Here is a 68,280-nt window from a genome sequence, read left to right on the forward strand (position 1 = left end):
AGGTAATTGTTGTTTCTTCACAGAAACAAAAGTGGCAGCAAACAAAAGGAGCACACTTGAATCAATGCAGGAGGTTGTTTGGAGAGACTCTTTTCTGTGAAGATAGTGAAAAAGATGGAGAAGGAACTAGGTAAGCAGAGGAATCTCCAAGAAGGCCTTCAGCTCCCTGAACACAAAACCTGGTCCACTGGGAAACCATCTTGTGAACTTTTCCTTGGTGTGTTCTCAAAGGAAGGAGCAGCATGGGCCCCCTGAAACCTTCCCAGCATGGGCTGCTGCGCTTAGGCTCTGGGGCACTTCACAGAGCATTAAGGCCCTGAGAGCATAATTGGAGCTCCATGGTAGGATACATTGGTCCAAACCCAAGACATTGCTAATACGCCCATGTTTCACAGGACCCTAGGGTTCTCGGGATGCTGACATGACCTGTTCTTGCCCGAAACCTGTGCAAATATGTTCTTGTCCTTTCTTCAGGGAAAGTCTTGGCTAAATGTTATCTTTCCTATCTTTTCATATGAACCTTATGTTAAGAACCTGAGACCAAGATATCAAGTGTCCAAGAGCTAAGGAAAAGTTTTCAGGCTCCAAGTACACAGGATCCCACTCCTCTTGATTGCGGTCATCCCTGGGAACATCTCGGGTGGGGTGGATCACTGTGGAGAGAAGCGAGCACATGTGGGATTGTCTTCTCTGAGCTAATTATCCACAGAAGCACTTCCAGTCCACAGCAGAGGGCTTTGCCTTTGGGAAGGGACAGATTTCATGCTAGGGGCACACTTTGCTGCTGTCAGGCATGTCCTACTCCATCAGAGTGTACTGCTGTGGTGGAGAATGGAAAGTTTTCAAAGAATGAGCTCGGAGGAAGATGCTGGAAGGGGTAACAGGTCACTGTAAGATTTCCCCCCTTTCTTGTAAGATAAGGAGAACGGTTTCAAAACTTTGTGGCACTTCCCTTGTACAAATAGTGCAAGCCAAAGGGGTCCCCCTTTGAATTTTTAATAGGGTATTGAGCCACAGATGAGAGCCAAGTCTTGTGGATAAGGTAAGGAACTAATCAAAGTAATGATTTCCTAAGAATCAGAGAGATGTGAGAGTGGAGCTCAGCTGGGATGGCAACCATGTCATTCATCTAATTATAAAATCAGAAGAGATCAGCTTCCATCAGGACAGACACTGGACGTGCCTTTGAGCACAGGTTACTGTTGAGAACGCCTCTGTCTCAAAGTGCTTGGGTAACACACAGATCAAACTTAGACCATTCTCAGGGTTGGTCAAACATTTCTAGGGGAAAAGCCTGTTGCGCAGAGGAGAGGAAAGGCTAAGGAAAAGGATGTGCATGCATTACCTGCCCATGGCTTATACTGTTGCTCCAGCTGAAACAAGCAAACATATGGCAACCACACATACAAGAGAGACCAAAGAGGGAATTGCCTGGAAAGGATAGGATTTCAGAGCCTTTGGACATTGTCCTTGCAGAGAGGTGGTCTCAGCCTCTTGGGTGTGTTATCAGAATCTCAGCAATTGTTGTTTCTTCACAGAAATGAAAGGGGTAGTAAAGACTAGGATCAACCCTGAATCGATGCAGAAGGTAATGGAGATTCCACGTTTTGTGAAGATAGTAGAACAAACGGAGAACAAGACAGGTGAGCAGAGCTATTCCCAGGCAGGCCTTCAACTGCCTGACACCAAAGCTGGTTCACAGGGAAACCTTCCTGTGAACTCCTCTGCAGTTTGTCCTCGAAATAAGAAGCAGTATGAACCCCCTGACACTATAAACCCCCCTTTCTTGTGGTGAGGGGCCCAAAACTGAACACAGGATTCAAGTTGCTTCCTCATCAGAGGGACAATCTCTTCCCTAGTCCTGTTGGCCACACTATTTCTGATAGAAAATAGGGTGGAATGGGATGGATTAGGTGGATTGATAAGTCTGAGTATATCCATCTTCTGTGGGACGGGGGGCTTAGCAATGTGTCCTCCCTTCCAACCGTCTACTTAGAGAGTCCCCAAAGAAAGAGTATGCTGAGTGTGGGCATCTGTCTGCAGGACGAGCACACCATATGTTGCGGAGGTTTTGGGGCAGTGGTATAGTGTTGTTGGTGGTTTCGTTGGTGGCGGAAGGCTTTGGAGCAGGAGCGACAGTGAGGGAAGGGGATGTGGCGGGAAGTCTGAAAAGTGGTGGCTGGAGGTGGAGAGGCTGGATCACCAAGCAGCCCTGCCTGATTTGTTGAGGTGCAAGGATTGGGCTGGTGACAATGATCCCTGCCAGAGTCAGAGGGATGCTAGTGAAGGGGCGTGACCCAAGACCTCCCTCAGAGGCATCTGCTGTGCCACATTGAGGTGGACAGTCCCAGAAGGCACTGCCTTCTAACTCATGGGTCTTGACGTGACTTGTTTTCTTCTTCTCTGATGTGCACGGTGACTGTGCAGAGGAGCTCTGAGCAATAGAGGGTGAGTCTTTCTAATTGCCCACAAGGATTCCCCGAGGGGATACAGGCCTTGGAGGTGGCGAGTGACAACAGCTGCACCAGCAATGGCAGCTGCCCCTGAACCTGCACCACGATGGAGTGAGCCAGTGTGCTAGGGTCAGAGTTCCAACTGGTGTTCCCTACCTTTGGATTTGTCGTAGAAATGCCTAGTGGCCACTAGAGATAAAAAGGGACATTTTTAACGCCAAACTCTCTTGCAGGTGCTAGCTCTGCAGCTCCTCAGCAGGCAGACCCGGTGAGAAGGATGAAGACTCCCCATGCAGGTGAGGGCCTGGCTTCATGCACGCTGTCTGGAGGCAAAGGGAAGCACAGAGGCTGGGAGCAGTGCACTTGTCTTGGGATGAATGAGAAGGGCACTGCTGGGTCCCTTCCTCTGCTTCCTAGGGTCCCATCCTACCTTGAAATCCTCAGTGCTGCTTCACGGATCCTACTTCACTGCTGGGAAGGTCTCCAGCAAGGCCAGCTTTCATAGATTTGGAATCTTCGGAAGGGCTTCTCCAGAGGTTTGCACCTCTCTGGCCACACTTTGGGAGAGGTGGTGTCTCCCCTGTGCAATGCAGACAGCTCTAGCTCGGTGGGCACACAGGGCTCGCGCATCCTCCGCCTCCGCCTGGCTCTCTTTGTGCACTTGCTGCTCCTTCTGGGATGGCAGCTGGTGTGGCACACTGCCAGAGAGGAGGAACCTGTGGAGGTCTGTCATGCTAAAGGCCCACCCCAGCACTGTGCAACCATTGCTCTTGGAGAAAGCACAGTAAGCCTTCTCCATCGCCTGTCCCGAGCTCAAAACACTCCCCGCTCTGCCTTCAGCTTTACCTGTGCACGTGTCAGGAATGGTCATGCCCTTGCAGAGAACCCGTCGGAAGGAGGAGGAGAGGAGGGGGGTTCTGATTAACCCTCGGGATGGACCACCATGCAAAAGGAACACCAAAGGCAAGGAAGAGCTCTAGCTTTTGAAGGCATATAGGAGATGAGAGAAGAGGGTCGGACGTCTCTGCACATCGGCAGAAGCTGCCAGATGGTGAGCAAAATAGTTGCTAGCCTTAGCAGAGATGCCTGCTGACCTTTGCCGTGTTCTTGTCTGGAACTTTCACCTTCCCCCACACAGTCCCTACCAAAGTCCTGGATCAAGCACCCGTCTTTGACATCGTACATGTCCTATTCTAGCCCAGTGTACTGCTGCGATTGGTAGTGGAAGGCTTTTGCACGATGAGCTCGTATGAAGATGCTGGGCAGTTGGCATGTCACTTCTCTTGTTCCTTTTCACACAGACAGCAAAGGAGGAATCCCTCTCCTTGGCGTGAGGGTCCTATCAAATAGCCAGGTCAAGGCTGTGTGTGAGATTCAGTCACTGCACCGGCAAGGTAGTGGACTCTTCCATGGTAAACCATCTTGCAGGTAGGAGCTGCCCTAATGCTCTGCTTTCCTATACAATCAGGGGAAGACTCAACTTGGTTGTGTTTTAACCCTGGCTGGCAGCTAAACACCACAGAAGCACTCACTCGCTCTGCCCAAGAGGGATGCAGGAGAGAATCCAAAAGCTAAAAGTGTAGGAACTTGCGTGTTTGAGATAACGTCGGTTGAACAGGTAAAGCCCAAACTCCTTTCTCATCCTCAGTCCAAAACTCAGCACCCTACTAGCTCCAATAATGAACATTAACACTATCCCAGAGAAAACGTGGGCAGCCTTGCAGGGGAGGGCAAAGGCTGACCCGAACTACCCACAAAGAAAATCTGTCCTGGAAGAACAGTGTGTGGAGGGCTGCCTGAAGGGCCCACAGCAGGGAAACGACAGAAGCTTACCGCTCCAGAAATTCTGACTTCCAAGGACCTCCAGCAAGTGCTTTGTCATATCAGCTATCCCCATGCAAATAAGCTGGACCCCAGGCTGCCAGTGTGCAGTGCAATTTCCCAGCACAGAGCAGGACAGCCTGCACTGTGTGGAATGCCCTCTTACCTATGCTGTAAGGCAAGATCTTCTCTTTCCTCTGCTCCTTCCAGGGGGGAGTGCTTGCAAAGAAAGTTCTTCCCTGGACAAAGGCTTGGAAATCAGCAGAGCTGGGGCCCCCTCTGTGGACGTGGCTTTGGTTTGTGAGGAATGGGTTTCCTCTGAATTTTAATGAGGGCCATCAGCTGCAGACGAGAGCGACGTCCTTGTGGATAAGGCAAGGAACTAACCAGAGTAATGATTTCCTGAGGAGCAGCAAGGTGTGAGAGTGGAGCTCAGCTGGAATGTCCACCATGTCATTCAGCTGATTATCAAATCAGAAGAGATCAGCTTCCATCAGAACAGACACTGGACATGCCTTTGAGCACAGGTTACTGTTGAGAACGCCTCTGTCTCAAAGAGCTTGTTCTGGGAAGGGGAAGCATTCAGGTGGCACACAAAGAAGCGCGTGCTTAAAAACACCCAGATCGCACTTGGACCATCCTCCAGCTCAGTACGGTATTTCTAGGGGGAAAAGCCTTTTGCGCAAAGGAGAGGAAAAGCTAAGGGAAAAGGATGGGCATTCATTACCTGCCCGTGGCTCATACTGTTGCTCCAGCTGAAACAAGCAAAAATATGGCAACCACACACGCACAAAAGATACCAAAGTGGGAATTGCCTGGGAAGCATAAGATTTCAGAGCCTTTGGACATTGTCCTTGCAGAGAGGTGGTCTCAACCTCTTGGGTGTGTTATCAGCATCTCAGCAATTGTTGTTTCTTCACAGAAATGAAAGGGGCAAGAAGAAGCCTCCCTGAGTCGATGCAGAAGGTTATGGAGATTCCACGTTTTGTGAAGATTGTGGAAGAAATGGAGAACAAGACAGGTGAGCAGAGCCATCCCCAGGCAGGCCTTCAACTGCCTGAAAGCAAAAGCTGCTCCACAGGGAAACCTTCCTGTGATCTCCTCTGCAGTATGTCCTCAAAATAAAAAGCAGCATGAACCCCCTGACACTATAAACCCCCCTTTCTTGTGGTGAGGGGCCCAAAACTGAACACAGGATTCAAGTTGCTTCCTCATCAGAGGGACAATCTCTTCCCTAGTCCTGTTGGCCACACTATTTCTGATAGAAAATAGGGTGGATTGGGATGCATTAGGTGGATTGATAAGTCTGAGTATATCCATCTTCTGTGGGATGGGGGGCTTAGCAATGTGTCCTCCCTTCCAACCGTCTACTTAGAGAGTCCCCAAAGAAAGAGTATGCTGAGTGTGGGCATCTGTCTGCAGGACGAGCACACCATATGTTGCGGAGGTTTTGGGGCAGTGGTATAGTGTTGTTGGTGGTTTCGTTGGTGGCGGAAGGCTTTGGAGCAGGAGCGACAGTGAGGGAAGGGGATGTGGCGGGAAGTCTGAAAAGTGGTGGCTGGAGGTGGAGAGGCTGGATCACCAAGCAGCCCTGCCTGATTTGTTGAGGTGCAAGGATTGGGCTGGTGACAATGATCCCTGCCAGAGTCAGAGGGATGCTAGGGGTAGTTGGAAGGGGCGTGACCCAAGACCTCCCTCAGAGGCATCTGCTGTGCCACATTGAGGTGGACAGTCCCAGAAGACACTGCCTTCTAACTCATGGGTCTTGACGTGTCTTGTTTTCTTCTTCTCTGGTGTGCACGGTGACTGTGCAGAGGAGCTCTGAGCAATAGAGGGTGAGTCTTTCTAATTGCCCACAAGGATTCCCCGAGGGGATACAGGCCTTGGAGGTGGCGAGTGACAACAGCTGCACCAGCAATGGCAGCTGCCCCTGAACCTGCACCACGATCGAGCAGCATGAGCCCTCTGAAGCCTTTCCAGCAAAGACCATGGGCCGCTGCACTTCATCTCTGGGGCAGCTGAGAGAGCCTTACAGCCCTGAGTATATGAATGGGGCTGCATGGTAGGATAAATTGGTCCAAACTCATGTCATTGCTATCAGGCCCACATTTCCTGCCAACATGATATGTTCTTCCCCAAAAGCTGTGCCAATAATTTCTTGTTCTTCTTTTGGGAAAGGTCTTTTCTTAATTTCCTCTTTTATCTCTTTTCATATGAACATTATGCTAAGAACTTGGGAGCAAAATCCGCAGTGTCCAAGAGCTAATAGAGTATTATCGACATTTACGTAAGTATGCAGGATCCCACTCTTCTTTACTGTGGTATTCCTGGGGAACATCTAAGGTGGGTTGTATCACTGTGGACAGAAGTGAGCTCCTCTGGAATCTACTCCTCTGAGCTAGTTTACCACAGAAGCTCTTCCAGTCCACAGCAGACTGAGACTGAGTCCACTGAGACTTTGTGAAGGGATGGATTTGATCCTAGGGGCACACCTCAATGATTTTAGGCACATCCTATTCCAGCAGAGTGTATTGCTGTGGTGGGGAGTGGAAAGCTTTCAAAAAATGGGCTCAGAGGAAGATGCTGGGGGGTGGGGTGGGGGGTTAGGAACGGGTCATTGTGAGATTTCCCTCCATTGTTGTAGGGTAAAGATGAGTGTCTCACCCTTTTGTGAGACTTCCCTGTGACAAGTAGGGCAAGTCACAAGGCCTTCCTCTGCCCAGGGAAGCAATGAACATTCTTCACCCTATCCTCTCTTGCAGTTGCTATCTCTGGAGCTCCTCATCTTACAGTCCCTGGTGGAAAGAACATGACTCCCCATGCAGGTGAGATCTTGTCTTCATGGATGCTGTCTGGAGGCAAATGGAGGCAGAGAGGTTGGGAGCAGTGCACTTGTCTTGGGATGTATTAGAAAGGCTGTGCTGGATCTTTTTCTCTGTCTTCTGGGTTCCCGTCTTTCATTGGAGCCTCCAGTGTTTCTCCAAAGTTTATACTATGGTGCCAGGAAGGTGTCAAACAAGGGAAGCTCTCTCAGAAAGTGGCATCCTCATAAAAGGTTCTCCAGAGATTTTAAAGTCTTTGGCCAGGCTTTGGGGCAGATGAAGTCTCCCCTCTCCAATATGAATTGTTTTAGCTCGTTTGGCACAGGGTTCTCGGGCATCCTCAGTCCCCCACCTGGCTGTGTTTGTAAACATGCTACTCCTTCTGGCCTAGCAGGTGGTGGGAGGCATTGTCAGAGAGGACGAATGTGTGAGGTTTGAGAAAGAATGTGGAGGTTTAAAATATAAAATCTAGCCTTCGTGCTGTGGTTTAAACCTGGTGGGCTGCTAAAAACTACACATCTGCTCCCTGATGTTCCTCTGAAAGTATAGGGTAGAAAAGTGGAAAGGTACTAGTGAGAAAGAATGTGAGCTGAGACAAAAACAATTTAATAAGCAAGACCTATGCTGCAAGAACAATCAAAGCAAAATACAGAAGTCATTCACTGCTTCTAATTGGTGGGCAGTGGATAAGAAGTAATGTGTCAGACCTTGTATGGATTCCCACTCCCCAACACAGTTAGGATCCCTTGCATGGAAAAAAAAATCTCTTGACATTTCTCTGACTATTCCAAGATGAAATACTTCCACCTTTTTAAAGACAATGGCCCAGTTCCCTGGAATGAATGTCGGTTTCCCAGTGGCTCCTCTCTTTCTTTGCAGGAAGGACCGTGGAGATAAACATGACGGCACAGGGAGAGTCGGAGAGAAATAAGAGTGCGAAACCAGCTGACTTGCAGAGCCAACTGGAAGTCTTACAGCACGCAGCCCCACCTCCGGAGGAAGTGGCCAACAACCAGGCTTCCTTCCAGGCCATCTCTGAAAAAATACAATCTCTGATGACATCTTTGCAGAACGTGGAGGCATCTAGAAAGCAAGACCTTGGGATCCTCAGAGCAGAGATGCAGGGCAAAATAAGCAATGATTTGGAGGCAGCAAAGAGGTTGTGGTCTGCGGAGAACCTGCTGAAGGTAGACAGTGAACAAGGTGAGCACAGTAATTTGCAAGCAGGCAGACTCCCTAAAAGCCAACATTATCCTTTAGAGACATAGAATCATAGAATCATAGAATCATAGAATATCCTGAGTTGGAAGGGACCCTTAAGGATCATCAAGTCCAACTCTTGACACCGCACAGGTCTACCCAAAAGTTCAGACCATGTGACTAAGTGCACAGTCCAATCTCTTCTTAAATTCAGACAGGCTCGGTGCAGTGACCACTTCCCTGGGGAGCCTGTTCCAGTGTGCAACCACCCTCTCTGTGAAGAACCCCCTCCTGACATCCAGCCTAAATTTCCCCTGCCTCAGCTTAACCCCGTTCCCGCGGGTCCTGTCACTAGTGTTAATGGAGAAAAGGTCTCCTGCCTCTCGACACCCCCTTATGAGGAAGTTGTAGACTGTGATGAGGTCTCCCCTCAGCCTCCTCTTCTCCAGGCTGAACAGGCCCAGTGACCTCAGCCGTTCTTCGTACGTCTTCCCCTCAAGGCCTTTCACCATCTTCGTAGCCCTCCTCTGGACACTTTCCAACAGTTTCATGTCCTTTTTATACTGTGGTGCCCAGAACTGCACACAGTACTCGAGGTGAGGCCGCACCAGCGCAGAGTAGAGCGGCACAATCACCTCCCTTGACCTACTAGCGATGCCGTGCTTGATGCACCCCAGGACACGGTTGGCCCTCCTGGCTGCCAGGGCACATTGCTGGCTCATATTCAACTTGCTGTCTACCACGACCCCCAGATCCCTCTCTTCTAGGCTGCTCTCCAGCGTCTCATCGCCCAGTCTGTACGTGCAGCCAGGGTTTCCCCGTCCCAGGTGCAGGACCCGGCACTTGCTCTTATTGAACTTCATGCGGTTGGTGATCGCCCAGCTCTCCAACCTATCCAGATCCCTCTGCAAGGCCTTTCCACCCTCATTCGAGTCCACAACTCCTCCAAGTTTGGTGTCATCAGCAAACTTGCTCAAAATACCCTCTATTCCTACATCCAGATCGTTTATAAAAATATTGAAAAGTACCGGCCCTAAAATGGAGCCTTGAGGGACCCCACTGGTGACCGCCCGCCAGCCTGACACAGCCCCATTTACCATAACCCTTTGGGCCCTGCCCGTTAGCCAATTGCTCACCCATCGTATGATGTTTTTATTTAGCTGTATGGTGGACATTTTGTCCAGTAGGATCCTATGGGAAACCATGTCAAAAGCCTTGCTGAAGTCCAAAAAAATCACATCAGCTGGTTTCCCTTGGTCCACCATACGGGTGATCTTATCATAAAAGGAAATCAGGTTAGTTAGGCAGGACCTACCCTTCACAAACCCATGCTGGCTGGGACCAATGACTGCTTTGTCCCCCAGGTGCGCCTCAATAAGTTCGAGAACCATCTTCTCCATAATTTTACCAGGCACTGACGTGAGACTGACAGGCCTGTAATTGCTAGGGTCTTCTTTCTGACCCTTCTTGAAAGTCGGCACAACATTTGCCAGCTTCCAGTCTACCGGGACCTCTCCAAATTCCCAGGATCATTGAAAAATAATTGAGAGAGGTTCCGTGATGACGTCCGCCAGCTCTTTCAGCACCCGGGGATGAATCCCATCCGGACCCATGGACTTGTAGGGATCCAGGTGGAGTAGCAAATCCTGCACACGTTCAGGGTCAGTTGGGAGTTTGTCATCCCCACCGTCCCGGTCCTCCAGCTCAGGGCACCCTGGGTCCCGAAGCCCATCATCGGCATTGAAGACAGAGACAAAGAAGGCGTTAAGCGTCTCTGCTTTGCCTATGTCATTGTCTGTGAGGAGACCTTCCCTATCAAGGAGCGGCCCTATATATTCTTTAGTTCTCCTTTTTCCATTCACATATCTAAAAAAAACCTTTTTATTTTCTCTCACAGACACAGCCAGCTTCAACTCTAGCTGTGCTTTGACCACACGAACTTTCTCCCTACAAACACAAACAGCATCCCTGTATTCTTTCCATGACACCTGGCCCTCCTTCCAGTAGCGAAACACTCTCTGTTTCTGCCTAATCTCCATTAGAATGTTCCTGGTCAGCCACGCCGGCCTCCTGCCCCGCCTGCCTGACTTGCGATATTTAGGAATTGCCTGATCTTGTGCTTCTAGGAGGCATCGCTTAAAGAATGACCAGCACTGGTGGACATCGAGGCCTTCAAGAGCAGTTTCCCAGGGGACCTTGCTGACTAGTTCCCTGAGCAGCCTGAAGTCCGCTTTCCCCATATCTAGGGATGAGGTTTTGGTGGCACTTTTCCTTCTGTCACCATAAATTTTGAACTCAACCACTTCATGGTCGCTATGACCGAGGCGGCCACCAATCACCGCATCTCCCACCAGACCCTCTCTGTTTTCTAGCAACAGGTCTAGGAGGGCACCTTTCCTAGTTGGCTCCGTTAGCACCTGCATCAGGAAGTTATCATCTAGGTGCTTCATGAACCTCCTGGACTTGCTCGTGTCAGCCGTGTGGCACTCCCAGTTAACGTCTGGCAAGTTGAAGTCCCCCATAAGGACAAGGGGAGTTAATCTCGAGGCCTCTCTTAGTTCTGTAAAGAATAATTTATCGGCGCTATCATCCTGGCCAGGCGGTCTGTAATAGAATCCCACAACGACATCCCCTTTATTCGTTCGTCCCTTGATCCTTACCCAGAGGCTCTCAACTTTGCCATTGCCGACCTGAAGTTCCACGCAATCCAGCCCCTGCTTCACATACATCGCCACCCCACCACCTCGCCTACCCTGCCTGTCCCTCCTGAAGAGCCTGTAACCATCTATCGCAACACCCCAGTCACAGGACTCATCCCACCAGGTTTCGCTTATGCCGATGATGTCGTAGTTGCGGGACTGGGCCAGGACTTCTAGCTCATCCATTTTATTCCTCATACTGCGTGCGTTCGTGTAGAAGCACTTCAAGTGCGTCTCCTTACACTCAGCACCTTATGGATCTGACCGAAGGACCCCACTGGCACACAGCCCCTCTGATTCTAGCGTACCATCCCTTAGGTCTTCACCGGCGTGCCTGGTTTTAGCCCCTTCCCCCTTCGACTCTAGTTTAAAGCCCTATCTATCAGCCCTGCCAACTCCTGACCAAAGATCCTTACCCCTCTCCCAGAGAGGCGCATCCCATCCGGTGCCATCAGGCCCGGTGTAGCATAGACCTTCCCGTGATCAAAGAACCCAAAATTCTGCTGGTCACACCAGTCTTGAAGCCACAAGTTTATGTGAACAGCACGCCTTTCAGCTTCGATCCCCCCTATTGGAAGGACAGAGGTAAACACAACCTGCGCCCCTGATCCTCTAAGTAGTCGTCCCAAATCCCTAAAGTCTCTTTTGATCGCCTTCGGACTTCTCGTTGCTACTTCATCGCTACCAGCCTGAAAGACCAGTAGCAGGTAGTAGTCAGTGGGCCGTACCAGGCGCTTGACTTTCTTGGCAAAGTCTCTCACCTGAGCCCCAGGGAGGCAACAGACTTCTCTGCGGGTTGGGTCCGGTCGGCATATCGGTCCCTCTGTCCCTTTCAGGAGGGAGCCCCCCATAACAATAGCCCTTCTTTCTTTTTTGAAGGATGATGTGGCAATGTGATGTGTAGGTCGCCTTGTCTTAGGCGCCCCCTCCAACTGGGACGGGTTTTTATCTACTTTGTCATTTAGATTGTCTTGTTCTAGTCCTTCATATCGATTATTTAAGGGTAGATGAGAAGGTGAGGTGGGCAGAGAGAGGGCTTGCCTACCACCCTGAATAGGCACCTGCCTCCATTCCCCCCCTTTGATCTAGGTCTCCTCCAGCTGCCTGGCAGGAGGAGGGAACCTCCGTCTTCTGCATAACAGGAGACGCCTGTGGTGTGGCAGGCTCGTGAGCCTGCCTCAGAGAGGGTAGAGTACACCTCCACCAGTCAGTTTCCCTCTCTGATTCCCTGATGCTCCTGAGCCTGTTCACCTCCTCCCGAAGCTCCGCTACCTGGCTGAGCAGTTCTTCAACCTGGGCACACCTCCCACAGGCATACCCACCACTGCTGTCGGAGACCGACAGAAGGCTGGGGCACACTCTGCAGCCCAGGACCTGGACGGCTGCGTGTTTCCCCAAGCCCTCCGTCTGAGTAGCCACACTGGTGACCGTGGCTGGAGATGCCGCACGAGATGCGGAGGCCACGTTTTTCTGCCTGGTTGATACCATGGTCAGGTTCTACGCAAGCAGGTTACAAGCACCGAAGGGAGAGGCAGCTGCAACAGAGGGCCCCCCGCTCGCCCTGCCCGCGCGAACTGCTGCGCAAACTGCCGCACCACGCCCTTCGACGCGCCGCGTCCTGTTTGCCCGTCCTGTTCGCTGTGCTCCTGGTCGCTCGCGCTCCCTAGGGGCAACTTTTAAACAGCCTGGGAGGGGGCGCTGCTGGCTCCGCCCGCGCCTTGTCAGCCTCCCTCGCGAGGACTGCCGGGTCCCGGCGGCTCCCCTGAGTGGCCTCGATGCCGGACAAAAATCCCTGCCTGCCTCGGTCCCCTGCTCCGCTGCAGAACACGTCTGCCCCGGAGCCGATCGCCTCAGCAAATGGCCAATGACATCATCCAGTGAGAAAGCCCTCACTTTCTCCTAAAATGTGATCAAGAAATATGTCTCTTTCTTTGGGGGAGGCTCTTTCCATGTGTCCCTCACCACTGAAACAGTTTCAATGCCGATAAGGTGTCTGCAGGTTGTAAAGGTCTTTCTTCTCTCCCACTTTTTTGAAGGGAGTGTGTTTGTTGAGCTCTCAGTGATCTGTATCTTTGGTGAAGGTCTCTGTTGGGGCTCTAGGAACATTGACCTTAACAGCCCACTACTGTTTCTCCCTTTCACTTACTCATCTTCCTCATCAACATATTCTTTTCTCTCACAGCCCATCAAACCTGCCTGGAGAGAGATGGAGTAGGGCAATTCCTAGTCTCCATTTTACCTGGAAGACCTATCAGGCAGGATCATAGGGTATCTGTGTTTTCTGTATTCCTCTGGCACTCAATTCATACAGGCAAATGTGAGGGAAACATAGACTCATAGAGTATCCTGATTTGGAAGGGACCCATAAGAATCATCAAATCCAGCTCCTGGCACCGCACAGGTCTACCCAAATGTATAGACCATGTGTCTAAGTGCAAAGTCCAATCGCTTTTTAAATTCAGACAGGTTTGGTGAAGTGACTACTTCACTGGAGAGCCTGTTCCAGAGTGCAACCACCCTCTCAGTGAAGAACCTCTTCCTGATGTCCAGCCTTATCTTCCCCTGCTTCAGCATAACACCATTCCTGTGGGTCCTATCACTGGTGTTTACAGAGAATAAGTCACCTGCCTCTCCAATCCCCCTTGCGAGGAAGTTGTAGATCACAAGTAGGTCCCCCCTCAGCCTCCTCTTCTCCAGGCTGAATAGACCAACATCCTCAGCAGCTCCTCAGCCATCTTCCCCTGTAGGCCCTTCATCATTTTTGTTGCTCTCCTCTGGACACTCTCTATAATTTTACATCGTTTTTGTTCTGTGGTGCCTGGAACTGCACACAGTACTCGAGGTGAGGCCGCATCAGTGCAGAGTAGAGTGGGACAATCACCTCCCTCGACCAACTAGCAATGCTGTGCTTGATGCACCCCAGGATACAGTTGGCCCTCCTGTTTGCCAGGGCACACTGCTGGCTCATATTCAACTTGCTGTCAACCACAACCCCCAGATCCCTCTCTGCGGGGCTGCTCTCCAGTGTCTTGTAGTCCAGTCTCTATGTAAAGCCAGGGTTGTTCCATCCCAGGTGCAGGACCCGGCACTTGCTTTTGTTAAACTTCATGCAGTTGATGATCACCCAGCCATCCAATCTGTCCAGGTCTCTCTGCAAGGCCTTTCCACCTTCATCCAAGTCCACAACTCCTCCAAGTTTGATGTCATCAACAAATTTGCTCATAACACCTTCTAGTCCTGCATCCAAATCATTTATAAAAATGTTGAAGAGGATTGGCCCTAAAATGGAGCCTTGAGGGACCCCACTAGTGACCATCCACCAGCCAGAAGTGGCCCCATTAACCACAACCCTTTGAGCCCTGCCCGTCAGCCAATTGCTCACCTATCGTATGGTGTTTATTTTAGCTGTATGCTGGACATTTTATCCAGTAGGATCCTATGGGAAACCGTGTCAAAAGCCTTGCTGACGTCCAAAAAGATCACATCAGCTGGTTTCCCTTGATCAACTAGATGGGTGATCTTATCATAAAAGGAAATCAGATTTGTTAGGGAGGACCTACCCCTCAGGAACCCATGTTGGCTGGGACCAATGACCGCATTGTCCCCCAGGTGCACCTCAGTAACTTCAAGAATCATCTTCTCCATAATTTTACCTGGCACTGTCGTGAGACTGACAGGCCTGTAATTGCTAGGGTCTTCTTTCTTACCCTTCTTGAAAATTGGCATAACATTTGCCAGCTTCCAGTCCACTGGGACCTCTCCAGTTTCCCAAGAATGTTGAAAAAAATTATTGAGAGAGATCCCGCGATGACATCAGCCAGCTCTTTAAGCACCCTGGGATGAATCCCATCTGGACCCATGGACTTGTATGGATCCAGGCAGAGCAGCAAATCCCGCACATGTTCAGGGTCGGTTGGGAGTTTGTCATTCCCATCATCATGGTCCTCCAATTCAAGGCACCCACAATTCACAGAGGGAATTAGCACAGGAGGCTGAAAGTCTCAGAGAAAGTGCTAAAAGTACAGTGTCAGGACTCAGCTCTGCTTCTCTTCCTTTGGATAAGGAGTGCCCCATCAGTCGTTGTGTGCATTTGTGGATTCTGTCCTCATTACACCATCTCAGTCAGCAACGTGTCCTTTTCTGATGAAAGATAAAAAAACAAACCATAGGTCACAATCTGCATGTTTTATGTTACAATGTGCTGTAAGGCTGTGGCATTGAAATAAGACCTGTCTCTTCTTGGTCCGTTCTAAAAGGTTAACAGTCAAGTCTATTCCTCACAGGCGACAATGGCAGTGTACCGCGGTGGTACTATAAGCAAGACAAATTTACAGGTCCCAGAGACCTTTCCCCCTTACAGAAGATATTCTGTCCTTATCTAGAAATGGTCCTTATGGGTATGATACCACAGACCAAAGCAGGGAGAATGAGATAGATAGTCTCAGACTGATAAGTCTGAGTATATAAGACTTATAATTGATGTACAAAAGGAGAGCTCTGAATGGGAGAGGTGATTCTACAAGAGTTGTCCTCACCTATAAGGCAAGGCTGTTCTCCTACCACAGCATGCATTCAGCAGGGATGGTAGGAATTTTTGACAGGAGACAGCAGAAGCAGATCACAGAAATGTTGACTTCAGAATTTAGATTGTAGCTATTGCCCAATTAACTGGTGAAGCAGGGCAACTGGTGAGAAAAGAACCTCAAGGAAAGAGAACACTATTCCCTGGGAAGAAGGGAACTTGAAAGAACTGTTTATTTTATTTTATTTTATTTTATTTTATTTTATTTTATTTTTTATTTTATTTTATTTTATTTTATTTTATTTTATTTTATTTTATTTTATTTTATTTTATTTTATTTTTATTTTATTTTATTTTATTTTATTTTATTTTATTTTATTTTATTTTATTTTATTATTTTATTTTTCATTTCAGTGAACACCCAGAGGAAGATTGGTAAGTGTGGGTGTTCAGTATATAATGTCTATAGATGCCCATGGAATCAAGCTCCATCGTGGAATGAGGACCGTGCGAGGGTTGGGCCTCTCCTGGGCACCTGGGCTTTCTTTTTCCCCACTGTTCATTTGGCATGACTGATGGGATTTTCTCATAACGTTAAGGATGCTGATTCAGAATGGGTTCCATAGTGAAAGCTCAGTGGCATTACGGCTGAGAGAAGACTATAAGCATGAAACTGTGAGGGAAAGCAAAACCAGGGAAGTGGATCACTGTCCCCTGGGAAGTAGAGAGCAGCTGGGATCCTGTCCAGGTGTGAGCCAGAAGGAAAGTGTAGAGAGGTTTTGGTGGGGACACAGGACCCATGCCTCAGTGCCCAGGGTAGTTCTGCCTCTGTACAGGGGTTGGTGGAGGTTGAATGTGGGGAGCAGCAGAGAGGACAGTGGGGTGGGGATCTCCCAACATTAGATCTGGATGCTATACAGCCCAGAACACAGGGATCCCTTGTCCCCCCTGCCGTCAGCAGGTCCTGCCTGGCACAGCCCTCATTTCTCTTCCTTCTCCTCACTTGTATTTGCAGAGGAGCTGCAGGCACCAGGCAGGATGCAGGGAGATGCAGACATGACGAGTGAGTGTGTGCAGAGTGCTGCTCCCATGCCTCTGTGCATGGGGCAGCAGTGGCTGGGTGCAGGTGCTGGTGGAGGATGAGTGTGGTTTGCTGAAGGCTTCCCATTCTCTTCCACCAGACCTTTTTTGGGACAGGATACTAAGCATTGTGTCTTCCCTTCTCACTCTCTTCTTGCAGATTCCCTGAAGAAGGAGAACGGTAAGCGTGTCTGTCTGCCTGAAGGCCAAGCACAACAGCTGATGTGTAGTATTTTGGGACATGGTATAGAGTTCCTGTGTGGAGGAGTCTTTGGAACACAAGCAAGAGTGAGGGAAAGGGATTTGGAGGGAAGCCTGAGAAGTGGTGGCTGGAGCTGGAGAGCCAGGTCCACTGAGCAGCCCTGTTTCCTTTGGATGGAGTGCAATTCCTGTCAGAAACTGGAGACACCTGTTTGGAGGAAGCTCTTTGCTCCCATAATCTTGATGTTTAACTTATGGATACTTTTTATTTCTTTAATTTTTAAAATATATTCATTGACCCTGATTGCATGTAATTGGAAAGATTAAAACTTTCACTAAAGTTAAGTGGAGGGTGGAGGTATCAGGGATGGAGCAATCCTGGTCTATTTTTTGTCCAAGCATGCAATCAGAGCAGATGCTGTGATGGTCTTATATCATTTGGGACCCGGTTGTTTAGTGGGTTTCCTTGTGAAAGCTCAATGATCTTGATTCTGAGTCAAGGCTTAGAGCAGCACCTCAGGAGAGCAAGTAGCCCTGAGGAAAGTGAACGCCAAGCTCTGGTCTGTAGGGAACTGCCAGGCTGAATTTGCAGTGGGCGGCAGCAAGAATGTGTAGAGGCGTTATTTTAGGGCTATTGCAGCTTCTGATGTGCAACGGTCTGGCCAAGGAGAGCTGCTGTGTCCTTCAGCACCTCAACTGTTAGCAAAGGCATGAAAGCTGTCATAGCCTTACAGGCAGCAATGTTTCAGGCCATGTGTGCCAGTCAGGGCCATTGCCCTGAGATATAGTGAGCATCCTGGAGGATAGTGGGGTTCTTCCAATGTTGGCTCTTGATGTTGTACTGCCCAGAGTCCAAGTATCTTTCAGCTTCTCCACAAGCTTTCTGTGTGGCAATACGGTCATTGGAGATCATGAGGACGGCTTTTCCAGGCGCCTGTCTGTGCCTTGGTCTCACTGTTCCGGCTGGTGCTCTTTAGCTTTGGATTTGCCAAGGAAGTGCCCTTAGCCACTTGTAGACGGTTTTCACATTTTTTGTTTTGGTGCTGCAGGGCTCCACTAACAGAAACTGTGGACTTCCTGATTATCTATGCCTGATGTACGTAAACAGTTGTTTTCCTCGCTTGATTTTTTCTTCTTTACCATGGAAAGTTAAATAGCCTTCTGATTAGCTTTCTGACCTGTAGAAGAGACACGCTGTTGTAGAACATGCTCTTCTAAGAATAGCATAGGCTGTTATATAAGTCATTGGACGCTTGGTCTCCTGAAAAACACCCTTTGCATCCTTCTCTTGTTTTCCACAGAACTGCTGCATGCACAACGGTACAAAGGTAAGAAATGAGAACAAAACTTGCTGAATTCCACTACTTGGATCTTCAATGCAGTTCTTTAAAAAAATTGTCCTTCTCAGGTAACAGTTCTGAAACTAAAAGCATAACATGCAAAATTTGTTTCCGAATCTCTCTTATTTATTTGAAACGTCCTGGAAACTCTGCAATGCCATTGTTTACTGCTTCTGGAATGTAATATTATTTCTTCTCCAGAAGAAACTGTGTTGCACTTTGAAAGAAGTAGAGGCTCATTTCAGGGTGTTTAGCTCCAGCTTTTCTACTGCCAAGTGTGCACTAACATGGTGTATGTGCCAGTCTTGACCAATAGAATTTCTCCCCATTCTCATACAAGAGGATTTTGTGGTCCTAGTTTTACTCAAAGACAAGTTCTGTGTGTAAGCATGCCTCTTATCCTGTCGTCACCTCTATACAGTTTCAGTGATTAAGGCAAAGGCTTGTGATCTCCTTACATTCTGTTTTGAAGCTACATGCCATTTTCAGGGAAGTGTCTCTATGAGTGTTACATTTGCTGAATATTGGCCTCTCTCTCAGTGTGCCATAGATGAGACATAGGAGATCTGGGATGGCAGAAGGTCGGGGGGTCCTAGTCAAAGAAACTTCCTAGGGCCTATCAGAGTGGAGATCAAGACATGGTAGGAGAATAATAAATTCAAAAGGTCAACCAAGAGAAAGCTTCAAAGCAGTGATCTTTTTGCCCTTTCCTACTTAACAAATGACTTGATTATTGCAGTTGATGTCACCCTTGATGCTGACACGGCTCATCCGAGGCTGCAAGTGTCGAAAGACGGGAAGAGTGTGATTGACACTGGTGCAATCAGAAGGGTGCCCAGCAAGAAGGAGAGATTTGGTTCCCATGCTTTTGTGTTGGCAAAGGAAGCTTATACATCTGGGAGACTCTACTGGGAAGTGGATGTTGGAAAGAGGAGAAACTGGACCTTGGGTGTTGCCAAGAAGACTGTAACACGCAAAGGGACTTTGGTTCTTTCTCCTCAGAATGGCTTCTGGGCTATAGGGTTGGTAGATGGGCGAGACTGTTGGGCTTACACGGATCCTTGGACCCGTTTGACTGTGAGTGGTAGACCACGAAAGATTGGGATCTTCCTGGATATCTCAGCCAAGAAGCTGTTATTTTACAATGTCCACCAGAAGAATGCTTTGTACACTTTTTCCTTTCATAATGACTGCAGCCAGGAAACGAAGCTCTTTCCTTTCTTCTCAACAGGTCCCACTGCAAAACAGGTTGACACTGAGCCTCTACAAATAGCCCAGGGGTTTGATGATGATGAGAAGTGAAGAGACAAAGTGAGAATGCTCAGTTAATGCATGGCTGAAATCCAGAGCCTTGGTTCTGACTAAGTTGTATTTAACCCCATGCTTTTTGCCACCAAATTAAAACCTAAAAGCTAATTCATAAAAGATGGTTTCACCACTATTTCCTATGCCTTCTCTGATCCACTTCTGTAGGAAGACCTGGATTTCAGGTCACTGAAATATTTGTGATATATATTTGTGCAAAAGTGGTCTACTGTTCTAGAGTGGGAGAGCATTCTAATGAACAGAACCAAGTCTTCCTGAAAATACAGTTCTACCCTCCTTGTTTTGGGATATAGTCTTGTGCTGGGAAAAAAATATGAAATGAAGTAAGAAAGAGTGATTTTTCCTGTGATGCTGAGTGCTCTAATGTTGTTCTGTCTTTCTTCTTCTTACTGGTAATTTGCTGATCTAGAGGGATTCAAAGCCACACTGGAAGGATATCACAGGAGTGCCAGACAGCTATGATCATAGCTGAGATATAATATTTTTTTCTGTTTCAAATGCAAAGCCATTATCAGAATCACAGAATCACAGAATCACAGAATCACAGAGTTGTAGGGGTTGGAAGGGACCACAAGAGATCATCTGGCTAGTGATGGGGAGGGGACATCATTAGGGCAGCTGACCTAAACTGACTAAGGGGATGTTCCATGCCATATAATGTCGCACTCAGCAATAAAAGGTGGGAAAGGGGAAAAAGCGGGGGGCTGTCAGTGTGGTAGTGTCTATTCTCCTGAAAAGCCACTATGTGTATTGAGGCCTTGCTGCCTTACTTCCCAGGATGTGTTTGAACATTGTTCATTGGTGGGAAGTAGAAAGTAACTGCTGTTCTCTCTCTGTGCTCCTGTGAGGCCTTTGTCTTTTTTTTCTTTTTTTTTTTTTTTTTTTCTCTCTCTCCCTTTTCCCTTTAATTAAATCATCTTTATCTCAAATCTTGAGCTCTTTGTGTTGTATTTTCTACCCCTTCTTCTTTGAGATGGAGGAGTGAGAGAGTGTCTGTGGTGGAACATAGCTGCCTACCCACATAAAACCACCACAAGTCCAAAAAATGTTCAGGGGAATTTTGCAAAGTATAAATAACCTTACTCTTTTAGTGAGCAAGGACAGAATTCACACATGAAAATCAAGACAGCCAAACTTTCCATGTTGATGAGTTTGCTCTCAAGCTTTGTCCTTCCTGCCATTTCTAGATTCATACATTTAATCCTTTCCTCTCATCAAGAGACAATGAATACATCCACAAGAACACTGACAATTTACAATACCTGTACAAATTCTCCCTTGCACAGTTTTCAGAAGAGCTTGTGGCAGAAGGAGAATGTCTTTCTCTTCCTCTGTGTTGGGAATTCCTCCTGCTAGGACACCCTCTCCTGGCAAGTCTATCATTAGCCCAAGAGGCACTTCACACAGTCAGATGTCAGGATGCTGAGAATCCTTTTGATCACCCCTAGCTCTTGGCAGATAGTCATGGGAAAGTGAGCAGAAATCACTTACCTCACAAAACCTTTCAAATCCCACCATTCTCATGACATTGAAAACCAAGCCTGGTTATGGGTCATTTTTATGAAAGTTAAATTTACAGTCAGGGTCAAAGAAGCAAAGACACACATTGGAAGCAAGGAAGCAATGGCAGGCAAGAAACTGAAGATACCTGGAAAGATGATGCTGGGAAGCGCTAGATTAAAATGCACTGGTTAAAATCTCATAAATAGGAACCAGCGTCAAGAAAAGCTACGTTTACTGGAAAGTCTTTTGCAAGTAGGAGAAAAACAATTTTATTTTAGATTAATGGCAGTTGCAACTTCTTGTATTTTTGGCAGATGCGATGTTACAGCTCAGGGAATCATAGAAACATAGAACCATAGACTGGCTTGGGTTGGAAGGGATCTTAAAGATCATCTGTTTACAAATCCTGCACCAAGGACAGAGATGACACCCCTTAGATCAGGTTGCCCAGGGTCCCATCTAACTTGACCTTGAACCATCATCATATAAAGATACGGTCCTGGGCAATCTGGTTTAGGTGGACCTGCTTGAGCAGTGGGATTTGATCAGATGACCTCCAGATGTACATGCCAACATCAACCTTTCTGTGATCTGTCATTTCTGTGGCAAAAGCCTGTAGATACTTCAAAGCCAAATAATGGGCACAGCTTCCATTTCAGGTAACACAGGACAAAACAAAAATCACATCAACTAATTCCAACCCCCTTGTCATGGACAGGGACACCTTTCACTAGACCAGGATGCTCAAAGCCTGTGGTGAAGGTGAGGCTCCACCTCAGCTGTTTTCTCACTCCCCCTCCTCAAAGTAGAAGGGGAAGAAAATACAATAAAAAAGGCTTAAGGGTTGAGATAAGGATGAGATCACTCAACAACTATCATGATGGGTGAAACAGACTCAGAGTAGGGAGATAGTAAGATTTATTGCCTACTACTAACAAGCTAGAGAAGTGAGAAACAGAGGAAAGAAACCAAAAATGCCTTCCCCCCATCCACTCTCTTGTACCTCCCCCCCCGCCCCCCCACCGAGCAGTGCAGGGGAGTGGGGGTTGTTTCCAGTCTGTAGCACTTTGTCTCTACTGCTACTTCTCAGTCACTCTCTGCCCCTGCTCCATGTGGGGTCCCTCACACAGGATGCCATCATTTCCAAAATGATCTTGTGTGGGCTTCCCACTTGCAGCAGCTCTTCAAGAACTGCTCCAGATATGGGTCCATACCATGGCGTCCATCCCTTGGGAACACACTGCTCTAACATGAGTCCCCCATGGGCAGCAGCTCTCCCCAGATCTCCTTCTCCTGTGTGGTCTCCTTTCCACAGGCTACTGCTCTAGCCCAGAACCTACTGTACCATGGTCTCCTCCACAGGCTGCAGCATGGAACCCTGCTCCACCATGGTATTCCGTGAGCTGCAGGGAGGCAACCTGCTTCACCATGGTCCTCACCACAGGATGCAGGGGAACTTCTGCTCCAATGTCTGGAGCACCTCCTGCCCTCTTTCTGCACAGATCTTGTTGTCTACAAGGCTTTTTCTCACTCTTTTCTCTCTCCAAGCTGCTGTGTAGCAGAGTATTTTTTTTTTCCTCCTTTCTTAAATATGCTCTCACAGAGGTGCAAACAATAACGCTTATTGGCACGGCTCTGGTCAGCAGCGGGTCCCTTATCCAATATGGGGCAGCTTCTGGATTCTTCTCACAGAAGCCACCCCCCACTGCCACCACCCCCGCTACCAAAATTGTTCCACATAAACCCACTACACTTGCTGAGGATAACCTCTGCCCCAGCATCCTGAGAGTAATGCACATGTTGAATGGATATGGACTATGTTTGAACCCCTGGGGTATACCACTTTTTAGTCACCTTCATTTAAGCTTTACACCACCTCCCTCAGGGCTCCACCATTCCGGCAGTTCTTAGTCCACCCCACTGTCTGCTCATCTAGCCCAGATATCAAGAGCTTCTCTATGAGGATCTTAGGTGAGACAGTGTCAGAGGCCTTCCTGAGGAAGAGGCAGGCAAGATGTGTGCTTTTCCCCTCATCCACCAGGACAGTCATTTCATCATAGAAGACTTTCAGGTTGGCCAAGCATGCCCCCCACCTTGGTGAATTCATGCCGGCTACTCCTGATGACTAGTTTTTCCTATAAAGACCTGGAAATGCTTTCCCAGATGAGCTGCTCCTTCATCTTCAAAAGGGTTATTGGCTCAAGGAGATGAAAGTGTGTGGAGCAGAATTGATTTTTCATTTGCTTTCTGTTTTGTTGGGGAAAAAAAATAAAATTGAACAACAAGGCCAAAAGAGACTTTTCCAAGACTGTGACACGGTGAACAATGAAAGATCCTCACTTAGGGAAAGAGTAGGCATATAATGATTATGAGAACAGAGAGTGGAAAATCATGATACTGGTTTGTCTATGGCCAAACTCCCTTTAGCAATCAAGTTTCTTAACTTGGCAAAACTCTCTACCAGGCGCCTCCAAGAAAATTTGAGCTCGGTCGGGTAATTTCTCTAAGAAATCACAGAATCACAGAATTATAGGGGTTGGAAGGGACCTTAAGAGATCATTGGGTACAACCTCCCTGCCAAAGCAGGTTCCTTAGAGCAGGATGCCCAGGTAGGCATCCAAACGGTCCTTGAATATCTCCAGAGAAGGAGAGTCCACAACCTCCTTGGGCAGCCTGTTCCAGTGCTCTGACACCATCACTGTGAAGAAGTTCTTTCGCATGTTGGTGTGGAACTTCCAGTGCTGCATTTTGTGGCCATTAACCCCTTGTTCTGTCCCCACAAACCACTGAAAAGAGGTTGTCCAAATCCCTCTGTCCCCCACACCTTGTATTTATGTGTATTTATACACATTGATGAGATGCCATCTCTGTCTTCTTTTCTCCAGGCTGAACAAGCCCAGGTCTCTCAGCCTTTCTTCATAGGGAAGATGCTCCAGGGCCCTCTCTTCCCTCAGGGACCAGGGAGGCCTCCAGATTCTGGAGCTCTGTACAGTCTCCAGTCTGGACTGACACTTCACCCCTCAGGGGATCCATCTGTGTGCCCACTTGAGCCCAAAGAGGCTGTGTGCCCTCAGTTTGGGTTGCTGTCTTAGTCTGGCTGCTGCAACATCAGTGTTACTGTTGATAGGTCATTTCAACTGCCCTTCAGAGTTCACTATGAAGCAATAATCTTTTCTTGCCTCTCCTGCAGTATCCTCAGTACCTCCCATTGGGCACAGCAGGCTGGGAAGGGTAGCTGAAATAATTGGGACAAGTGAAAATCCAAATAGATTCCCTAGGAGACTGCTTCACAGTGCCTCTCCTGTCAACATTTGCACTTGGGTCTGCATTGTGCCTGTCAGGGCTGGGAGTCAAAGCTCATGATCTGGGGGTGTGCACTTGCTGCAGACAATAAGAAATTATCTCTTGTGCTGAACATAAGCAGGCACTTCAAAAGAAGAATAGCTGCCCTCAGGGAAAGAACCTCAAGGCAACAAACAAGCATTACATTTATTGAGGTCTGGGATCTCTAGTAAGAGTGCTTCCTGCATCAAAAAGCATCAGCTAACTAGCTGCAAGGGATTTCCAGAAGATTGTTGCTATATGGGAACCTAACAATCTGGGCAGGAACGGCTTTGAATCCCCCTTGATGAGCAGATTATCAGTATGAAGAAGAAAGACAGAACATGAGAGCACTCAGCATCACAGGAAAAATCACTCTTTCTTATTTCATTTTCTGTTTAATGAAGAGGAACATGGAGTGCAAAGACAAAGGAATAGCAAAAACTGGTTGCTGCAGAAGGTGTGAGTGCATTTCCTTGTTTGATAGGTCCAGGTGTTGCTCCTGGGGGTTGATGGCATTTCAAATGACAAGCACAAGTATACTTCCTGCTCTTTCTGAATTTGCCAGTCCAGGCTTCTCTGCCACTGACAGAGTTTGAGTGGAACCAAGCAGGTCTGTCAATGATCTGCTCTGCTTCTCTGTCCTTTCTCCCTCTCCATGGAGACCAGAAGAATCATTGCAGCTCAGGTCAGATTTCTACGTACCATGTCGTGCTGCATTTTTTGTGGGTAGTCCCACCCTGTGTTGTGGTTGATGGAGAGGGGTTTCCCCTTCTCTCCTACCTTACCAAGACCTGGTTTGAGGAAAGGGTACAGTTTCATTGATGGTTCGATGGAGACTTCCAGGATACGTCCTGAAACCCCAGCATTGTAGAAGGAGAGTGTGTTCTGTTCTAAGTCCAGGTCAAGCCCAACCGCTGCTAGTGGGGCAGTATTCTGATGCATCACATTATTGGCTTCCTCAGGCCAGAACTTTCCTTTCTCCCTTCTCAGTGACCAGACTCCATGCTTAGGAAGCTCCTGCCAGCTCTCTCCTATCAGAGTGTCCCTCACAGTCTCTGTCAGTACCCCCACCTCCCAGTCCAGCCCATCCCACACCTGCACCTCCCAGTAATGCCGCCCCAAGGCAAAGCCTTCCCTGCCCACCACGATGGGAAGCTGGCACTTGATAATGGAACCCTGATCAGAAGGCTCATGATGGACTGTCCTCTTGTCAGGGGACAGGGCGAGCTCAGGGTGTTTCCGTGCTACATCCAGGGTGATGGGCACTGGAATGACAGAGGAGGAGTCATTAGTTACAAATAGCAGAGAATCCCAGACATCGACATCCTTATGAGGAGAAGGACCTGTTGTCTTTTAGAGTGAGCTTTAGAAATAGAGCTCTGCTGCCAGGTCATGTTGGAGTTCAAACATGGCTTCTAGCCTGAGGGCGATGCCAATTTCCTGGCAAGCAAGGAATGACAACTTCATTTCCAAGTTGGCTGCTCATGGTTCAGTACTGTGGGACCCATACCATGGGTGTAGCTAAAACCAAGGGAGATACCAACCCTTGTCCATTTGCCACTGCTCAGCAGTGTTTTGGCCAGCTTGTTCCAGAAGGAACAAGGGGACTTGCTTCAAGCTTTGACACTTTGACTTTGCTTCTAACCCTTCTGTCAGATTACATGCCCACAAACTTACCCATGTAGCTTCGAGCCCGTCTGAACTCTGTTTAAAAAAAAAGAAAACACAAATCAAAAGCAGAGGCTGTATTCAAAGGCCAAAATGCCCATGCTGGATCCATGTCCCTTCCACATTTGTGGAGCAGTGGTCTGCCATGCCTGAGGTACCTCACAAGCAAAGGAGTAAACCTTCTGTCCTGGCATTGGCCCAGGCCTGCCACTGAGGAAAGCTTGTGATATGGGACAAAGGAGAAGCTCCATAGGAGCTGAGCATGGCCTTCACACGTGTATGTAGTGGTCTAGCCCTCAGGACTTGCATTATATGCCCCGAGTGCCCCCCAAATATATCAGGCAGCTTAGGGACAAGTTCTCTAATCCTGCAGCATGCTGACTGATATGGGAAATGGTGGATAATAATTCATTGTCATTTGGAGTCCCCATTGCGTCCCTCTGAGCCCTCAAAGAGGAGCTCACTGTCTGGAGTACAGTGTTTTGCTAGGACTGTGTGATCAGTGGAAGGTGTGGCTCCTAACCACTGACAGACTTGTATTTAAAGAGACAGAGAAAAGGAAGATGCCTTGACTTACCTAGTTCTCTGTTTATTGTATCTGAAAGAGAAACATGGACTGTTAAGTGCTTGGTCAGTGAGAGGGAGCTACCACTACTAGGTACTGAGAGATACCCAGGGAGAAGAATAATGACCACAAGGCCAGATAACTGGACTTCATCTCTCACTAACATCTGCCTAGAGCATCAGGACACAGACAGTTTGTATCTATGTATGTTTTCCACAATAGTGGCAACACACTATTTATTTTCTCCCATAATTGGTCTCTTACCATATCGAGCCTGCAGTGAGTCATAATCTGCAAGAGAAAAAAGATAAAAACATCTTTGCTTTCTGTGTTGAGGATTTGAAGAAGACATTTCAGATATTTCTGCATCAGATATGCATGGCCTGAAGGGACGGTGAAGTGATTTCCCCTTCTGAGCATGGTACCCTGAGTGAGCTAGATAAGCCTACACCCACTCCATTTTTGTGAGGTGAATTCTAGTGATGGCTGCAGGCATGGATTTTGTTCTGCAGATGCCTTGCCCACAATTTCTTTAGTGTAAACTTGTTATGGGAATGAAAAAGAGGATGTGAAAGGAAAGGGCAGATTGGAGGAGGTCCACAGTGAGGAAGGGTGGATGCCTGGCCTGGGAGAAAGGCTAAAGGATAATGACTACATAAACTTGGGAAAACTGGAGTGGGACTTTCTCAGTGTGGAGAGATTAATTTTAGTGTACCTGCATTTGATGTCATTTTCTCAGATTCTGTACAGCAAGGGAAAAAAACACAAATGTTAGACATTGAGTAATGGCTTGAGATCCATAAGACTCCTCACAGAGAATTGAAAACTGATGCGAAAGAGATGGTCATAGCCCTAACAGAGGTCAGCCTCAGAACACTCAGTCCCTCAGTCCTGTAGACAGATGGAGATGCCCCCTCCTGATGCCTGCACTCTCTCTTCTGTTACCCACTAATGCAAGGAGGTTTCAGGTTCCCTCAGTGCTTTCAGATACTGGGAATTAAGACATCCTTCCCTGGTCAGTTGGGGACTTGGGAAAAGGGCTCTGAGCTGTTCAGAGGGTTGCGTTCTTTGTGCTTGTGCTAGATGAAGGGATGACAGCAGAAGGAATTTCAAGGCACACCATAGGGAAATGTCCAGGGAAAGGAACTGACATCTTCCTGTGCAAGCTAGTGAGTCTAAAAGGCTCCTAGGAAAGTAAATGTTTTTCATATTTTAACCAACTCTTCAGCTGAGATAAGAGCACAAGTATAGTAGCTTTCTTCTGTGAATGCAAAGAAATCTCTTTCCAGATGAAAGACAGATGGAAACTGTGACTGATTGTTGAAGTGGGTACTTAGAGATGGAGATCTCCCTTACCTTGATTTTCAAAAGTCTCTTCTACAACTTTTTTTTTCTTAGAGGTCCTCTGTTTTGCTGTAATGTTCAAAGAAGCAAATGAAATAATGAAGAACAGAGGAAATATCTGAAGATCATATGTAGGTTGTATGTGAAAAAAATATCTGAATTTGACTGGGGGCAGGTCATAGCATGTTGGGTATCACAGGGGGTTGTATAAGCACATCATGCTGGGGATGGAGTAGAAGAAACAAATAACTTGTATTTAGTTGAACCATGTCATTTTTTATGAAATTATAGTGGGTTTATTTTATTTTATTTTATTTTATTTTATTTTATTTTATTTTATTTTATTTTACATTCTTTTCCACTCTGTTATTGGCCATAATGTATTACCAAGTATTCTTTGAAGATTCCAGCTTAGGTACAATGTAAAGATTTGGAGTATTGGGCTTAGCTTCTTTAAATTTTGCAACTTATGATAAATAAACAATCTCCACTCCCTACCTTGAACTCCGACTGGTTTGAACACTTTAGTGTGATGGGGTCAGGCAGGGGAAACTGAAATAAAGGCCACTTTGCACAGCAGCAGGACTGTGGCCACACTACCAGCTGAGTGCAGACTTGCACATCTTGTGGCGTGTCTCTGTGCAGATGTATCTACACCCACAGGTGCCTAGCATGGTATGGATGAAGGGCCAAGCTCTTTTGTTTTGTTCAATGACCACTTTGTCTTCAATAGGTTTCACTGAGGCAAAAAAATAAAAATAAAAATAATCTTACCTCTAAATAAAAGAAGAGCACTCACAGCACTTATAAGAAGAGTTAAAGTCAATAGTATCCAGAATGCATGGATCCATGCAGATGTATGTGGAAAAGCAGCACCTTTGAAAAGAAAAATCTTTGAGTTTCATCTTGCAATGTGCAATCAGGAGGAATCAATCAGGAGGAATCACTTTGGGATCATGTCAGTACTTCTCCAGGAACTACAGAGCTGAGTTGACTTATTCAGATCAAAATCTCAGCTTTCGGAAAAAGATGGAGAATAGAATTCTACCCTAAAATTATCAGGCATTTTTCCTCTGGATCACAGAGGTTACAAGTGTCTATAAAGACAAGCTAATTCATCTGAGCTGTGATAAGTGTTACAGAAATGTGTGGATGGATGAGCAATGATCTGGGACTCCCGGGATAGTGTTTTTCACCAGTCCCTTGGGCATCTAACCTTTTTAAAGAGTACTTACCCAAGAGTTCCCTTAGAACTGATGTAAGAAATAGCCACAAACCCTACCTTCTGGGGCAGAGCCCGCCTTCTCTAGAGACTTGTACAGCATTCAGGCCAAGAAGAACCCTTCCCTTTCCTTACTACAGCCTGTCCAGCCTGCAGTTGGGCATGGTGGTTTGTGATCCATCTAGCTGGACTATCTTCCAGCTGGATCCAGCTTCTGTCTTCTAGCTGGACCTATTAACTTCGCTGGCACTGGAAAGCACCTTACAGAGCTTCTAGGACAAAGGATATCGTTATAGCAAAGGCTTCTCAGGACACTGAGTGATCTCCCTGCTCTTATCTCTACCCTTCAGCCTTTTCATCATATTTTCTTTCCCTTTCCCTTTGAGGAGGGGAAGTGAGAGAGAGCTGTTGTGGTGGAACTCAGCTGCCCAGGTAAGTAAAACCACCACAGGTATGACTCACTTGAGAGGCGCACAGTAGTTTTCTCAGCCTGTGCCATGTTGTTCTGGATTTGACAGGTGACTTCTTCCACTTCCTGTCCTGTAATTGTGACTCGGCTCAGCACACTGAAGAGCTCCTTGCTGTCCTGATGTATTTCAGTGTCTGGAGACAGCATCTGCTTATTCCGAACAACCCACTCGACAGTGGGTTTGGGGAACCATCCATGTGATCTGCAGGCAAGCTCAATACCTTGTCCTCGGGGGCCCAATATTTCAAAGAATACTTCATTGGTACCTTAAAAGCAAGAGTTTGTTAGTGAGAGGAGAGTGTTTCCACAAAAAGCATCTCTACCTGGGATTTACAGCTCTTGTTTAATAGAGAGTTTGGCCCCATTTCCTGCCAGTTTCTTTTAGTACTTAGCCTAGACCTTGAAATGGTCCCCTGGGATCACAGATCCTCTCTGCTATGTATGCCAGCTTGTCCTTGGCTAAGAAAAAGACACAATGCTGGATGGGTCTGCCTCTCAGCTCCCTACCTGGCAGAGAGAAGCTGTTTGTCTTTATACCTTTTGCTTACAAAAAGAATCTGTTACTGCTGTTACAGAATCTGTATGACACTGGTCCAGTTTTGAGGAAGTGGAAAGAAGAAAACATAAAAACTGTAAAGCATGCACAGCTTTTTCCCTGGCATCTATCCAGTTCATGCTAGCATGAAGGAGTGGGTATTGATGATTGCTGTATAGGGACTGCACCAAAACTGCTCTAGTATGAGGGTGTGGGATGCACCACATGCATATCTTAGTCAGACCCCTGAGTCCAAGCTGGACTTTGTAGAGATATTTCCTGGTTGATAGTAGGAAATGGACACCAGCTGGGACCTCTTTCTCTTGCCTATCCTTAAAGCTTATCTAGCCACTTTTGGATGAGGAGATGATGTTTTCAATCAGCAAGTCTAGGCTGACTGGCTTCATGTGACATTACTTTCCCACACACAGATTATGCCTACTGTCCATGAAGACAGGGCAAACTTTCACACCAGCACAATAGGTGGGGACTTATGTGTCTATCATACAGAATCACAGAATCACAGAATCATCTAGGTTGGAAGAGACCTTCAAGATGACCTAGTCCAACCTCTGACTTAACACTAACAAGTCCTTCACTAAACCATATAACTAAGCTCTACATCTAAATGTCTTTTAAAGACCTCCAGGGATGGTGACTCCACCACTTCCCTTGGCAGCCCATTCCAATGCCTACATGTAACTACCCTTTCAGTAAAGAAGTTTCTCGTAACATCCAGCCTTATCCTCCCCTGGCACAACTTCAGCCCATTCTCCCTCGTCCTGTCACCAGGTCGGAGAATAGACCAAGCTCCTCCTCACTACAGCCTCCTTTAATGTGGCTATAGAGAGCGATAAGGTTGCCCCTCAGCCTCCTTTTCTCCAGGCTGAACAATCCCAGCTCCCTCAGCCACTCCTCATAAGACTTGTTCTCCAGACCCCCTCACCAGCTTTGTTGCCCTCCTCTGGACTCTCTCAAAGCACCTCCATGTCCTTCTTATAGTGAGGGGCCCAAAACTGAACACAGTAATTGAGGTGTGTCCTCACCAGAGCAGAGTACAGGGGGAAAATCACTTCCCTAGACCTGCTGGCCACACTGTTTCTGATACAAGCCAGGATGCTGTTGGCCTTCTTGGCCACCTGAGCACACTGCTGGCTCATATTCAGCTGACTATCAACCAATACTCCCAGGTCCTTCTCTGTCAGGCAGCTGTCCAACCACTCATCTCCCAGCCTGTAGAGCTGCTTGGGGTTGTTGTGCCCCATCATGTGGTCTCACATCTCCCCAACAGTGATTACTGCAGCTAGCTAAGCCTACACTTATCACAGTAAAGCTGAGAGCAGGGATGAACCCTGCATAGGAACTCACCCTGATCTCTTGGCCGTCTTATCAAGCTATCCCCGCATACTCCACTTCTCCATGTAATGCAACCAGTTTTGAACATGTATGGTGAAGTCTCTCAAGAGACTCAAGGAAGCACTTTATGCTATGAGAGTTTAAAGCTCCTTCCTTGCCTAAAAATAAAAGTGACCCTCCTTGGGCTGCCCAGGTTGCTAGTGCCCCTAATTGCCTCCTGTACAGTGAGTGGCACATGGATTGAACTCTTCCCAGCCTCTTGCCAACCTCTCAGTCTCTCAGTGGCTCTGAATTAAAGAATTAAATCACATCACAATTTGGGTGTCATGTGGCCCACTGGATCATATGACTGGTCATATTACATGGTGGATCATATGAGGGGAGATCAGCTGGGGGCAGTGTACTTTTGAATAGCTTTTTTCCTTCTGTAAAAACCCTCTTCCTTTCATAATCCAGCCCACAAAATCTCCAACCTGCAATGCTGAGCACGGTGGTTGTGTCAGCACTCCAGTCCTTGGAATTCACAATGCAGCTGTACGTTCCTTCATCTGCCGGCAGCACATTCTTCAGTGTTAGGGACACATTCCCAGCGGCAAGTCCATCTTTTAGCAATTCAGTCCTCCCCACGTATTTCTGCCCTGGTTTGTTAACTGTGTTCCTCCATATGTAGACATCTTCTATACGCCCATCTGTGATTTTCTTCCACTGAACTTCAATGTCATACAATGGTTTCATGGAAGTGACATTGCAGGGAAGAACTGTGTCCAGGCCAACAACCCCCAACACATTGGGGGGAGAGATGACCTCGAAATTTTCTGTAGGAACCAAACTTGAGTAAACACCTGCCTGAAATCCATCAGAAAAGGTACCAGTATAAAAGGCAAAGAGAACTGGGATATTTATGCCTGCTGCAGAGAATGGGTAGCACTTGCAAGTTGGAAATCTTCATTAGAGACTATTCTCTTTTCAGTTAAATCTGAAAAGACCATGAAGCAATACATCAGAACAGAAATGTAAGAAAGAAAGAAAGAAAGAAAGAAAGAAAGAAAGAAAGAAAGAGAGGGAGGCAGGGAGGGAGGAAGGAAGGAAGGAAGGAAGGGAGGGAGGGAAAGAAAGAAGAAGAAGAAGAAGAAGAAGAAGAAGAAGAAGAAGAAGAAGAAGAAGAAGAAGAAGAAGAAGAAGACGAAGAAGAAAAAGAAAAAGAAAAAGAAAAAGAAAAAGAAAAAGAAAAAGAAAAAGAAAAAGAAAAAGAAAAAGAAAAAGAAAAAGAAAAAGAAAAAGAAAAAGAAAAAGAGCCTATGTGGTCCTTTGGGGAAATGACTGTTGTCCACTGGAATAACATCTGGAAAGCATTTTTAATGATATGAGGAAAACTGTTAGCATGTTTGCTAACATATTTATAGATTAAATAAAATGTATTTATTTTATTTTATTTTATTTTATTTTATTTTATTTTATTTTATTTTATTTTATTTCATTTCATTTCATTTCATTTCATTTCATTATCTTTGTAATATTTACTCATTTGTTCTCTCACTCTCTTTTTTTTTTTTTTTTCTTTTTTCTTTTTCTTTTTTCTTTTCTCTGGAGCAAAATGAACACTGGAAAAGTGGAAGCCCAAAGTGTTGAAAAGTATGGAGAAAATAGGCTCTTAAAAGTGGAATAAGTGGGGATTATTTGGAGGAAAAATAACAACAACAACAACAACAAAATTGCTTAAAAGAATGTACAGAAACATTTTGTCCAACTTTCTAGCCTGCCATGGCCCTTTCCAACCTATGTCAGCAGCAGTGAGGCAGCTGTGTCAATGGAAACTGCCCATGTAGACTTGGAAGTGCTCTTGCTGCTTTGGCAAGGGCAGATGTGACAGAGCTGGGTTGGGTTAGGGCTACCTCATCTCCAACAAAGAATATAAACTCAGGCTGGAAAGAGGAAAATTCCAAAACGACATACTGACAGGGCAGCTCTGGCTCTTTTGGAGTTAAGAGGAAGTCTCAGGAGACCATGAACTTCAGCTTGTGCATTTCTTATCACCTGCAGACTTTAATCCCTCAGGAATTAAAAGAGATTATGTAAGTGTTACCTGATGAGATGGGGGTGGCTGCTAGCAGTGCCACGGTGAACAAAAGCCAATTCTTCTGCTCCATGACTGCAGTTACATATGTAGAATGATAATTCAGCTGACCTGAAAAAGACACAGAAGGTAAGTATAATAGAAGGGAAATCTGTCCTAAACACAGGACATTTCTTAAATTGCACTAACACACCTTCCAATGCACTCAAGCAGGTGAGTTTAAATGCCAGGAAAACCTATTGCTGTCCAGATGTCTCAATTTAAATTTCAGCTTCTGAGAATTTCTTGCAGCCTACCATGCTCCCAGAAGGTTATGAGAGTGTATGCAAGAAACAGAAAAATACAACCCAGCCCACACTGTTTTCTGCAAAATTTGATGAACACATGAATTAACACACCAATTTAAATCTCTGGTCTGAGTTTCACAAGTCTCTTTGTCCATGTTATGAGATGGGTAAAGAAAGAGGGAAGAAATGGTGTTTAGCAGCTTCCGTACAAAGGTTTACAGGAAGGGGAAACTGTCCTCTTTGCTATCATGAAGACACGGCTCCCTGAAACAATCAGACTTCAGAGTGAAATCAGAACCTCTCTTTCAACTTCACACAAGATTTCATGTAACTAATTGACACAGCTAACCACATTCAGCACTGACACAAACCTGAGATAATTTAGGGCTGCACCAGGGTCAACTTTGGTGCCCTGTGCTAGAAAACATACTCTTCTCTGGTCTCTGGCTTTTTTGTGGAGTTTGACATTTCCAGTACATGGTTGACTGTCACTGTCTCGGTCCCCATAGCAACAGTTTTGGTATGGTATCTTTACTACTTTGCCATAGTTCAATATTCTGTATTTTTTTTTCTTAGAGTGGGTAGCCCTTCAGTCTGTGGTACATGGAGTGAAATGGGCTCTTTTGGTTCCCAGGTCATCCAAGAAGCTAAAGATCATGTTTGCACCACAGAATGAGATGACACTGTTAAGTATATTGTCCACATCCCCATGAACTTCACAGGTAGGTCAGGCCATTGAATGTGACACTGCAACTGGCACTAAATTTCATAAATGTTCATCAACTTCATCGATGCTGAATCTTGCTCTTGCCACTCTCCAGGAGTTTTCATGGGATTTGAGATAAACGAAATTGACTCTTTACAGATAATAGGCACACAAGAAACTAGAAAATGTTATTGAAGACATTAATTTAGAGACCTAATATGGGAAAGGGATTAACCTTGCCTAGAGATGAGAGCATTGCATCTCCTCATCTCCTCAAAGGAGGTGTCCTTGCTGAGGGGCACTGAGGCTCCTATTTGTCACCCAGATAACCTATCCAGAGAGATGTGCTGTATTCCTGGGGCATGTGTCAGAGACGTTAGGAAGGCTCTGCCACAGCTTGTTAAACCGGAGGATTACTATCCTCCTGTTGTCATTCAGGTTGGATCCTAGGAAGCTGCAACTAGAAAAATTAGGAATATTAAAAAGGACTTTGCATCCTTGGGAAGGTTGTTGAAGGAATCAAGGGCGCAGGTAGTGTTCTCCTCTGTCCTCCCTCTGGGTGACCAGGACCCAGAAAGAAGAAGGAGAACAGGACAGGTGAATGAGCGGGTGGTGTCTAGACCAAGGATTTGGGTATTCTGATCATGGGCAGGCCTCTGAGAAGCCAGGTGTGTGGGCTGCTGACTTCAACTCAGTAAGTGGGTCACAAGTGTGTTGGGGAGCAAGCTCTCTGGGCTAATTACCAGGGCTTTAAATTAGGTTTGATGGGGGAAGGGAGGAGAGCTAAAAGTGACAGAGAAGGGCTGGGGGATGTTGTCACTGGTGTCACTGTTGAAGATAGTATGGAAAAACCTCTGAGTTGTCCCATAAGATCATCTGAGGGTTCCTCAGAGGAGGTAACAATTCTGATATTCCATCCGGAATCTTCTTGTGTCCCTCTAGGGGTAACTGTGCCTGCTGCTTCCCTAAAATGCCTGTACACCAAAGTGCGAAATGTGGGAAATAAACAGGATGAGCTCAAGATCTGTGTTCAGTCATGGGGCCAAGATCTCATTGCAATCACAGGGACGTGGAGGGACAGCTCACATGGCTGGAATGCTGTCATGGAGGGTTATGTCCTTTTTAGGAAAGACAGGCTGAGGAAGCAAGGGGGTGGTGTTGCCCTTTCTGTGAGGGAGCAATTAGAGTGTACCCCGCTCCACCTGGAGGAGGGTGAAGGACAAGTCCAGAGCTTGTGGGTGAGAATTTAGGGGTAGGCTGGTATGGAGGACACAGTTGTGGGGGTGTACTACGGGTCACCTGATCAGGAGGAGAAGGTCGATGAGGCCTTCTACAAGCAGCTGGAGGTAGCCTCACAATCATGGGCGCTGGTTCTCATGGGGAACTTCAATCATCCAGACATCTGCTGAGTAAGCAACTCAGCCAGACACGCACAATCCAAATGGTTCCTACAATGCATTGAAGACAATTTTCTGATGCAGATGGTGGAGGTGCCGATGAGGAGAGGGTACTTCTGGACCTTACTCTTACCAACAGGGATGGGATTGTTAGGGATGTGAAGGTTGGGGGCATCTTGGGATGCAGCAACCATAAGATGGTGGAGTTCAAGATGGAATTTGGTAAAAGAAGTAAGACAAAAAGCAGAATTGCTACCCTGGACTTCCAAAGAGCCAATTTCGACCTCTTCCAGGACCTGCTTGGGGGTATCTCATGGGCTAGGTTGCTAGAAGGCAAGAGTGCATGTCAGAGCTGGGCTACATTTAAATAACACTTCTTCCAAGCTCAGGATCGGTGCATCCCTAAGAGTAGGAAATCATGGAAGGGGGGAAGGAAACCTGTGTGGATGAGCAAGGAGCTCATCGACAAGATCGAAAGGAAGAGGAAGATCTATGAAATGTGGAAAAAGGTCCTGTCCTCTTGGAAGGAGTATACAAATGTTGTCAGGGCCTGCAGGGACACGACAAGGAAGGCTAAAGCCCACCTGGAGATGAGGCTTGCAAAAGAGATAAAAGATAATAAGAAGGGTTCTTTTCAGTATGTAAACAGTAAAAGGAAGACTAGGGATAATGTGGGTCCCTTGCTGAACGAGGGGGGTGTCCTGGTAACAAGAGACGCTGAGAAGGTGGAGATACTGAATGCTTTATTGGTTTCAGTCTTTACTTCAAGGACTCCCCCCCAGGACTCCTCGACCCTTGAGGGAGGAGAAAGAGTCTGGGAAGTGGAGATCTCCCCCCTTGTTGATAAGGGAGTGGTTTGGGAGTGTCTGAGTGGGCTCAAAGCACACAAATCCATGGGTCCCGATGGGATGCATCCATGTGTGCGAAGGTAGTTGGCAGAAGTGATTGCCGAACTGCTCTCTATCATCTTTGAAAGGTCCTGGAGAACAGGAGAGGTGTCTGAAGACTGGAGGATAGCCAATGTCACTCTAGTCCTCAAGAAGGGCAGGAAGGAGGATCCAGAAAACTACAGGCCAGTCAGTCTCACCTCTGTCCCTGGAAAGGTATTGGAGCAGCTTGTTCTGGATGCCATCTCCAAGCAATTGGAAGAGAAGGTTATAAGGAGTAGTCAGCATGGATTCACCAAGGGGAAATCATGCTCGACCAACCTCGTTGTCTTCTATGATGGCATCACCTGCTGGGTAGATGGGGGGAGAGCAGTTGATGCCATCTACCTTGATTTTAACAAGGCTTTCTATACTGGCTCCAATGACATCCTGCTAGCAAAGCTGAGAAAGTGTGGGATGGAGGAGTGGACAGTAAGGTGGGTTAAGAACTGGCTGACTGGCTGAGCTCAGAGGCTGGTGATTGGTGGTGCAGAGTCCAGCTGGAGACCTGTGACTAGCGGTGTTTCCTAGGGGTCGGTGCTGGGTCCAGTCTTGTTCAACATCATCGATGAACTTGATGAGGGAAAAACGTCTACCTGAGGCAAGTACACTGATGACACAAAGCTGGGAGTAGTGGCTGACATGCCAAAAGGCTGTGCTGCCATTCAACAAGACCTGGACACGCTAGAGAGGTTAGTAGGAAGAAACCAAATGAGGTTTAACAAGAGCAAGTGTAGAGTCCTGCACCTGGGAAGGAACAACCACATGTACTACTATAGCCTGGGAGATGACCTGCTGGAGAGGAGCTCTGCAGAGAAGGACGTGGGGGTCCTGCTGGACGACAGGTTGACCATGAGCCAGCAGTGTGCCCTGGTGGTCAAGAGGGCCAATGGGATCCTGGTATGCATTAAAAAGAGTGTGGCCAGTAGGTTAAGGGAGGTGATCCTCCCCCTCTACTCTTCCCTGCTCAGGACTCACCTGGAGTACTGTGTACAGTTCTGGCTCCCTGGTACAAAAAAGACAGGGAACTCCTGTAAAGAGTCCAGCAGAGGGCCACAAAGATGATATGGGGCCTGGAGCATCTTCCTTATGAGGAAAGACTGAGAGACCTGGGTCTGTTCAGCCTGGAGAAACGAAGACTGAGAGGGCATCTCATCAGTGTGTATAAATACCTGAGGTGTGTGAGACAGAGGGATTTGGCCAACCTCTTTTCAGTGGTTTTTGGGGACAGGACAAGGAGTAATGGCAACAAGATAGAGCACATGAAGTTCTGCACCAACATGCTAAAGAACTTCTTCATAGTGAGGGTGACGGAGCACTGTAACAGGCTTCCCAGGGAGGTTGTGGCGTCTCCTTCTCTGGAGATATTTAAGGCGCGTCTGGACACCTACCTGGGCAACCTGCTCTAGGGAACCTGCTTGGCAGGGGGGTTGGACCCGATGATCTTTTGAGGTCCCTTCCAACCCCTTCAATTCTGTGATTCTGTGATTCTGTGTAATTCTGTGATTCTATTGTTTGGTGATTAAAAGCTGTGATTAAAGTGTTTCAGATTGTATTATTCTTGCTGGAATACTAGGACAGGCATTTGGGTGGGGGACTTGTAGAAACCTATTGCCATCTGGATTATAAATACCAAATGACTTGGAAATACCAAAAATGTCACAAGATGTTTGTGCTTAGACAAAAGCAGCTTCTCTCCTAGCTGTATTCATTGCCATTTGAATATTGCAAGTTCTTTTGAAATTCAGTGAAACCCCATACATCCAGCCCAAATACAACTGAGATGAGTTGTACTGATGAGACTGGATACATCAGAGAGCAGAAAGTAGGATCAGACACATATGGGAGCATCTGGACAAAGGAGTTCCAGCCAGCAAATGCTGAGACCTGATACTTTGTTTAGCAAAGGTATTTTTGCTAACAAATGTTATTTTTTGTTTTCTCTGACTTAAAAAAACACATATTGTGTTATATGAGGAGAGACCAAAAAAAACCTCACTGACTAGCAGATCAACATTTATAACTTCAAAGAACAAAACCAACTGAATGCTTATATGCCATTTTAAAACAAACAAACAAGAAGAAACACAACAAAAAACAACAGTTTGTCTTAATTCCCATAGGCTTCATGTGCATTGCTAAATAGACATAGTGTGACATATTTTAAGATAAACAATCATTATTCTACTAGAAGGATAGAAAATTAAATTAACTTTGGCACTGCAACTTGTATCAAATGCACAAATTCATTGAATGCAGTAGAATTTTAATATGGATGGTTTAATGGTAAGAAAAAAAGACATTTTCATGAAGGCCTGATATTCACTGCATAGAAGATGACAACCTTAATTATTCAAACTAATCAGAAAAGTTTGAGGTTGTTAACATCTCTGCAAAGCATTTATTTTACCCTGAGACACTGTGCTGGGGGGGGGTGTGTGGGGGGGAGGAACAGAGGGAGGAGCTTCCCTGAACCAAACAGTCCCCTTCAGAAAGGGAATATAGACCTTTTCTCCTGCTCTGCAGCCTCCGCTTCAGAGATATGCTGCAAGATAAATGCTATTTCCATACACCAAAGACAACTGACAAATCCTTGGTGAAGCAAAACCTAACCCATCTGGCTAGTCAATACCTCAGCTTTCTCCCCCTTTCTCCCACTTTCATTTTCTCTGCAAGAGCTATCAGGAGCAAACATGCTGCTGATGCCTACACTTCCTCCCTGACAACACTTAAGGAGACATGGGTGGAGAGAAGAGACTGTTGGCCCCTGCGTGCACAGCTTTGTTGAAGGGAATAGAGCAGTTCCCTTCCATCTCTATGGAAGCCTGACATTCTTGGTTTGTTCAGGAAGTGAAAAAGTTAAAAGAGAAACGCCTTACCTGTCTTGATGTATGAAGGTGAACAATGATATCGGATAGCTGTTTTACCTTCTTGCCGGAGAAAGTGAACTTAAGCCTTAACTCATGCAGGATGACAGTGGGTTATGCACCATCTTCCTGCAGAAGGAAAGGAAAATGAAAGAAAGAATCAGGTACTGAAGTTTAAATCTGACATTCCTCTGCCAGAAGATCACACTTCATCTTTCATACGAGGGCTGCATTGTTGTGTTGTAAACGATCAGATGCAAAAGGAACTTTGGTGTTAGGAAGAAGTTTAAGACAATCATGCATCCAGCTGAATGCTCACTGCTCAGCATCAGAAGTGAACCTTATTTCAGAATAAAATGTGTATTTCACCTGTTGTAAGGTAGGAAAGGTCTCTCCATCTTCTGTCTCAGATCAAAGAGACTGAACTCTGAACAGTGGAACTGAAATGAAGAATGAAATGTTAAAGATTAACTCAGGGTGCAACTCTGAAGATCACGTTTTCTTCTAAGACTGATGCTTTACTGTCAAGTTACAATGGTAATGGAAGCATGTTGTCCTTGGGACTTGGCAGATACCCTTAAAAGAAACCAGCTTGAAAAGGGTGTAACTTTCCCTTTGGAGAAGGTAATGTCTTTGAATCTAACTATTTGTGGATTTTCACAGGGTTTTCCTCTTAATATCGTTTCTCACAGCAGTTTCTTCCTGAAAAATACAATGCAGGAAGTATTTCTAGTTGCCTTAGAAACAAAGTTGAATTTTCTTTAGGAAGGAGTGAAGGCAGAACAGAGAAAAGAAGATGTTACACTTGGTGGAGGAGGACCAAGTTAGGGAGCACTTAGAAGAAATGTGGCATACAAAAGTCCATGGAGCTTGATGGATTGCATCCTCAAGTTCTGAGGGATCTGGCTGATGTCACTGAGAGACCACTCTCCATTATCTTTGAAGGTCATGGCAACTGGGAGAGGCTCCTGAAGTCTGAAAGAGAGCAAATGTTACCCCTAAATTCAAGAAGGGCAATAGGAAGAAGACCTGGGTGACTATGGTCCAAGCAGCCTCACTGCAGTCCCTGGAAAGCTGATGGAGAAAACACTCCTGGAAACCACTTCCAAACACACAGAAGACAAGAATGTGCTTATGAACAGTCAGCATGGATTTCCGAAGCACGGATCATGCTTTACTACCCTGTTAAACTCCTATGAAGAGGTGACCAGCTTGTTGGATGATGGGGAAAGATGATGTTTTATACCTATTATTTAGTGGGATTTTGACACTGCCTCCCATTAATGTCCTTGTAGACAAGCTGACAAAGTATATGTTAGATCAGCGGACAGTGAGGTAGAATACTCTATAAAGGGGAAACAGTTTGAACAGCCAGGCTGTGCTGGATTTACATGGCAGAGTAATAGGGGGGATGACCTCAGTGTGGGGCAGGTTTATCCTAAACGACTACAGCCATTGGACACGACCCACACTGGAGGAGGGGAAAAGTGTGAGCAGGAAGGAACAACAGACAGCCGTTAAGGACTGATTGCAGTTCCTCATTCCCCATATGCCTGTGCCAAGTGGTGGGGAGAGGGACTGGGAATAATAGAGTGAAGCTGAACCTGGGCAAAGCAGGGGTGGAGGAAGGGTATTGTTTCAATTATGTCTTTGTTTCTCACCACCCAAACCTATTGTAATTTTCAATAATTTGAATTTTCACCAAGGTGAATCAGAAAAATGGGGCACAAAGTCCTGCCCCTGGGGAAGAACTATATAAGGCACAAGGACATGCTGGGAACATCCAGCTGGAAAAGCAGCTTGGCAGAAGAAAAGGACCTGGAGGTCCTGGTGGACAGCAAGATGGCCAACAGACAGCAATGTGCCCTTGCTGCATAGAAGGGTAATGGTGTTCTGGGCTGCATTAGTAGGACCAATTGTAGTCTTAACCTGGGGAAAATAAGGAAACCTTAAAGAAAACAGGGAGATGGGTAGCCTTGAGATAGCAGAAGCAAGGGAGATAAAGGATGAAAGGTTAAAAAAAAAAAAAAAAAACAAAAAACAGCTGCAGGAAGATTCCAGACTGACCGACTGACCTATGGAAACCTTTAGCTCAGTAAAGGTCATTAACATATTAAAAACCACACCCATCAAAATACTAATGTATGTTAATGTGGGATTTGGTTCCTCTCCACACACACACACACCCTTTGTCCTCTGTAATGGGCAAACTCAGAAGAGGTAAGTTAGGCGAGATGAAATAGCCAATTAAAACTAGCAAAAGAGATAGTCTCACAAGTTTGCTGTGTATAAATAATGGTGATTCAAGACAGAGGTGTCCTTGCTTTGTGAAAGATTGCCAAACACCTGACTCTGCAGAGTTACATAATTAATCATTTTTGCTAATAATGCAGGAAAGTGGAAGCTAGCAATGACAAGGACCAGCAGGAGGAAGAGTCTTCCCCTAAAGCCTGAGGTGTTCTTGCAGAATCGTTTTACCCCCTGCAGATGGAAAAGGAACAAAAGACCCAGTGCAGGGGTGTGGAGCTGGGTAAGGCAGCCTGATTTGCTGACCCAATCTGCTCTTGAGTAAGTCTGCTGCTTACCAGGGGCTCACATCACCAAGAAACGGACAAGCCTCATAATCCTAAGGACTATTACCTTCTGCTGCTCTTCCATGAGGGCACCAGAGCAGCTGGAGCTGTCTGGGGACTGTCAAGAGAGTTTACAGAGCCCTGGGAGCAGCAGAAAAGACTCAGTAGCACAGGTAGCATTTTCATCAGTCCTCCAGCTCAAGGGGAAGGGTTTTGAAAGGGTCAGTCAAATCAACAGAGGTGTGCAGGACTGGTGCTACAGACAGAGCTACTTAGACAGTAGGACTTGCTTTGAGGAACCTGGTCTGATGGGGACTGATGGGGCCCATCTGTCAGATAAGGGGAAGAATATTTCTGGTGATAGGCTCGCCAATCTGGTGAAGAGGGTTTTAAACAAGAGTTTCCAGGGGAGAAGAACCTCTGTCTATCATACTCCTTCCAACTTGAAGACAGTGTTAGAAATGGATGTCCAGAGTCTGGAGAAGAGTCACGGATCAGCAGGAGGGCACCTGAAAAGCAGCGCAAAGGAATTCCAGCCATTCCAGCTACTCCAGTCAGTAAGACAGCTTCATCACGGACCCAATTTAAATGTCTCTGTGCTAGCTCACCTGATATGGGGAACAAACAGAATTACGGATGCCACCCACTATGAAGACATAGTGGGTGGCTTCCAAGACTGGAGTGATGAAATCAAAGGATACAGGCACTTTAGGAAGGCAGACAGGGGAGATGGCAATGCCCTCTGTGTCAATGAGCATCTGGAGTGCATGGAGCTCTGCCTGGGGACAGATGAGGAGCTTACAGAAAGCTTAGCTTCCTTTTCCCAGTGATAGAGGAGCCAATGAATCACACAGAATCACAGAATTTCTAGGTTCGAAGAGACCTCTAGATCATCGAGTCCAACCTCTGACCTAACACTAACAGTCCCTACTAAACCATATCCCTAAGCTCTACATCTAAACATCTTTTAAAGACCTCCAGGGATGGTGACTCCACCACTTCCCTGGGCAGCTGTGGTGGTTTTACCGTGCTGGGCAGCTAAACCCCACAACCGCTCTCTCACTCCCCCTCCTTTAGATGAGGAGGGGGAGAAGTAAAGCAAAGAACAACTCACGGGTTGAGATAAGGATAATTTAATTAAAGGGAAATAATTATAATAATTAAATAAAGACTACCATGAACTAAACAATTTAACTAAGGGGAAGTAAAAGGGAAAAAGGTAAAAAAGGGAGGAAAACAAACAAACAAAATAAATGAAAGCTATATGGAAGTGCAGAGGAAAGAAATTACTCTCTACTTCCCACAAATGAGCAATGATTGACCACGTCCTTGAAGCAAGGCCTCAACGCATGCAGCCGGTGTTCGAGAGGAGGACCGACGTCTTCTCAACGAGAGCCCACCCCTCCCCTCTTCTTCCTGTTTCCACCTTTTATTGCTGAGTGTGACACCACATGGTATGGAATATCCCTTTGATTGATTTAGGTCAGCTGCCCTAGTGATGTTTCTCTCCTCACTTTTTTGCCCACCCCCTAGGATGGTTAGAGAAAGGCCCAATGCTGTTCCAATGCTGCTCAGCAGTAGACACAACACTGGTGTGATAACACTGCTGTTCCAGCTACAAGTACAGAGTACGACACTGAATGGGCTGCTGCCGGGAAAGTTAACATTCCAGCCAGACCCAGTACAGCAGCCTGTTCCAGTGTCTAACAACCCTTTCAGTAAAGAAGTTCTTCCTAACATCTAACCTAAAACTTCCCTGGCGCAACTTAAGCCCATTCCCCCTCGTCCTGTCACTAGTCACGTGGGAGAACAGGCCAACCCCCACCTCACAACAGCCTCCTTTAAGGTATCTGTAAAGAGCAATAAGGTCGCCCCTGAGCCTCCTCTTCTCCAGGCTGAACAAGCCCAGCTCCCTCAGCCGCTCCTCGTAGGACTTGTTCTCCAGGCCCCTCACCAGCTTCGTCGCCCTTCTCTGCACCCGCTCAAGCACCTCCATGTCCTTCTTGTAGCGAGGGGCCCAAAACTGAACACAGTACTCGAGGTGCGGCCTCACCAGAGCCGAGTACAGGGGGACGATCACTTCCCTAGCCCTGCTGGTCACACTGTTTCTGATACAAGCCAGGACGCCGTTGGCCTTCTTGGCCACCTGAGCACACTGCTGGCTCATATTCAGCCGACTATCCACCATCACTCCCAGGTCCTTCTCTGCCTGGCAGCTCTCCAGCCACTCATCTCCCAGCTTGTAGCTCTGCTTGGGGTTATTGCGCCCCAGGTGCAGGACCTGGCACTTGGCCTTGTTGAACTTCATGCAGTTGACCTCAGCCCATCGGTGCAGCCTATCCAGATCCTCCTGCAGAGCTTTCCTACCCTCGAGCAGATCGACACATGCGCATAGCTTGGTGTCATCTGCAGACTTACTGAGGGTGCACTCAATGCCCTCGTCCAGATCATTGATAAAGATATTAAAGAGGACCGGCCCCAGCACCGAACCTTGGGGGACGCCACTAGTGACCGGCATCCAACTGGACTTGACTCCATTCACCACGACTCTTTGGGCCCCGCTATCCAGCCAGTTTCTAACCCAATGAAGCGTGCGCCAGTCCAAGTCAAGAGCAGCCAGTTTCTTGAGGAGAATGCTGTGGGAGACGGTGTCAAATGCCTTGCTGAAGTCAAGGTAGACCACATCCACAGCCTTTCCTTCATCCACCCAGCGCGTCACTTTGTTATAGAAGGAAATCAGGTTCGTCAAGCAGGATCTGCCTTCCATAAACCCATGCTGACTGGGCCTGATCGCCTGCTTGCCCTGCAAGTGCTGCGTGATGAATCTCAAGAGGATCTGCTCCATGAGCTTCCCTGGTACTGAGGTCAAACTGACAGGCCTGTAGTGTCCCAGGTCTGCCCTCTGGCCCTTCTTGTAGATGGGTGTCACATTTGCTAGCCGCCAGTCAGCTGGGACCTCCCCCGATAGCCAGGACTGCTGATAAATGATGGATAGTGGCTTGGCCAGCTCCTCTGCCAGTTCTCTCAGTACCCTTGGGTGGATCCCATCCAACCCCATCGACTTGTGCACATCCAAGTGCCGTAGCAGGTCACCAACCAGTTCTTTGTGGATGGTGAGGGCCACATCCTGCTCCCCATCCCCTTCCACCAGCTCAGGGTACTGAGTATCCAGAGAACAACCGGTATTGCCGCTAAAGACTGAGGCAAAGAAGGCATTGAGCACCTCCGCCTTTTCCTCATCTCTTGTAACTAAGTTTCCCCCCACATCCAGTAAAGGATGGAGATTCTCCTTAGTCCTCCTTTTTGTGTTGATGTATTTATAAAAATGTTTTTTGTTATCTTTAACGGCAGTAGCCAGATTGAGCTCCAGATGAGCTTTGGCCTTCCTAATTTTGTCCCTGCACAGCCTCGCTACATCCTTATAGTCCTCCCTAGTGGCCTGCCCACTTTTCCAAAGTTTATAAACCCTCTTTTTTCTCCTAAGATCAAGCCACAATTCTCTGTTGAGCCAGGCTGGTCTTCTTCCCTGCTGGCTCGTCTTTGGGCACGTGGGGACAGACCGCTCCTGCACCATTAAGATGAAGAGACGTGCTGTGCTGGATCTCATTCTCACCAACAAGGAGGGGTTGGTGGGGTGTGTGAAGCTCAAGAGCAGCCTTGGCTGCAGTGACCATGAAATGGTGCAGTTTAGGATCCAGAGGACAGTGAGGAGGGAGCACAAAAAGCTTGCTACCCTGGATTTTGGGAGAGCAGACTTTGCCCTCTTCAGGGGTCTGGCTGGTAGAGTGCCATGGGACAAACCCCTGGAGGGAAGAGGGACCCAGGAAAGTTGCTTAATGTTCAAGGATCACTTCCCCCAAGGTCAGGAGCAATGCATCCCAGCAAAGAGGAAGTCAGGAAAAAACACCAGGAGGCCTGCATGGGTGCACAAGTAGGAGCAAGGATGAATAACCTGGGAGGGATACAGCAACATTGTCCAAGCAGTCAGGGATCAGGTTAGGAAAGCCAAAGCATTCATAGAATTAAATTTGTCCAGGGACTTCAACTGCTACAAGAAGGTTTCTATAGGTACTTCAGTGACAAAAGGAAGACCAGGGAATTCGTGGGCCCTGTGTGGAAGGAAATGGGAGACCTGGTCATCTGGGATATGCAGAGGGCTGAGGTACTTAATTGCTATTTTGCCTCAGTCCTCACTGACAAGAGTTCAAGACACGTGTCCTGGGCCCCAAAATGCAAAGGCAGGGATTGTTTGAAAAAAGAACTGCCTAGTGTAGGAGAAGATCAGGTTTGAGACCATCTAAAGAACCTGAACCTGCACAAGTCCATGGGACCTGATGAGATGAATCTACGGGTCCTCAGGGAACTGGCAGGGAACTGTTTGAGATGTTGTGGCAGTGCAGTGAAGTTCCCATTGACTGGAAGAGTGGAAATATTTTAGAAAAGGTAAAAAAGGAAGACCTGGGGAACTTCAGGCCCTTCAGTCTCACCTCTGTGCCTGGCAAGATGATGAAGCAGATAATCCTGGAAACTATGCTGAGGCACATGGGAAATAAGGAGGTGATTGGTGACAGCCCATGTGGCTCCACTAAGGGCAGTTTGTGCCTGACAAATCTGGTGGCCTTCTACCATGGGGTTACAGCACTGGTGGATAGGGGAAGAGCAATTGCAAAGCATCTTACACTGTTCTTCATTATACCCTTGTCTCTAACTTGGAGTGACATGGATTCAATGGAAACCTAGAAGAGGTTTCAACTTTGTGTAATGGCCTCAGTGAAAGTCCTTGGCAAATGTTGGACTGCAAATACTTTTGTCTTTCTGAGACTCTCTCAGTGAAAGCTCCTAGCAGAGCTCTGAAACAGGCAAATACTGGACTCTGATAAGTGTCTTTTTAATGTGACACCCCTCATCCCATCAAAATGAAACGAAAAAGATGTAAACAGATGACATCAAATAAAAAAACAAGTGATATAACATATAAACAAGAGATATAAAGTTTATTATTTATTATTTATATATATTATAATATATTTACTTCTTCTTCTTCTTCTTCTTCTTCTTCTTCTTCTTCTTCAATTACATATATTGTAATATATTTACATATAATATATTCTTAAGGTTTAGCGCAATATTTCCATGTTCCATGAGACCTTCAGGCATTTAATCCCATGCTTTTTGTCCATTCTCTTGGTAGATGTCTTCTACAGATTATTAATTTCACCCTTTTGTCTCATCACATCTCTAAAACAGCTGGACATTATGTGTCAAACGTGAAGCTCCAATAAAGCATTGTGGTTTCTTTTAAAACAAGTTGCATGCATGTTGTGGTAAACTAGCTCAGCATCAAACAGCTCACTCTCTACAAGCAGTATTTAGGAATTTGAAAGGCAGAAGTTAGAAAATTCATGGGCTAAGATAAACAATCAAACAAACAAACAAAACAATACAATAGAAAATGTAGTGCTGTAACATGCAATTTTTCATTACCAGCTGACTGATGCCCAGTTGTATTGCCCTTTCAGGAGCTTGGAGAAACTGTCAAACAGTATTTGCATGTAAAAGAGAAATGCATAAATCTAAGAGCTTAAATGGGGGAACCCTAATTCCTTTTTCAACTGCACTAGTAATAGTGGATAATCCCTCTTTGGTGAGGCAGCTACTGGCCAGGGCATTGTTATCTCCATTCAGTTATCACAAGTGCTCAAGATTGCATGGATAAGTAGTAAAAACATGTTGTTATGGAAAAACAAACAAACAACAAACAAACAAACAAAAAACGTCACCCAACAATGTCACAGATCAAGAAATGACAGAGAAAATAACAGGACCTCTACAACAGCAGGAGGCAATAATCCTCTAATAATCATACTCATTTAAATGGATTACCTGAATAATCCAACATTTCTGATGTTCTTTTATAATTCAAACTTTGATTTTCTTCATACTCACTCTTCTTACAACATTCAGAAAAAAAAAAATAAAAATTAAGGATTTTGTTTTTCTTTGTCCTGTATTTATCATCATGCATTTTTCTGTGATTCTTTATGCATGCCTTGGAATTCAAATATATCCTTGACATATGCTCCACCAAAATGTAGTCATTACAGGCTTCTCATGTTCTCTTAGTTGAGAACAAATAATATTAAAAGATATTTTGCTTCAAACTTCACCTTTTTTTTCTCTACTTTTAGACACAGCATCTTTGCCTCAGTATTTACTTTTTTTTTTTTTTTTTTTTTTTTTCTTTCCAAGTTTTCTGTTTTGTTCCACAGTACTGCTCTCTGGATTTGATAAGAACTGATGTCCTAAGACATTGTTGTCTCTCCTCTAGTCCACTCTGACACATTGAAGAGAACCTTACCTCTACAAGCTATTTGATTCAAATTATCCTTCTACAGTGTCTCCAAAGGGACAGGGATTAAGACTGGGCAGATAACAGGTGTGACTACCCTTTCTTCTCCTTTAGGTAAAAATGGGTAAAATATTTCTGCATGTTCCTTTCCAAGGCTTAGAGGGATTTTCACTATGATATTCTTCTGCCCTGCTTCATAAAATTTGATTTGTGCTTCCTCCAAGTCCAGAAGCACACCAATCACTGAGTAACTCATACTCTTCTTCTCAATCTTGCTGTTTTCCTTGCTAGAGAATAACTCTCCCTGGGATCTGTGCAGAGCCCAGAAGTCCTCACCAGCATTTGTCCCTTCCTCCTCTTGCCTCTCTGTCTCCCTCACCACCCCTAGCACCCAGTCCTGCTGCTGGTCCACCTCCACCTCCCAGTAGTGTTTCCCAGCTGTAAACCCTTCCTTCCCCACCAGAACCGGGACTGTGGAGGGATTGCTCAGGCTTTCAGGCTCAGATGAGGTGTCCTCAACTTTTGGAGTCCCCGGCACTGGGAGCTCTAGGACTCGGCAGTCAGGATTCACATCAATGAACACTGGAGGAGAAAACAAGAAGAATCCAGTGAGCAGAGCCACTCAGGGACCTGTCTCTGTAGGGGACTATGGGCTGAAATCTTTGAGGGTCTGAGCAGTCCTGGTGTGATTCAACAAAGAATTGAAACATTCTCCCAAACAGGGCATGCAACAGTCACTGAGGAACCAACAGGCACCTTTCAAGCTCTCATAGCCATGTACTCTCTCGGGGTGTAAGTCCAGGTGACTCTTTCTCTCCCTTCACTCACTTCACAATAAATTTCTCTCTCTTTTCCATGTCACCATCCATCCTCTCTGGAATGGTGCCTATACCCTACCCTTTGACACTTCTTAGCAACTGCTTTTCTCAGTCTTCCAAATTGCCCATCCCACTGTCATTTCCTTTTAACCAACTCAGGTGACGACATGTCCCTGTGACTCCAGCTCAGCCTACCAGTTTCTAAAGTCATGGCATTGTCATTTCAGGGTAACTTGGACAGATGGAAAAACACTTTTCACACCCTTTTTTCCTGTTGAATTACCTGCATGGCTCCGGGCTTCCCAGAAATCTGCAGAAAGGTAAGAGACAGTAGGGTTTTAACAACCTATTAGTCAGTTAGATACTTGTATTGGGTTTACATAGAAAGGTTTTGGTAGTGTTGGACTGCAGGGATGGCTTCTATGAGAAGAGTCCAGAAGCTGCCCCATGTTATATAAGAGACGGTTCCAGGAGCTCCAAATGGCCAGTGCCACGCCAATAAGTAATGTTTTTAGCACCTCTGTGAGAGCATATCACTCTGTGAGACTGAGACACCAAGATCAGTGCAGCAGGAGGGCAGGAGGTGCTCCAGGCATGCAGCACAAGTTACCCTGTGGCCTGTGGAGAGTCCCCTGGTGGAGCAGGCTGTCCCCCTGCACCCATGGCTCCCACATGGAGCAGATCTCCACGCTGCAGCCCATGGAGGAGCCCCCGGTGGAGCAGCTGGCAGTGCCCTGGAGGAGGCTGTGGCCCACAGAAAGCCCCCAAAGGAGCAGGCCCTGGGCCAGAGCTGCAGCCTGTGGAAAGGAGCCCACACAGGAGCTGGAGGCTTGGGGGGGAAGCTTCTGCCCATGGGGGACCCATGTTGGAGCAGATCTTGAAGAGCTGCTGCCTGTGGGAAGGCCATGTAGGATCAGTTTGGGACGGATGGCTTCCTGTGGGAGGGACCCTACATTGGAGCAGAGGAGAGAAAGAGACCATGAAGGAGTGGGGGATACAAAATGTCATGGACTACTGTAACCCTCATTCTTCACTCCTCTGCACTGTTCAGGGGAAGAGGTAGAAGGGGATGGAATGGGGGGAAGGTGTTCTTAGGTTTTTGTTTCTCACTGCTCTAGCCTCTTAGTAATAGGTATTAAATTTCATTAATCCCCCTATGCTGTGTCTGTTTTGCCTGTGGCAATAACTGTTAGGCAATCAAACCTTGAGCCCTTTTCATTGTATTTCCTCTCCCTTTCACTTTGGCGAGGGGGAGTGAGAGAGCAGTTGTGGTGGAGAGCAGTTGTATGTTCATCTGCGCAGCTGAGTGAAGCCACCACAATACTTCTCAAACTAAAATAATGAGAAGACTACTCGTGTACAATTCATCTCTGATTCTCCATCAGTTTTGCCTTTTCTTCTCTTCACTCACAAATTCTTCTGCTTCTTAGCAGTTTTTAATGACTTACCCAGCTCAGCTTTCAGTTGACCTGGAAGGGAAAAATATTCCTGTCACTACATTTTTTTTTCTTTTTCCCTTTTCACAAAAGTTTTACTAAATAGGACAACACCAGAATACAGAAAAGGAAAGAATTCTGAAATCTGGTGAGAAACATTTTTATTCATGTTATTTCAATACCAGTGTCAGTGGTCCAAGGTGAAGAACACGGAGTTTATCCTCCAGATTCCATCAGCTCTACATTTACACACTAGACCTGGGATAAAGCTTGGCATGTCCTTTAGCAGAGAAGCTGGGAGCCAGCTGAGGGACAGCCGAGATGGGATCATTTCAGGGAAATTCTGATTTTATCTTTGTGTTTCAGTGTGCTCTCAGGAAAGTCCATTTCTCTACTATGTGTTTGACCCTGGATGTACCTGTGTGTCCTAATGGGTCTTTTAATAACATTGTCTGACTTTTTTGGAAGGAAAAAAAAATGTCTGGCTTTTCCCTAGAAGGGTTCCTCTACTTTGTGATGAGCTGTCAGTTTGTTTTGTGGACATCCTGGACCCAACTGAACCTAAATACAGCTCCCTACAGCTACAGGCCCAGAATTTTCTTACATTCCTGTAACATATTCTTCCAAATGGAGAAGGTCAAAAGTATAGCAGAACACTCTGCCTCCTGCCTAAAAGCCTGGTTGTGGGAAACTTTCACAAAGAATGATTTGTTTAGGTTGTTTGTTTGCTGCTTCACCAGAAGACATTGGAACTGATCTCTCTTGCTCTCTAGAAAAAGGATTAGCCCAACAGCAGTGAAGATTACTCCAGCTGCTTGTGCTTTATAAGCTTTCTAGAGCACATTCAAGTAGAGGGCTGTTTTAGATGACTGGGAAGAAATGTGGTGCATTTTCTCTAGGATAAAACCCATTAGTTATCTGTGTTAGTTATAGCTTTGTTGTGAAGTCTTGTGAGCAAAAAAGTGAGGCCTAGTCTAGTCGCAGTGTAAAGCAGCAGAAAAAGAACCCAGGGGGATATTTTTTAATGGAAGGGACAGAATCTCATAGGTGGATGTTTCACCTTATTTTTTCAGCTTCACATTCAGAGATGGCATAGACACACTCAACTGAAGACCTGGATTATTGTTTCTAAGCTTGACAGGAACATAACATTTATATAAGATGTTTTGTCTTACCAAAGTGGTCTTTGAGTTTTGATTTTGCTAAAAGAGAAGAGCATAAATGACTGATGTAAAAAAATGAAGGAAACAACAGCAAATGTTTGTAAGAAAGATAGTAGAAATATATCCCCAGCTGTTCATTCTGGGAACAGTGCATATAATTACATGGGAGACTTCTGTCATTAAACTTAGAATCATAGAACCACTGAAAGGTTTTAGTTAGAAAAGATCTGAAAGATCATCTAACTACAACCCCCCTGCCATGAACAGGGACACCTCCCAGTAGAACAGGTTACTCAAAGCTGCATCCAACCCAGTCTTAAACTCTTCCAGGGATGGGGAACCCACAACTTCTCTGGGCAACCTCTTCCAGTGCCTAACCACCCTCACAGGAAATAATTTCTTCTTAACATCTAATCTAAACCCACCCTCTTTTAGTTTAAAACCATTAATTATTCTTGTCCTGTAACTACATTCCCTGATAAAAAGTCATACAAGTAATTAGGTTTTTTTTGTTTGTTTGATTTGTTTTGTTTTCCTTCTAACATGGGAAGAGGGGAAGCATAGAATAAGAAAGCTGAACAGAAATTTGTAGTTGTTTTCAGGTGAAACCATAGGGAAGAGAAATAACCTTAGAGGGAGGTAAGTGGACTATGAGCAGGGCAATGGCACTGGTACAACAGTTCCTGCACATAGAGGCAGAGGTAAATATCATCCATACTTTTCCTATGTAAGCACCTCTGAAAGCATTTCTGAGAAGCTATTCAGACTAAAACCAAACTATCTATATAAAGCAGCTTATTTCATTGTGGCTTGACTGCATCCATTCTCAATGATTTTTTTTTTAAGAAAATTAGATTTACCTCTACGATTCGTGGTTTTCTCTTGTTCTAAACAGTTCAGCACATAAAATGAAAGAAATAACAGAAATGGAGTAGTTATTGGATGTGAGTTGGAAGTTAAAAGTTACTAAGAGAACTTTTGTACTTTATATATATGGACTTTCCATAAATCTTCACTTTAAACATGTATCACTTCTGTGAAAAACACACTTTCTTTTCAAATATTTTACAGGTTAGCACACAACATTTATCTTATTTTAAAAATAAATAAATAAATAAAAAGTAAAGTAAACATGTCAGATTGTGCTTGGAGATTTTCACAGGAAAATAATTCTTTTAGTTGAGTCTTGTGTCTAATTTTAAATGCGTAAGCACATTAAAGAGTACTATCAAGACCAATAATCAGACTAAAATCAACCAACAAAAAAAGAAACAGAAACCACCACAAACAGGCATGTCTTCAATACATAGATTTTATATGCAATGAACAACAGCAACAACAAAAACATCTTACCTAACATTGACTTCAGTTGTTCATTTTCTAGAAAAAACAGTACACAGATAGCAGTGTAATCTCTGTGATAGAATTGCTGAAAGAGCTCAAAAATGTAAATACACAAACTGTAAAACCATACGGTATATGTATCCTTGAAGCTTGGCTGCTTTCATTGCACTGTTAACTGCTTTAAGTAGGTGTAAGGCCAACAATATAACCCATGAATGTATCACTAAATTTTAACCTTATTTTATTTAGATAACTCATTTTTTTAAACAGGGTAGAAACAAGACATATTTGTGCTGCTGGTAGATATCTTCTTTCAAAACCTGTTTAAATTATGCCTTAATTGACCAATTTAAGAGGGGTATTCAGATGCATAGACACCTAGAACATTTGAGATGCCCTGGGATATCCCAAGTGACATGTAGGTGTCACTCTAAAAGAGCTCTGGTCTCTTATAGGTGAATCCGTGCTCCCAGTGGATATCCATTGAAACAGTGAAATTGGATATAGCATTGAAAAGGGCTGCTACTCCACAATTACTGTTTTGAAAATCAACGTGCATTCGAATATTTTTTTCCTGAATTTATGTCTTTCAGACTTCTGAACAGCCTAACATAATTTCAAAAGCAAAGAGGTTTTACCTTCTTCCATCTTCATCTTCATTTTTACTGAAAAACAAAAGAAATTGAATCATAATGGTAGTTATTCATGTAAGCTTCACTTACCTTACAACAGTGAAAATCATGTGTGAACAGAAGTAACTGATGTTCAAACTTTAATTTAATTTAACCTAATAATTTAAATTTCCCAAGGCTTCTTGTTCTTCCAGAGAACTTTTTTTTTTTTTTTACCTTGCTTCATTTTTAATGGAGTTCAACAACAAATAAGATAACATCTTGAGACACTCAGTCCTCCCTAGGTATCGTTTGTCACAACTGCTGCCCAACTAAGGTTCATAGACTGGGAATACATATTTTCTGATCAATGGATATTTTTTGATCAATGGATCAATGGATATCTCTAGCCTCAATTGCCAATTATATCAGGGAGCAGTCAGGGACCACCAGTACCTCAGGATACAATTGTTCATTCAATCTATTTGTTAGAATAGAGCCTGGTATGTTTATGGCATGAGTCTATTAGTTCTCAACAATAAGCAGTTTTTTTCTGTGTGACAGCATGAGCCCGGGGCTATTGCTAACAGGTAGTTTGACTGTGGATACTCAAGTATATTTTTAAGTACAGATATAGCTCATGAAAACCAACTAGACATAGTCAAAGAAAACTTGCTTCTTGCATGTAAAGTCTTCTGGAAGGCCTTGATTTGGATCCTTGAATTGCCGTTAGTTTTGGGTTTTGTTATTATTATTTTTTTTATCTTTTAAGGATGTGGAGGAATGATTATGATACCTTAATTAACTCTTGAATGATTAAACAGGGATCTTAGATATGATTGAGATGGCAGGGAATGCCAGTCAGCTCCTTTGAAGCAGGCTGTTTATAAGCACAGATGAAAAAGCTCGTGCAGGGTATTATTGCAATGTGGTACAAAAGTAAGTTGGAAAGTTATAAAACACTTGTCGATAACTAGGATTTCTAATTAGTCCCTTAATATTTATTCTAGTTAAATTCTAATAACACGTACACTCTACAAAGTATCATAATTGTCATAATCATCATCTTTATTTCTTACCTGATTTAATTGTTTTCTTGTGGTTACCTGGTTAACAAAACAAACAAACAAAAAATAAAAATAAAAATTCCACTATTTCTGTAGAGTAATACTGAGGGTAAACCGTCCCCTGTTTTGTGTTTCATGTCATCGGTTACTCTCTGGATTTATGTCTCCAATTACAGAAAGGGGCCTACTTGTCAGACCTGAAACTCTCTGACCTAAGGACATTCAATTTGCATTCCTCCTTGTTAAGCCCATGTGCTTTCCCACACCTTTTTTGTTCCATTTCCCGAATACAGTCATTAAATAATTACTGGTGATTTTGATTGTATGCTTTTGTTACAATCATAGATTTCAATATGAACTGTTGTGATATTTCTATACTTTGACTGATAAAACATGGGAAGAAATACTTACTTCTCAGCTTACAAAATACAGTGGAGATTAGGACCGTGATAAAACATAAAATTACCAGGTGGACAATCAGCCATTTTGAAATGGAGGGAAAGAAAATCTCTGTAAAAATGACCAAAACGAGTTGTATTGTATTAATGAGTAAAACATAAAGATTATTGTAACTCAGGTTGTAGCCAATACATCTGAGGAGATGATGAATTTGTATTTTGCTTGAATTTTCCTGGTAATGTTGCTAAAGAACAACATTCAGGAAGAATCAAATTCAAATTCAAACTCTCCCTCAGAAGTAAATTGGGGATATTCTTTCTGTGGGTACCACATTTGAAAGTATGAAGGAGATGTCTGAGATAGGTAGACAGGTTTGCACAGTTCATGAAAAAACAAAAAAGACAAGAAAAACAGCTGTACTGTCTCTCAATTTCTATTTTTGTTTTTATTTTTCCATGGGTGTGTTGTACTTCATAATAAACTGAGTATAAAGCAGGTGATGGAAAGAAGGAAGAAACCATCACCCCTGGGCAATAGAGACACACTCACTCTGAATATATCTGAGAAATTAATATCTGACACATCCTGCAAACTAAGATGCATAAGTCAGGAAGAATAACATTTAAGACAGTTCTCTATTATGTTGATTCCTATTGTCTCATTACAGGTATCTCCACATTCAGTGTTATATTATTTCTTAATGCCATTGTATAAGGGAGTTTACTCAATTCTTCAAAAACACTACGCTTCTCTCTAGTTCCCTTTCCAGCCTACACATTGGCTTTTGGGTTGGTGAAGTTCTTTTGGGGGTCAAACCCTATCTTGACACTACCTGATGCCTGTCTATATTCCCAGGAAAAAGAGATGTATTAAGTGCTACAGAGTGCAGGGAAGCATGACATTATATCCACCCTATAATGATTACACAGTAATGTACATGTTTAAAACAGCAAACATAAACACATAGAATAAAAATATTTATGAGGTATTGAAACTATCATATTAATTCTTCCGACTATATATTCTTATTATTTATTTTATTTTATTTTATTTATTTTATTTTATTTTATTTTATTTTATTTTATTTTATTTTATTTTATTTTCCAGCTATGGGCTATGAAACCTACATGTGCACACCTTGTTAAATTGCCAGGTAACATACTTCTGGATAATGAAATCCTGTGGAGCATTCAGCCATAGCTAAGGAAATATGTCCTTTTCAAATATGCATACAGATGGATTTTTAATTAATTTTAATTCAGCTCCAGTAGTTGACTGCCCTAAATCTGAAGAAGGGAACATAGAAAGTATCTGGGCCCTTCTTTGAAGAAGAAAATGATTTATTGGGTACAATTGATAGTTGTGTAGTAAACTAGAAATAAAGGTGTCGGAAGACTGCAGCTCTCATGAACTTTTTCCAGTACTCGTTCTGGGACTACTTTTTCAGGCTAGCTCACAACATAAAAACGGGACCTATATCAGTTTTTCTATCTTTTTAATCTTACAAACAGTTGACTATTGTGCTCACTCACCTGAAATCTGAATTCTGGACTCACTCGTTGTCTTTAGCAGATTATTGACTATCCTGCAGGAGACTTCCATGTCAGATCCGGGCTTTAGGTTCATGGAAGTTATGACTCTGTAAACGCCTGAAGGCATCATCATCATCTTTGTGGTTGATTGTTCCTTCCGCACCTGTCCTTGGCCATCCAGCCAAATCACCTCAGGTTTAGGAAACCATCCATCTGCATGACAGGTGAGGCCAATGCTCTGTTTCATGTAACTTCTCAGGGAAATGGAAGGCACACTACCTTTAGCTAAGGAAAAAGCATAAGAATTCTCTATTTCAAACACTACTGAGAATGGGAAATTGTCTGTTTTATAAGGACATCACTCATATTCAACACTTACATATGGGTGTATATAAATATATATTTGTATGGAAGCACATGGAAAGACTTTTCTGAATTTGAACTTTGACAGGAACTTGGGCCCTGAAGTTACTTGCTTCATGGTTAACAATTCAGTAACTTTCAGATTAAGAATAAAAACTGACTTAATGGAGATTATGGTAGACAGGGCTAGCTAGGGACTGCTATTCCTGAATGATGTTACCAGTGGAATGTATTAGAGGATTAAGCTAGTTATTTCAAATAAATTTCTACTGACATAGCACTAATGAAGTCTACAGAGAAAAATAAATAAATAAATAAATAAATAGGTCATAAAATTTATAATCAGGAACTCAGATGACTAACATGTAGTGTTACTTAGATGTTAAACTTTTGTTTCATCTCGAATTAGCTAAGAAGACATCTGAAAAATTTGGCTGCAACATGAAGTGTCACTACAGCTATTCAGCAGAAATTGGCTCCTGTGTAACAGGAAGAAATGTATCCAATTCGAAGCAAACCACATTAACAAAAGCTACCAGTGAAGATGGTGTCTATTAATGTACTGAAATGGAAATATGAGCAGTGAAGACTTACCCACTAATTTGTTTTCCTGCTGTGTACAAACAGCAAGGGAAGCAATGAGATATTGGGATGGAACCAATTGATTATACTGACCATAGAGAGAGCATGGGCAATAAGATCAAAAATGGTCAATTGCATGGTAGAAACCTAAATGTATCTGGATAACTGCAGGGTTCCCTGAACTCTAGGCTTCCATTGAGTTTGAAGGGAGGTTGTACTCCCAAGTCACATACAGGTGCAAGTGTTTGGCTACCTGAATGCAGGTATCTCAAGCTGGAGCTAAATCTTACCTCAAATAATCTGATGTAGGCATTAACTGAGAGAAAGTTAACTCAAATAAAACACATTCTTACATGAGAAGAGTTTATCCGTCAAATTATATTAAAATTATATTTTCCTCAGTCAGTGATGTATATATATGTCTCTGATCAGTGCTTCATCTTTGAATAAAATGAGAGAGAGAATTGCCACTGACCTGCTACTTTCAGTTCAATTAACACATCATGGTACTCATCGTTGAAAGAGACCACACAAGTATATGATCCCTTGTCAGAAGTCCTGATGTTCTTCAAGAGCAGAGACATGTTTCCTGCCCCAAATTCACTATGGAAGAATTCTGTTCTGCCTTGATATCTCTCATCTTGCTTTTCCTTTTGAGTTTTTCCATCATATGTGCTCACAGGTATTTTTTGAGACTGTTCATTAAATATCCACTGGACAGAGAATATCTCAGGAAAGTTCTCTGCTACCACATAGCAAGGCAGAACCACTCCTTCTCCGATGACTCCAATGACTGAACTATTAGGAGGATAGCTAATAAATTGATCTGTGTAGAGATAAAATAACAGTGGTTTTGTTTGCCCATATCACATTTTACATGGCAGTACATCAGAAAATGACAGACAAGTACATCAGATAATGTGGCAAAGAACTTAGATAAATAATGTTCATATCATCTGAGGCTCATGGAGTTTCAGTACATTGAACATGAACTTAAGTAAGTTCATGGCCATTAAGTGATGGCTATTGAGAAGTCATGGAAAAAAGGTGAAAATGAAAAATAAAGGAGAAGACTGTAAAAAGTCTCATACAGGATGCAGGATCTATCTAAAAGAAATACAAAAGTGGGATTCATTTGCCCAGACTATGGTACTTTCTATAAATTGAAGTGTCATAGGGTGTCTAACACATTCACATGGTGCTACGGTGCTGGCAGATGTGACCTGCAACAGATCTTCACTCATGTGAAGCAGTAGATAGAAGAGAGACAAAGTGAGAGACAAAGGGAGTTAGATTAAGATCCAGAACTGAGCACTTAAAAACAGACACCCAACCTTCCTAATCATCAACAGAACCAAAAGTGAAGCTTCCATCTTTGAATAAACTGAGATCTGCAACTGACCTGACTTCCAGTCAGTTATTTAATTGACTACATTCTTACAATAGTCCGTGGACATCTAGTCAATACTCCCTTCCATCCATCCTACAGTAGACAGTGAATCTGTTCATTGGTTGTGATAGAGTTTTTAACGCCCTTACCTGATGCCCTGATGTACCCTAGATACAGGACTGGTAGATGTGACTCAAGGTACATGTTGAGTCTGGAATTTTTTGGAGCATCAAAAAGCAAGAATAGAACTCTGCACTGTCTAAAATACCAATAGATTCCATTACATGGACAATAAATTGTGTCCTAGATGCTGAGCTTGCATGCCAACACCTACTTGTTGAGAATTAAGTGTAAGCAGATAAATCTATGAACTAAACTGAAAATCTTGGGCATAATTTATTTGGCTACACCTGGTTGTCTAGTACTGAATTACCCTGGAATATCCCACCTGGTATCCATTCACCTGTTTTGAGGGTTATAAGTCTCCTTCTGCCTGATCTTGTCTTCCAGTCTACACAGAGGTCTCAGACCTTAAGGTCTCAACCTTAACACAAACCAGACTGTACCAGGGTCATACTTGTGTATTTTAAGTCTCTGATGTCATCCAAGTTAAAAGGAAATAGAAGATGGAGACATTATTTTTTACTTTTACAGTTATGTGAACTGAGGAAAAAATTAAGCTGTTTGATTAAATATATTTGAAGTTGAACTATTTTTACCTGTAATTAGACATGATACGTGTTGAAAAGTCAGTATGTGAATAGCTGTCAACCACTGAAGGGTGGAACCCATCATCGTGCTGGTTTCCTAATCACCCACAGGACCAAAACTAAAGCTTCCAGATGAAACTCCTGTGTGACTCCTTTGCTCTCTTCACATGTTCAATGCAAAATAACAAGCATAAATGCACATGTAACACTATAGGAAAATACATGAATAAAGATTCAGACAATGCACTGGATGATGTCAAAGGCAAAGAAGATTGCAAGGCATCTTTGCTCTAGACATCTCCCTATTAAATTTAACTACCTACACTAAATGGTGCAAAAGAAATATACTTCTTGCCTGCTCTCTTCAGTTGTCCATACTTACCTTTGTCTTCCAGAAACTCTATTGCCTTCACCAACATATTTTTTTTCTTCCTTTCAGTTAGGTGTTAAAAGTATTTCATTTTGTCTTTTGATACTAGCAAACTGCTCTTTTTTAATTCTTTCTTTCTTAATGAAAAACAAAACAAAACAAAATAAAACTACCCCTGTGGATAAATTCCTAGGGAAAAAATGTTACTATACTAATCTCCCTGTTGAATTCCATCAGCATTTTAAAAAGAAACTTGTGATTTAATACATGTGGCTTTTTCCAGCTTCCTCCAAAGATCTTGATTTTCTAAGTCACCACTGAACAAATCCGTACTCAGCATGCTTACGGCATGCTACGTCAGGCAACCTGTTAAATCCACAGCAGTTAATTCAAGTATCGTTGTAGACGCAGGGGATTTTTCTTTATGGATTTAGTGAAAATATAATCTCTTACCTGAATAGTAAGAACCTTAAGACTTCTGTAGGGGGGTTGGTTGTGGTGCACCTTTGTCCTCATATCTTTATTACCACTGAAACTTGTGATTGCATTTTCAACATCCAATAGGGCTAGAGGGGCTTGACCAGCCTGATTGGGGAAAAGGTTAATGTCAAAATTCATGCTGAAGCACCGAAATAGCTTCATTCTTCCCAATTGATCTCTATACTGAACAAGTATAGAGATCAATGAAACAAGTGAAACAAGATGGGGATATTCCTCCTTGCGCTTCTATGCAAATTGGTTCTCTTAGCAACCATCATTTAAAATAAGACTTAGAAGTATGTAATGAACAAGTTAGTACATCATGTTTTCCCTTCCCTTCCCTTCCCTTCCCTTCCCTTCCCTTCCCTTCCCTTCCCTTCCCTTCCCTTCCCTTCCCTTCCCTTCCCTTCCCTTCCCTTCCCTTCCCTTCCCTTCCCTTCCCTTCCCTTCCCTTCCCTTCCCTTCCCTTCCCTTCCCTTCCCTTCCCTTCCCTTCCCTTCCCTTCCCTTCCCTTCCCTTCCCTTCCCTTCCCTTCCCTTCCATTTTCACCACATGCTTAAGTATTGCCCTCTGTTTGCAGACATATCTGGATCTTGCTAGTATTATGATACTATGATTCTATCATTTTTCTCTCACACAGGTCTTCTTGTGTCCTGTTCAAGATCAGGAAACAATTTAACAATTTCAGTTGAACTTTCTTCCCGTTTTTATACTTCAGCTTTCCTGACTGGTGGTCATCCTGTCAACAAGTGTTCTCAGGACGAGACTGCTTTTTCTCTTTCTATATCCAGATTGTATAGAAGATTCCTGAAAAACTTATGCCCTAGAACTGTTATGTGCGGCAGTAGAACAGAAAGGTTTTTTTTGTTTGTTTTATTTTGTTTTGCTTTGGGGGGAAGCTTCTTTCCATATTTCCTGTTTTCCATCATGGAAATACAAGAACTACTGTTGACTGAAAATGTCATCCAAATAGCTTATTAACTTTACTCCAGATTTTATTATTGTTATTTTATATTATATGTATTATTATTTATTTATTTATTTAAACAAAAACATAACTGGAAAACAAGTTTATGTGGGCAAAGTGTGCCAATCTCCTTCATCCTTCTGATTTTTGAAGCTAGAAACACAATTGTTTCTAACCAAATTTGATTAAGCAGTGTAGTTTCCCAGAGATACAAAGTTTCTGTAAGGTCTGTGAAAAAAAGAGTTGCTTATTTCTCAAAAGAAAGACATAGATTTGTACTATACCAATGGAATTAATTTAAGTATGGCTACATTCAGAATCAATTTCTCTGCAGTAACTGCATAGCTGAAGTTCTTTTGTTAGCTGAAATGCTTACTGGGGAAATTAAATTAAATTTATTAAAAGAACACCCCAGGAACCTCCTCGGGCACATTTTATAAAAGGTGCAGGAATATCATCATCACTCAGGTTGGATTTCACTCAGTACTACTGGACCCACTTTCAAGCACCCTCCAAGAAAACTAAAGAAAAACATATTTTTTATCTTTATACCAGGGCATGAAACACCACTGAATTTGTAGTAAATCCTACAGACACTTAGGAAGGGAGACTTTTGAAGAAGCATAAGTGATGCTTAAAAACATCTTTCCAGAGGCAAAGCTGGAGAAACCACAAAGGAACTTGCTTGAAAATGAACCTCCTGAATGATGGAGCCCAGGATGACCATAAAGAACAGGTATATTGGGCTTATGTGGCAACACTATGGTAGCAAATGGCATCTGCAACAATACTCAAGAAGCTGCCCCATGTTAGAGAAGACCCAGTTCCTAATGACTCCAAAAGGCCCAGAGCCAAGCCAAGGACTTAACACTTGTTTTCTCTCTGTGATAGGATATTTAAGAAAGGGAAATAACTGCTGTGCCACAGCAAATGGCAGAGGAATGAGAAAATGTGTGAACGAAAAAAGCCCTGCAGACTCCAAGGTCAGTGAAGAAAGAGGGCAGGAGATGCTCCAGATGCAGAGCACAATTTTCCCTGCAGCCCATGGAGAGGTGCCTGGTGGAGCCAGCTGTCGCCCTGCACCCATGGGTCCCACTGCAGAGAAGATCTACACACTGCAGCTGGAGGAGGAGACCACAGTGGAGCAGGTGGCTGTGGCCTGGAGGAAGCTGCAGCCCATGGAGAGCCCTGCAGGTGTAGAGCCCAGGCAGGACCTGCAGCCCATAGATAGGAGACCATGGTGGATCAGGAGTTCTGGCATTAACTGCTGCTTGCAGGGGACCTGAGCAGTCCACTCCTGAAGGACTGGCCCCACCTGGAGTACTGCGTCCAGGTTTGGGGCCCCCGGCACAAGAAAGATGTGGACCACAAGGTGTGGGCCACAAGGATGATCAGAAGGCTGGAGCACCTCTCATATGAAGAAAGGCTGAGAGAGCTGGGGTTGTTCATCCTGGAAAAGAGAAGGCTCTGGGGAGACCTCATTGCAGCCTTTCAATACTTAAAGGAGTCTTATAAAAAGGATGGAAAAGGACTCTTTACTCAGATAATGATAGGGAAGGGAGAAATGGTCTTAAAATAAAAGTTGGTAGATTTGATTAGACATTAGAAGGAAATTCTTCACTGTAAGGGTAGTGAGGCACTGGAACAGGTTGCTAAGAGAATTTGTATATGCCCCATCCCTGGAGGTGTTCAAGATCTGGTTGCATGAGGCCCTGGGCAACCGGATCCAATCTGTAAAAATGCAGGCAGGGAGGGCAGGCAAGGAGGGAAGCTAGGCAAGGACCTGCTGGGCAAAGTTTCCAGGTCTCAGATGAATGTTTATGCTCCCTCTACCGTCCAGAATGTTGAACCTTCCTTGACTGGTAACTGCATCTTGAATAGCTATCAAAATGACTGATCCTTCCTAGGGGCCACAAAACAAATAAACACACAAACAAACAAAACAACAACAGTAACAACAATAGTGCTTTAAATCTTAGTGCAATCTCATATCAGTGACACAAAGAATTCATTCCACCTGTAAGTGAAGGGGAATTAAGCCCTGTTTAGAAGTTCAGTAATTTTTTCTCTGTCTAGGATCTGATTCTTGTAAATCAAGATATTTCCCTTCTCTCTACAGATCTTAACTTTCCCTCTCTCTAATACATAAAGAAAGCTGATATAATTGAATCATAAGGTTTAACTTTTCTAAATTACTTTGATTTCCTACATGGTCTTTGAGCAGTATATTCATACTTCTAATTTCAAATCATCCTCATGGGTAATGGACTCAGGCAACATCCCTTATTCTGTTTTCTCTCTCTTCTGTTCATGCTTTATCAGTTTTATCATATTTTCTCAGTTTAATTGCAGCAATTGTCAGAAAGTCATACAAGAATATCAGTTGCACTGAACAGGTACACCGGTGTTTGAAAGTTGCACTTTGGATCTGGGTGTGTGGGCAAATTCCACCTTTAGATATCTCTTACCATAGATTGTCAGACCCAAAGGTAATAAGTTGTTAGTGGTGAAAGTTCAGTCTTTAATAGTTGTTAGCTTGAGTGAGTAAATTACTAAAGTCTACCCCCTCTATAGATAAGGAAAACAAAAGTACATATGCTCAGGCAATACAAGTCAACCTCAAAGATTCCTTACTTTTGTAACGCATGCTGAATTTAAAATGGATACTTTGAATATTCTTATTCAGGTAAGGAATCAAATTCTGGCTGAAACAGAACTGTGCACAATTAAGTTTTTGGTGTGGTTTGTATGAATATTGAGACAGTCTTTTGCTATTTACAGTCTTGAGGAAATGATTTTGGTCTGGACTTAAGATTGCTCCTTTCTTGCCTGGATCAATGGGAATATATAATTGTCTTTTGTGGGTGACATTTTAAAGAAATTGTTAAAGGTTTTTTAAGGTCTTTCTATAATATGAAGATTAAAGCAATCTGTTTTCTTAAGAGTTTATAATCACAGAATCACAGATAACATATAAATCTAATCTATGATTATGGTTTTCATCAGATGCTATCTACTAGCAACCTTTATTAAAGAGATTTGTTGCTGAAATGCTACTTTTTATTTGCTAGGTTGCTCGAGAGAGTTTTCCAAAACTTGTAGTGGTTGGGGTTTGGGCTGAGGACTGTAACTCACTGATTTGGAAACTTATTTCCGTTTATGAAAGCAAAATTGCACTTTTTTTTTTTTTTCTTTTTTTGGTCAGAAATAGAGACTTTTTATACCTACTTGTCTAATAGGTATATAAAAATATGATTTATTATACATACCACAATATAGATCATTTTTATTAATGAAATATAACAGAGGTATAAATTTATTCTGTAAATAATCAATACAGAGGATATGGATTTGTATATTCTTGTATATATAAGCAATAAATCTTTGCAAATTTTTCCAGATACTGGTACAAATCAGTGAAACATTTTCTTTCTCTTTTCTTTTCTTTTCTTTTCTTTTCTTTTCTTTTCTTTTCTTTTCTTTTCTTTTCTTTTCTTTTCTTTTCTTTTCTTTTCTTTTCTTTTCTTTTCTTTTCTTTTCTTTTCTTTTCCTTTTCTTTTCTTTTTTCTTTCCTTTTCTTTTCTTTTTTCTTTTCTTTTCTTTTCTTTTCTTTTCTTTTCTTTTCTTTTCTTTTCTTTTCTTTTCTTTTCTTTTCTTTTCTTTTCTTTTCTTTTCTTTTCTTTTCTTTTCTTTTCTTTTCTTTTCTTCTTTCTTTTGTATTTTTAATAAAAGCTGATGTATGAGCCTTTACCTTTATTTGGAGCAGTGTAAATCAGAAATAAATAAAAGTAAGACACAAAAAGCTCAGTAGTTTAGCCACAGCTTTCAGTACTTTTATTCTTCCTTCCTTCAGTTTAGATCTCAGTAAAGCTAACTTTGCTTTACAGTGAACAGTTGGTAGTTCAACAGAAGTATAAATGAGTGAGTGCAGACTACAACCATGGGCATAACATTCGGCAGTTACAATTCCTAGTTTCCTTTTAAACTTTTTACTGGTCCATGTTTTTATTTTGTTAGGAAAGAAAAAATGCACATGGGTTAGCTTTCACAAAGAAGTGAGCACTGTGTATATTCTGCAGTCCTTGCATACGAACAGTAATGCTTTTAGGCTCTAAAGAAACTAGTTCCTTCCCATGCACAGTTATGTGAGTCTGTACTATAAATAGTCTTGGCTGGACTAAATTATTTTTAGAGCTCATAGGGAAAGCTCTGATCAGGGGAAGGTACTTACATTTTATATTATATATATATATGCATGTATATATGTATATATAAAAAATGGGTGAGATTCCTAGATTTGCATGTCAGTGAATCACTGACTGTATGTCAGTGGCCAGCAGGGCTAGGGAAGTGATTGTCCCCCTGTACTCGGCTCTGGTGAAGCTGCACCTCAAGTACTGTGTTCAGTTTTGGGTCCCTCACTGCAAGAAGGACATGGTGGTGCTCGAGAAAGTCCAGAGAAGGGCAATGAAACTGGTGAGGGGTCTCGAGGACAAGTTTTACGAGAAATGGCTGAGGGAGCTGGGGTTATTCAGCCTGGAGAAAAGGAGGCTCAGGGGCAACCTTATCGCTCTTTATAAGTACCTTAAAGGAGGCTGTAGTGAGGTGGGGATTGGTCTATTCTCCCACATGCGTGGTGACAAAACGAGGGGGAATGGGAGAAAGTTGCACCAAGGGAGGTTTAGGTTGGATATTAGGAAAAACTTCTGTACTGAAAGGGTTGTTAGGCATTGGAATGGGCTGCCCAGGGAAGTGGTTGAGTCACCATCCCTGGAGGTCTTTAAAAGACACTTAGATGTAGACCTTAGTGATATGGTTTAATGGAGGACTGGTTAGTGTTAGGTCAGAGGTTGGACTAGGTGATCTTGAAGGTCTCTTCCAACCTAGATGACTCTGTGATTCTGTGATTCTGTATCATCTCTGAATTTCTTTACAGTAATCCTATAGGTCACTTTTTCTTACCTATATATTTCTAGCTAAGGATCTGTATACAGTTAGTTAGCTCATAGAAAGGAGGTCAGTTCTACTCATAGCTACTTTTACTGAATGTATGGGCCTGGAATAACAATTTTAAAGCTAATTCATTAGGTATTTCCCAAGCTGAATGCTTGCAGTTCTTGATTTTAAACGGCACACAAGTCTGCTGGTTAGTGAACCTACCAGGGGTGGTGCCCCACTAGACCTTCTCTTCACAAACAGAGAAGGACTGGTGGAGGATGTGATTGTCGGGAGCTGTCTTGGGCAGAGTGACCACAAAATGGTGGAGTTCACTATTCTTAGCGAGGCCAGGAAGGGGACCAGTAAAACCGCTGTATTGGACTTTCGGAGGGCTGACTTTGAGCTGTTCAGGACACTGGTTGGCAGAGTCCCTTGGGAGGCGGTTCTCAAGGGCAGAGGGGTCCAGGAAGGCTGGGCGCTCTTCAAGAGGGAAATCTTAAAGGCGCAGGAACGGTCTGTCCCCACGTGCCCAAAGACGAGCCAGCAGGGAAGAAGACCAGCCTGGCTCAACAGAGAATTGTGGCTTGATCTTAGGAGAAAAAAGAGGGTTTATAATCTTTGGAAAAGTGGGCAGGCCACTAGGGAGGACTATAAGGATGTAGCGAGACTGTGCAGGGACAAAATTAGGAAGGCCAAAGCTCATCTGGAGCTCAATCTGGCTACTGCCGTTAACGATAACAAAAAACGTTTCTATAAATACATCAGCACAAAAAGGAGGACTAAGGAGAATCTCCATCCTTTACTGGATGCGAGGGGAAACCTTGTTACAAAAGATGAGGAAAAGGTGGAGGTGCTCAATGCCTTCTTTGCCTCAGTCTTTAGCGGCAATACCGGTTGTTCTCTGGATACTCAGTACCCTGAGCTGGTGGAAGGGGATGGGGAGCAGGATGTGGCCCTCACCATCCACAAAGAACTGGTTGGTGACCTGCTACAGCACTTGGATGTGCACAAGTCGATGGGGCCGGATGGGATCCACCCGAGGGTACTGAGAGAACTGGCAGAGGAGCTGGCCAAGCCACTATCCATCATTTATCAGCAGTCCTGGCTATCGGGGGAGGTCCCAGCTGACTGGCGGCTAGCAAATGTGACGCCCATCTACAAGAAGGGCCAGAGGGCAGACCCGGGAAACTACAGGCCTGTCAGTTTGACCTCAGTACCAGGGAAGCTCATGGAGCAGATCCTCCTGAGAGTCATCACGCAGCACTTGCAGGGCAAGCAGGCGATCAGGCCTAGTCAGCATGAGTTTATGAAAGGCAGATCCTGCTTGACAAACCTGATCTCCTTCTATGACAAAGTGACGCGCTGGGTGGATGAAGGAAAGGCTGTGGATGTGGTCTACCTTGACTTCAGCAAGGCATTTGACACCGTCTCCCACAGCATTCTCCTCAAGAAACTGGCTGCTCTTGGCTTGGACTGGCGCA

The 68,280-nt window shown here is 44.5% G+C and overlaps 2 protein-coding genes across 2 annotated transcripts; both read right to left on the reverse strand.

Moving 5' to 3' along the window:
• Nucleotides 1–23,356: 23,356 nt before the first annotated feature.
• On the reverse strand, nt 23,357–43,038 carry LOC116500176 (butyrophilin-like protein 3). Its single transcript, XM_032205092.1, has 9 exons — nt 42,889–43,038; nt 42,348–42,398; nt 31,924–32,296; nt 29,553–29,825; nt 26,789–26,815; nt 26,537–26,557; nt 25,969–25,995; nt 24,994–25,556; nt 23,357–23,470 (listed from the first exon to the last, which is right to left on the reverse strand). The coding sequence occupies exons 1-9, from the start codon at nt 43,036–43,038 to the stop codon at nt 23,357–23,359; spliced, it is 1,599 nt and encodes a 532-aa protein (XP_032060983.1).
• A 5,631-nt stretch (nt 43,039–48,669) lies between these two features.
• LOC116500177 (butyrophilin subfamily 3 member A2-like) lies at nt 48,670–60,126 on the reverse strand. Its single transcript, XM_032205093.1, has 12 exons — nt 60,054–60,126; nt 58,420–58,770; nt 57,000–57,284; nt 55,480–55,578; nt 55,081–55,107; nt 54,029–54,055; nt 53,400–53,426; nt 52,907–52,933; nt 52,059–52,085; nt 50,896–50,916; nt 49,731–49,757; nt 48,670–49,211 (listed from the first exon to the last, which is right to left on the reverse strand). The coding sequence occupies exons 1-12, from the start codon at nt 60,124–60,126 to the stop codon at nt 48,670–48,672; spliced, it is 1,533 nt and encodes a 510-aa protein (XP_032060984.1).
• Nucleotides 60,127–68,280: the final 8,154 nt, after the last annotated feature.

This window comes from Aythya fuligula, chromosome 32 (assembly GCF_009819795.1).
Source record: "Aythya fuligula isolate bAytFul2 chromosome 32, bAytFul2.pri, whole genome shotgun sequence".
Taxonomy (NCBI): Eukaryota; Metazoa; Chordata; class Aves; order Anseriformes; family Anatidae; genus Aythya; species Aythya fuligula.

Bases quoted from the DNA above. Each gene is read 5' to 3' on its own strand.
- LOC116500176 (XM_032205092.1), bottom strand. From the start codon at position 43,038: ATGCTCATTGACACAGAGGGCATTGCCATCTCCCCTGTCTGCCTTCCT. The intron at 26,816-29,552 runs GTGAGTCATACC...TTTCTCTTGCAG, and splicing joins AACTACTGTGCGCCTCTCAA to ATTATGACTCACTGCAGGCT. The intron at 25,557-25,968 runs GTAAGTTTGTGG...CTGTCATTCCAG, and splicing joins ACGGGCTCGAAGCTACATGG to TGCCCATCACCCTGGATGTA.
- LOC116500177 (XM_032205093.1), bottom strand. From the start codon at position 60,126: ATGGGTTCCACCCTTCAGTGGTTGACAGCTATTCACATACTGACTTTT. The intron at 57,285-58,419 runs GTCAGTGGCAAT...CTTTTTCCTTAG, and splicing joins AATTGAACTGAAAGTAGCAG to CTAAAGGTAGTGTGCCTTCC. The intron at 52,086-52,906 runs GTAAATCTAATT...CTTCTCTTTTAG, and splicing joins GAAAACCACGAATCGTAGAG to CAAAATCAAAACTCAAAGAC.